General features: G+C 43.5%; 1 long non-coding RNA gene and 2 other non-coding genes across 4 annotated transcripts; all 3 read right to left on the reverse strand.

Annotated features, from left to right (window-relative positions):
- Positions 1 to 33108: 33108 nt before the first annotated feature.
- On the reverse strand, positions 33109 to 33250 carry LOC148810629 (U4 spliceosomal RNA). The gene has a single exon (XR_016086733.1). It is a non-coding gene; the product is annotated as a U4 spliceosomal RNA (small nuclear RNA).
- Positions 33251 to 34802: 1552 nt separating this feature from the next.
- Positions 34803 to 34944, reverse strand: LOC148810630 (U4 spliceosomal RNA). The gene has a single exon (XR_016086743.1). It is a non-coding gene; the product is annotated as a U4 spliceosomal RNA (small nuclear RNA).
- Positions 34945 to 35999: 1055 nt separating this feature from the next.
- Positions 36000 to 39051, reverse strand: LOC148810631 (uncharacterized). 2 transcript variants are annotated; one of them, XR_016086616.1, is made up of 4 exons: positions 38934 to 39051; positions 37555 to 37656; positions 37358 to 37467; positions 36000 to 36638 (listed from the first exon to the last, which is right to left on the reverse strand). It is a non-coding gene; the product is annotated as an uncharacterized LOC148810631 (long non-coding RNA). The 2 variants fall into 2 exon arrangements; XR_016086615.1 differs by having other exon boundaries at positions 36000 to 37249.
- Between the last annotated feature and the right edge of the window lie 28266 nt (positions 39052 to 67317).

Consider the following 67317-nt stretch of genomic DNA (forward strand, 5'->3'; position numbering starts at 1 on the left):
AATCAAAATGGGGAAAATGGGGTTAGACCATTAGACATGCAATACACTTCCTCGTGATCATCTTAGAATCATTAAGTAAGCTGCAAGTTTTTTTTATACATAGCATTCAGAAATACAATCGAAAATAGTTTTGTGGTGTATGCATATGCAAAATGTATAACAAAATTAAAGACAATTAAAATCTGTAATCTGTAATCTTTCCACGTGTAATGTCATTAGAAAGTACAATAAATTCCTGCTTTGTCTAACGATGGTATCAAAAAAGAAACCTGTGCTTAATGATAAGTAAGGGACTTAGAAGTCAAAGAAAATGATTTACGTTTAATTTTAACCACTAAGTTATGAACGCAGACACAATTGGTGCTATACAGTCATTGTGCAATACTGAGCTCCGCGCTTCCTCCTTCCCGGTGCTACCTCCCCCTCTGACGCAGCGCAGTGGGCGGCACGCTGTTTTCAGAGCCTCTGATTGGGGAAAAAAGACCTGCTGATCTGTTCTACATCCTAGGAAGACAACAGAATATGATTTTTTCTATTCGAAACGTGTGTTGTTTTTATGAAATTCGTGTATTTTAAACATTTAATTAAGAAGTAAAAACCTAGACCTTAGAAATCCCTACATTACAAGCTCCAAGTGTTTCATTTATGAATGTACAAAAGCATTTTATTAAAAACGCGTTTGCGTTTGTTTGGGTGCTGTACCAGCTGTATAATAATGCCACAATATGTCTTTTATGTGTCACAAAAAACTGACTTGCTTTAACAAAATATATTTACTAATCCTTTCATCTGGCAATCTACCTGAATGCCCAACTATCTGAGAAGCCATCCGTGAAACCAAAAGAACCACAATTGAACGAGTTTTGACAATAAGAGAGAAGAGAGAAATAATACGTGAGTCCCCATTAGCCCCATTTTAAATTAAAACATAAACGCGTGTTTAATTAAATGCCTTTATTGATTCACAATCTGACAATGCAACGTAAATCATTATCTTTGTCTTCTAAGTATCTTAATCAACTTTCAGCATAGCTTTCTTTCCATTTAGATTTATTTTTCATACCATTGCTAAACAAAGGGGCGTATTGTACTTCCTCTTGGGATCAGATTAGATTGTAATCGTTTTTATTTTTAAAATGCATTTTAGAAAAGTGCAATCTATAATAAAAAGCTGTATTTATGTAAAGGAACAAGTAATAGGTTTATTCCATGCTGAAAAAAAGAAGAAAGAGAACACAACGTTTCGGCCGTGGAGCCTTCTTCAGGTGTCAGACCTGAAGAAGGCTCCACGGCCGAAACGTTGTGTTCTCTTTCTTCTTTTTTTCAGCATGGAATAAACCTATTACTTGTTCCTTTGCAGCCTACGCATGCTGACGCAGCTACCCACCTGTATTTATGTAATACCACTTGATAGTTATATTAATAAATATAAGAATTCAAGTTGATACTGTTTAGACTTTTAATTATTTTAAACTGTATTACAGCATCGTACACATTAAATAAGTCGGTATATTTTATAAAAACAAGATTGCTCAGTTGGACAGTATAAAGGAAGTATGATTTTAATGTTTGTAATCGCTGTTCTTGCAAGTACAAACCCAACATAAACTGGAATGCTACAGAACCCTTAACAGATAATACACACTTTTAGTTTAGCAGGATTTGCGCGATAAGCACATTGTTTAATGGGGATGACATTACCAACGTCTGTTATCGCTGTACAACACTACTTCAGCCTGCGTAGTCTGTAAAGGAACAAGTAATAGGTTTATTCCATGCTGAAAAGAGAAGAGAGAAAACGCAATGTTTTGACTGTGAAGTCTTCTTCAGGTGTGAGGGTCTTCAGCTCAAAATGAAACCCTAAAATATAATGTAGGCTCTGAACGGGTTAAACTTTGATTTGGACTTGCTTGACGTCACTGCCTTTCATCTGAAATCCTGCTTGAATCCTGCTAAACTAAAAATTAGACACAAGAAGAGTATTATTGGACAATGTTGTGAGGCTCTGGTGAAATTTCTCTGTGAACTGAAGAGTTAAAGTGTAAAATGTCTCCTCCTTTTAAACTTGTTAATGCAACACGGAAGATATTACTGTATTAATAATGTAGCGTTTTCGGCTCACGTGGATTTGCGCTCTACACCCTGCGGTATCGCTGTGAAAAGTAACATACAATACGAACATGTAGTATTATGTAGAAAAATAAAAAAAATGTCAATATAATGCCAATAATATTTGCTATTTTAGTTTTTCAAAGAAATGTTTATTTGTTAAAAGAAAGCCCATAGCAATTGCTAGATTTGAACACCCAACCTCACACTTATAAGTTGAGCACTTAAACTGTCACACCACTGACCCAGTCATATAACATGCACTGAAACAGCCGTACACATACAATGGAAAGTTTTATACCACTGTTTGTGCTTCAGAACCTGAATATAATTATATCGTTATTAATTTCTTTAGATATGCGATTCCATATTATATTCCCTATTAATCAAATTCTGAAAGCTTTTTAAAATTAATCAAGCAAAATGAAGCATCTCTTTTTACTTTTAAGTCCCTTAATTATCATTAAGCACAGCTTTCTCACCACTTAGACTACTTTTTGATACCATCCTTAGACAAAGCAGAAACTTGTTGTACTTTCTAATGACATTACAAGTGGAAAGATTACAGATTTTAATCGTCTTTAATTTTGTTACGTTATACATTTTAGAAACGTTTCATCTATACAAACACCACAAAACTTTTCTCGATTGTATTTCTGAATGTTATGTCACACTTAGTTCACTGTTTTAAATACATCTAATTAAGAAAGTTAGGTGTTAGCATAAACTATTAGTAATCAATAATATTAAATTTAGCACTGTAATAAGTTGTTGCACTTTCCCCCGCATCTTGTAAAAATATATTTTTCATTGTTCAAATATACATTAAATCTGACTAAATGATTAAATTATATAATAAGTTAAATACAAAACTAAAGAAAAAATAGAGTAAAATATAATTCAAAATATTTTGCTAACAATGTTAACTGTTTATAAATAATAAAATATATTAACTAAGGAGTAGGATGGCACAGTTGTTAGTGTGCTTTTTGTTTTGTTTCTTTTTCATAAATACAACAGTAGTACCTGATGTCTCAGTGGCTTTCAAAATTAAATTATGCATGCAAACCTGTGAACTAGAAAGATAACTAAAATATCCATCATTTCTAATGGTGGCGAAGTGGTTAGCATTGCTTACTTGCAGCAGTGGGGTCCTAGGTTCAATTCTTGCTGTCCTGTGTGTGTGGGGTTTGCATGTGCTCTCTGGGTTACGTGGTTTTTCTCCATATGTGTGATATGACTCCCTCTCGCACTCCAAAACATACTGGTAAGTTAATTGGTTTATGGGAAAACTGGCCCTGGTGTGTGTTTGTGTCTGTCTGTCCTGTGATGGACTGGCGCTATGTCCAGGGTGTATTCTGCCTTGTGTCCGTTGCTTACTGGGATAGGCTCCAAATCCTCTGTACTGGATAAAGAGATTAGAAAATGGATGGAAGTAAAGGCACTGTGTGGATGGAACTATACACAGTGTTAGAAACCCACTATGAAATGGCAGCATCTCACTGAGAATAAAATATTTTATAGTGCTGGCTTAAGAAAACAGCCTTTCCACCTCTCTTGCACATCAGTATCCATACCTAGTTATTTAAACAAATTGCCTCTAATTATAAACATCTTAATATGCTGGGTCTGTGGATCAGCATCAGCTATGTTTGCCCATTCCTTCAATTCATGTGCATCCAACACACAGTTCAATGCTAGCAACTACACAAAATCTAAAATGCAATCCTCATTTCAGTATCTATGTAAACGTACTGTCTGTTAACTTCATCATCTTCATCAAAAGTATGCCTAACCCCATTAGGAAGTGTTCTTGTTATCAGTGTATTCCTCAACTTTCCCAAAATTATCTTTTTCTTACCAACATCTCTAGTCTTTTATCCTGCAATAACTCAGCCAACACTTAAATCCCCAAAAGCTGCTTGTGTTAATTTCTTTAAATCACAAATATCATATGTAAATACTGACCATGTAATACTCTGCATTGTGGAATAATAGTTTATTTTAAAGGGAACTAGAGAAACTAGGAACTAGAGAAATCAAGAAAGGCTTTTTTTTCTAGAATTAATAAATGCACATCCTGTTCACTGGGGAAATTAAATCCACACTGAGCAATCTTCAATATGTTCAGAATATGACAGCGAGAATCCTAACAGGGATGCATTACACATGTCTTCAAGTCCTTGCACTGGCTTTCTATCAGGTTTCGAGTCAACTTCAAAATCCTCATCCTCATTCGGTACCTACTGTAGATCACTGGCTTCACACAGGCTGGGGGTGCAATGGAGGGGAGCCTGGAGATGGCCAACGAGTTGAACCAGTTTTTTAACAGGTTTGATTCAGGGTCATCTGTGGCTCGACACCCATCCCCCCACAGCTACATGCTCCCTAACCCTTCACAGCTGCAACTGCCCAACACCTCCTCCATCCCCCCACAATCATGGCCGCCTACAGCTACAACCCCCGACAGCTACTCACCCCCCCCATCCCCCACAGCTGCCACTCTCCAACACCTCCGCCATTAACACCTGCAGCACTGACAGCGCTATGAGCACCATCCCCCAGGCCAGGCTGACCATCACGGCTGACCAGGTGAAGAGGGAGTTGAAGAGGCTCCACCAGGGTAAGGCTACAGGACCAGACGACATCTGTCCCAGAGTTCTGAGGGCTTGTGCTGATCAGCTGAGTGGAGTGCTCCAGAGACTGTTCAACCTGAGCCTGCACTTGGAGAAAGTCCCTGTGCTCTGGAAGACATCATGCCTGGTCCCGGTACCAAAGAAAGGGCGCCCCTCTGTCCTCAATGACTACAGACCAGTTGCACTGACTTCTCACGTCATGAAGACACTGGAGAGGCTGGTCTTATCCCACCTGAGACCCCTGGTTAGCTCATCACTGGACACCCTACAGTTCGCCTACCAGCCCAGTGTTGGTGTGGAGGATGCAATCATCTACATGCTACAAAGGGCCTACTCACACCTGGACAAGGCTGGCAACACCATAAGGATTATGTTTTTTGACTTCTCCAGTGCCTTCAATACCATCCAGCCCTTACTTCTAAGAAGGAAGCTGGAGGACATGCAAGTCGATGCCTCCATGATCTCGTGGATCACTGACTACCTGACAGGCAGACCACAGTGTCTGTGAGACTTCAAAACTGTGTGTCTGAACAGGTAGTAAGTAACACAGGGGCTCCTCAGGGGACGGTTCTTTCTCCATTCCTCTTCACCCTCTATAGCTCAGACTTTAAATACAACTCAAAGTCATGCCACCTGCAGAAGTTCTCAGATGACTCTGCAATTGTGGGATGTATCAAGGGTGGGCAGGAGGAAGAGTACAGAGGACTGGTCAGCAGCTTTGTGGAGTGGTGTGGGGAGAACCACCTGCAATTGAATGTAGCAAAGACTAAGGAGTTGGTGAAAGACTTCAGGAGGAAGAGGGTCCAACCTACTCCTGTCTACATCCATGGGAGTGGCGTGGAGATGGTGGACTCGTACAAGTACCTGGGAGTGCACATCGACGATAGACTGGAATGGTCTAAGAACATCGAGGCCATTTTCAAGAAGGGTCAGAGCCGACTTTACTTCTTGAGGAGGCTCAGGTCCTTCAATGTGTGTAGTAAAATGCTACATATGTTCTATCAGTCGGTGGTGGCGAGCGCCATTTTCTACGCGGTGATATGCTGGGGCTCTGGGATTAGAGCAGTGGATTCCAACAGGCTGAACAAGCTCATCAGGAGAGCAAGCTCTGTCATTGGGTCTGGCCTGGACCCCCTGGAGGTAGTGGGTGAGAGGAGAATGGTGTCCAAACTAGAGGCCATCATGGACATCGTCTCCCATCCCCTCTATGACGTGCTTGTAGAAATGAAGAGCACTTTCAGCAATAGACTGATTCATCCATGGTGCGACAGGGAGCGCTACAGGAGGTCATTCTTGCCTTTTGCCATAAGAGTGTACAATGCATCCACCTTGTGTCTGGGCAGAGGCAACATTGACAGTGACCTGTATCTGGACTGAACAGTAAACTGCATCTGTTCTTTTTCTTTTCCCGTTTTAAACTGTTTTTGTGCAATATATGCCAGGGATCTGTGCAATACATTTATATATATTTATAGTCATATTGTGCGATACGACTTTTGTGTACTGTTCTGTTCTGGTTTTGTTCTGTTCTTTGTGTGTTCTGGACTGCAAGGAACTCTTCTACTGATTGTATTGTATGTATTGTATTATGATTATTGTATCATTCGTTACACTGTGTCTGTGTTGTCTGTGTTAAGCTGCTGTTGCACTGCAATTTCCCTCACGGGATCAATAAAGTATCTATCTATCTATGGCTTATTATCTGTCTACTCCCCACCTTTGTCCGTCTGACTCTGGTGTTCTAGCTGTCCTCAAGAACATCTACATTTTGTGGGTGACAGGACCTTCTCTAGCTGCACCCCAGAGCTCTCGATTTGTATCCCCAGTGATATCAGTCACATACCCTGAGTGCATTTAAATCTAATCTCAAAACCTTTCTTTTCAGAAGACTTAGTCTCTGTATCTGCTTCATTTTCTAATTTTGGTAGCACCTCTAACTGCTTGTCTTTCTTATATGTATTTACTTTGTAATCTGTGGTCCTTTTAACTGTTTTTACATCTACTGTATTGCTTTGAGATGCCACTTTTAAAAGTGATATATAAAATAAAGTTTTTTATTATTGTTATAGAGAAACATGATGAGATTTTACCTGGTTCAGAAAAAAAGATCAAAAGTATACTAGTTTGTCACTCTTCTCATTCCCTCTTTGCTAAATGGCTTTTTATTCTAATCTGATCAATCTAACTTCCTATTTTCTGTGCTTTCTCTATCCTGCTAGATTTGCAATTATTCTGAAAATTTTCTTCTTGAAATAACTGATTTCTAAATACCTTTTTTCACTGTTAACATCTTGCAGCAACTCTGCGACAAAATATACACTTAGCTCAACCTGACAGTTCATCCTGCTACCAACATTGAATAAAAAAAAATCTTAAGATTTCTATATTTATGTCTTTATTTAGTGGTTTCATTAGTGACAAAGGCTAAACTTTCTTGGAAAAATGTCTTTTATGTGTTGCGGAAAAACTGACTTGCTTTAACAAAATATATTTACAAATCCTTTCACCTGGCAATCTACCTGAATGCCCAACTATCTGAGAAGCCCTCCATGAAACCATGTTTGCTATTAATTCATTTAGGGCTCACAGACAGAATTGCTGTTTTTTATGCATGCCAAAAAATTTCGGTGCCGTCATCTCCACTTTAAAGGTACCCTCGTGCTGGAAGAATTTGACCTCGGAACGTTTGGCCAGTGTACTAATATAGGCACATCCCGGAAGTTTGACTTCACTGTGTAATGAAGAAATTTTAAAGACTACTTCTTAGCGTAGATAAAAAAGCTTGGATTCCCATGGACAGTATCTTATACACATATCTTTTTCTGTTGTCTTTGTTGATCTCTTGAGGATCCTTGTGATATTTTGAGCTCTCATTTTCATTGTTAGAAATTATGAAACGCTCTGTTAAAAGGAAGGGAGTTTTTATATCTGTTATAGTAAAAGAAAATTCCCGATGAACTAGGGATTGAACAGTTTTTCAGTGCTTGTACAATCGATGGAAATGTTCAAATAAATGTGCTAAAGAAATAAACAAAAAAGTAAGTTATTCCTTTATCATATTGGCTAGCTAATGTCCCATCCTTGTTAGTTATATCAACGAAATGCTGTGGTGGGTGTTACTTTTTGTTGATGAAAAAATAAAATCTTTTCATTTAAAATGACGGTTTTAAATAGTGTGGACCAGCGTAATACTTTGAGTTTTACTGGTGGAGCTCATACAGCTGTGTCTTGATATCTTGGTCAAATATTCGGCTAGTGTGTATTGTCTGTTTAGGATTCTGTAGCATTCCACACAGCTGGGCAGCTTGTTCCCCCCTCCCGCTGAAGACTCAACCCCTTCTACTTTGAAAATACCTGTGAAACCGGTTTAATTAGTCACAGCCAGCACTCCCGCAGAGAGTGATGAAAACCACATGTAAGACTTTGGTGCTTAAAATGTTTAGGGAGAAATGGAGTATTGGTGTGTATTGGTGTGTGACTTGTGGAGTTAAAAGCTGCCTTTATTTTCTTCTCCATCACCACCTGCCAGCAAGGTGCCTCTGCCTCTGGTTTACAAGTCGGGAACATAGACCACAGTACCACCCGCAAGGCAACATGAGGAGAGGTGAAACAGCCCTACACATACAGAATCAACAGACATTGTACAGCGTGTACTACTGTGTTGCAGTACATGAATATAATTATATCGTTATTAATTTCTTTAGATAAGCGAATCCATATTATATTCCCTATTAATCAAATTCTAAAAGTATGCTTGTTGACTCCGGTATCGAGCGTATTCGCAGAAAAGCTTAAAACTACCACTTTTTATACACATTATTTCACATGTTAGTTAAAGACTTCGATGCTTAAAATGTTTAGGGAGAAATGGAATACTGGTGTGTATTTTTTCTTTAAAGTACCGAGACCAGCCATATACAGTTTACATGCTGTAATACTGTATGTTTATGTTCCAAAATTAATATCGTTTATGGCCTTCACAAGCATTACAGTATGCTCCTATTCTTTTTATGCACAGCTACTAAGATTTCCCTTCAGTGGTAAAATTCCATATAAATATTCAATACTAAAACGGGCATAGTAAAGACATTAAATATACATACACTGTACATACTGTATACAGTACAGTTTGCATAAAGTAATATGTTTATGTTCCTATATTAATATCGTTTATGACCTTTATGACCTTAGTTATGCTCCTCTTCTTTTTATGCTCAGCTGCTAAAATTTCCCTTTAGTGGTAAAATTCCATATATATATTCAATAGTAAGCGGATTAAAATGTGCACAGTAAAGAGATTAAATGATTAAATATTTTCACTACCGACCAATGCACCACGAGTGCCCCTGTTGGTCATTTTGGCCATCCAATCACGTATCACGGTACGGCGCGGTGGCGCACGCTTAGTTGCCAGCGGTACGGGTTTGTACTGTGCATTTTGAATGGCTGCTTCTGTATGTGTGACAACAACTATGCAAACCCGTCCCTTTGGTAGCTCTATTGGTAGAACGGAGGACTGTAGTAGAAACAGCTAGGAGTGTTTAGGTTGCTGGTTTGATTCCAGCTTGAAGGAAGGCCTTTTTTGTGTCCTTTAATCAAAACGTACAAATAGGGAATTGCTTTCACTTAGACGTTGATCGGAAGCTCAATGAACAATGAAGCAGAGACTCCTGTTCCGAATTCTCCACTCCTCTGAGTGTCCTATTTTCACCAAGATCAATCTAAATCAGTACGAGGGATTCTAACATACTTTAATGATTCAAAGACTCTGTAACTGCGTATTTATATCATACATTCAAGCCTGTGATCTAAAAGAAGAAATATAACAAATATAAGAAATATAACCTCTGTGATGTCACTGGTAAACACATCAACACTTTGGGTTGAAGATCCAGGTTTGCTTCTGTTTTTTCATGGCATCATCGTTTCAGCATCTCCAGTGTGTTACTCGGACAGAAATTGCGTTCATATGTTTTTTTCCAAATTCATTACCTACAGCTTTCTTCGAACAAAAGTAGGAAGTTGAAATAGAAAACTAAAGAAAGTGCTATTTTAAGGACTTTCTGAATTGAATGGAATAAGTGACAGAACGTTTTGTTTTACTGTTATTTAGTAGCAGGTGGTTTTTTTGTATTTGGATTTCTCTACAGAAGAACGCAACGTAAAGAATGACGTTCAGTTCCATACTGTTGGGTGTAATACTCTTCCGTATCAGAACACTATCGGAGTGTCCCACCCATTTACACTGAACTGATCCCTGATACCTCACCCTATCACCTTTTGCCTTTCTTTTCCTTTTCACATCCCATGTGAAGAAAGATATTAGATGTGAAGAAGGGGTTAACTGATTCCTTTCTGCACAAGGATTGGACTTCTTGTGACACCAGACATTCCAGGCTTAGAGTTATGGCAGGAAAGGGGGATAACTGATAAGGGTTCCAGATGCCCACCTTCTCAAGGAAGGAAACCTAACCCTGACCATTTGGCCAAAGTCTGTGAACTATCCGAACACCGTGACCTCCCTCCATTACCATAATAATGAGCTACATCAGAAGCGGCAGAAAAGGGCTATATAAACTGAAAGTTTTGTACCGGCACTTTGAACAATACTTCGGTTTTATTGTTCCTTGCATGAACAATACTTTGGTTTTATTGTTCCTTGCATGCAATAAAACTCATCTGTTTAACTTCATCTTGGGATCCATAACTTATTTTTCTGTTACAACAATTTTTGGCGTAGTTGGCAGGAGTCTCCAGAAGGCGCAGAGCTTCCCATCGGCAGGAGAGATGGTCAGCGCGCATAATACAAAGAGGTAAGGACTCCTCTTTTATTAAAAGTCCCACCTCTCTTGTCTGACCGATTGGGAAGTCTCTGTTTCCTGCGAGGATCGTCCAAGATGATGGAGTAAACGTGAGTTTCGGGATACCTCTGGCCCGGGAAAGACACCGGTGTATGTAATGGGTGGTTGGCTGTAAGCCCAGAATTTGGTCTGGCAGGCGGTGATCCACGGTATTGTGTGCAGGCATTCGAAACTGGTGTATGCCTTAATTCCGCTCGGAGTTCTGTGGTCAGAACCGGTGTGGGCCTTAATTGCGCCCAGGGTTCTGAAGCTTGAGTGGTGCTTTAATTGCACCTATAATCTAGGACTGGTGTGGGCCTTAATTGTGCCCGGGGTCCTGAGATTAGCTATGCCTTGATCGTGCACGGATTGGTGTGGCGTGTTTTTTTTTGTTTTAAAGGGAACAGGAGAGACGTAGATGAAATATGTATGTTTTTATGTGTTTTCCTTGTTTGTGTACATACACACACGCACAACACTAACATAAACACACCTCATAATAAAAGAGCAAAGCACTAAGTAGCAGGATTTAAAAGACGTTGAGATCCGAGAATAGCTCTGACTGAAGCCCAGTGCGTAAGTCCACCCCGGGGCAAAAGCAGCAATGCTGGCGTTCTGGGGATGGTGAATTACTGATCCAGGAAGGGAGTCCTCGAGGTCTTGTTTCTTACGTGTGAACAGTGCGGTGTAAGTCCTCTCTAAAGACTCTGAGAGGTATTTAGATGATGCCGGTAAGAAAGCGTATGAGTATTGGTATAAGCACAAGGATGTAGCTGTAGCCCTGGTGTGTGGCCGACACCAGTGGTGGCAGATAAACGCGAAAGAGAAATCGGAATGTGATAAAAAAGAAAGTTTGAACAAACGCGAAAAGAAGCTGTGCAGGAGGATCAAAAGCTGAAAAAGGGGTACAGACTGTCAGACGGTGTTTGGTTGGAGCAGTGGTGAAAAAATAAACAGACGGATAGTGGAATAAGTGATGTCGTGTTTATGAGAAGTTACGCTGTTAAAAAAAAAGATACATGTAGAAGTGAAACCAAATACAGCACATTGTAGTACGAAGAGAAAAAATATATTCTTGATGTGTATGTGTGTTTTATGAATTTGTGTGCCGGAATGTACGTGCGTGTGTGTGTGTAAAAGAGGGCAGTGCGTAACTGTGAGTTTTGGTATAGTAAATGACGGTGCGAGTGTGTTTAGCCAGCCGGACTGGCTAGACTTAACTAAAGAGACCTGACGAAAGCAAATGATGAAAAGCAACTTAAAGAGACTGGAAAATATAAGAGCGTCTGAAATGTATAAGTACAGTACAGGTGGACCTAAATGAGTAAGATAAACAGTTTTTGTAGTTATATACAATTTGTTGAAACAAAAGTTTGATTTATTTGAATGGCTTGAAACCAGGTATCGCTGAAACGCTGTAGGTTTAGAATCATGGCTGGTGGATAACACCACTGTGAAATTTGCAGAACTGAATAATCTCCGCTGACAGATAGGGAGAAATATGAACACAAAGGCGCATGCAGTTTACATGGGTTGTATTCCACAGAAATTGGATAAATCCTAGAAACAAAATAGACAGACTGACCGGGGGAAATCTCGGGTTTACAATTAGTGTAAACAAGAATATACACATCATTTTAAGAGAAACTGCAGAAAGCGCATGCAGGATCAAGTAAGCAGGGACCTGCCCTGTGGTTCAACTGACAGGGAAGAACAGTGAAAAATTGATCACCCAGCTAAGAACTTTGTCTTAGGAGGCCACAAGAGTACTGGGGCAGTGAGTTTTACTTGTTGAGTACCAGATTTTAACATTGGTTTTAACATTTACGTGCACTTATCACCTGAATGTGGGTGGTTCTATCCCAGATCTATTGGGCTGGGATGTTATTCAGCATTTACAAGGAATGACTATACAGAACAGGGTATCACGTGGCTTCAACTGACCTCTGTGATCATTCAGTATGTTGTTGATATTCTGAGTGCTTCCCCTGATGAAGAAACCCACAAGTCTGAGCTGCTTCAGGTTTTAGAGTTTCTAATACTAAGCAGTTACGATAAAGCCCTTGTGTTTCTAGGATTGTGTAATTTTAACAGGGTCCGGGTGGAATGTTTTTACGGGATGAGCACAACTTTTAAGAGATCTGCTTAAGGGGGGAGTGCAGTCCAAGGACAAGATTGCCTTGGTTCCAGAAGCAAAAATCATCTGTAATAATTTGAAACAAGCTCTCTTACAGGTGCTGAGGCTGGGGTTTCCTCAGATGAATCAACTATTCCTTTGTATGTAAGTGTGGAAAATGGGTTCTGGGCAGATGTGCTGACAGAGGAGCATGGAGGTAGGCACCGTCCGGTGGGATACTATTCAGGACCATTAGATGCTGTAGCCAACGGGTGGGGGACCGTGAAAATTTAAGAAGATGTAATACTGTTTACTGATGGGTCCTCTCTGGTGCATGAGGAAGAACAGAGAACAGGCTGAGCTGTTATGACAGAATGTGACATGCTCATGACCGGAAAAATGCCCCTCCACTGCCTCAGCGCAGCAAGCCAGTTTAGAGCACTGACTGAAGATTGTAAAAGGAAAGATGTTAAAAGGTTATATATATATACTGTATGTATTTGGTGTATGTATGCCACAATTCTGGATGGCTGTGGAGGAGAAATAGGATTCCCTCACCACGGCAGGGACTCCAGTAAAGAATATTGTGTTTGTCTCTGAACTGATTAGAAGCTTTACAGCTGCCAACTGAAGTAGCTGTCATAAAGTGTAAATAACACAATAAAGAAATAATTCCAGTAACTCAAGGGAACAACCGTGCAGATGCAGATGCCAGACGAGCGGCCCTGGGAGACAATGAGTCTGAGACCCCTGTGAAACCTCTGTTGGTGAAAAAGGGTCAGCTACAGTACATTCAGGCTGAGGCAGAGAAATAGACATAGTTAGAAAAGAATGTGGGGCTGCATGATGATGGGGTGTGGTGCTGCCAGCACACCAGATGCCCTGCAGGCAATCACAGCCTAATGCCCTTTGTAGCCCGACAAATTCATGCCGTCAGACACCCAGGTGAGAGTCAAATGGTGTGCCAGTTATCCAGAAACTGGGTAGGGACTGGGTTTAAAGCAGCAGCCACAGATGTTGTATTTCGATGTGATGCTTGGCAAAGGAACTCAACTACAGCTCAGGTGCGGGTGCGATGCCTCAGAAGCCCAGCCCCAAAGGGACCTGTCATGCACTGGCGAATTAACTATTGTAGCTTGCCGAGATGTAAAGGAAACACTGGACTCTTAATGATGGTGAATCTGTTCTCCTGGTGGGCTGAGGCCACTACCTCTGTAACTCACAAACATTTGATGACGAAGATAATCCCGTGGTGCGGACTGCCCTGCCACTTGGATACTGATCTAGGGGCATACTACACTGGGAAGGTGTGTCAGGCTGTAATCACCTCACTGGGGGTTTGCATTGTTACATTGCCCCCATCACCCACAGTCTGTGGGGATGGTGGAATGAATGGAACTCTGAAAGACCGACTGATGAATTATCTACTGCAGGAACACCATGGGTAGATGCTCTAACTGCGGTCCTGTGCAGTCTGTGGGCTGGAGCAAACGTAACTGTGAGACTGAGCCCATTTGAGATCATCACGGACAACCAATGAAACTCCCTGGAGGGACAAGTTTGGCTAACAGACTGTTGAATTTGCTAACTAATTCTCTGTTACAGTATTATACAGATGAAGCCATTCAAAGTGCGCGGCACAGACACATACCGTGGGTAATTGGCTACGTCATCGTGCGTCATACCGCGGTACGTAATTGGTTGACCGACAGGGGCACTCGTGGTGCGTTGGTCAGTCGTAGAAAGTTTTAAATGTCTTTACTGTGCCCGTTTTAGTATTGAATATTTATATGGAATTTTACCACTGAAGGGAAATCTTAGTAGCTGAACATAAAAAGAATAGGAGCATAATGCGTGTGAAGGCCATAAATGATATTAATTTTGGAACATAAACATACAGTATTACAGTATATGGCTGGTCTTGGTACTTTAAAGAAAAAATACACACCAGTATTCCATTTCTCCCTAAACATTTTAAGCATCGAAGTCTCTAACTAACATGTGAAATAACGTTTGTATAAAAAGTGGTAGTTTTAAGCTTTTCTGCAAATACACTCGATACTGGACAAACAAGCATACTTTTAGAATTTGATTAATAGGGAATATAATATGGAATCGCGTATCTAAAGAAATTAATAATGATATAATTATATTCATGTACTGCAACACAAGAATAGTATACGCTGTACAATGTCTGTTGATACTGTTTGTGTAGGGCTGTTTCACTACTCCTTGTGTTATCTTGTGGGTGGTCCTGTGGTCTAGGTGCCTGACTTGTAAATCACAGGTTGGGTGTTCAAAGCCAGCAGGTGCTGTGACTTTTATTTTAACAAACATTTCTTTGAAGAATAGAATAGCAATATTATGGACAATTAATTGACAATAAATATAGAAAAGCACATTTGGGAAATTTGGTTTCTGTCAAAGCAATCTGTCAAAGCGCAATGAAACCTATTACTTGATTCTTATGGACGCCCGGTCCCGCCAGGGATTAAAAAAAACATAACATATCGAGTATCTAAAGAAATAACAGTTTAACTATGTTCATGCACAAACAGTAACATGTTACATTATTAGTTTGGGTGTCTTCTCTTGCCAGAAAGCTTTAAATTGCATTTTGAGTGCGGTTTTTTACTTTTTTTAAATTACAACCCATAAATAAAGCTGATACTGTTTAGACTTTTAATTATTTTAAACTGTATTACAGCAGCACAATGCACAATGCAACGTAAATCTCTACCTTTGTCTTCTGCAAAATAATGTTCACCGCTCTGTCCAGCAAATTAACAATAGTAATAATAATGAACTTTATTGTATATAGCGCCTTTAAAGGTAGCTCCTCAAAGCGCTTTACAGAATAAAACAATAACAACAATACTGTTAGGCTGGGCAAACGATTTTTAATTTTTTAAAAAAAGAAATAAAAAATGAGATATAATGATGTGTTCCAGCTTAGATATTGCATGACTTTAAAATCTAAATAACCACTTTTTATGCGCAAAAAACGGTTGATCTTTTGCAGCTGTTTCACTGTTTTAAACGAATAAGAAATTAGATTGCTCATAAATCTAATCACTTATTCTACATAAACACAGCGTAATTCCTCTCTGAAAATGCTCTTTTTCTTGTACGTTTTGGAGACCTTGATCGAAACTGATTTGAGATGTCAGAACGGATTTATTTTCTGTGTATTTCTGTGTGCGCATTTCCTACATTGCTTCGTTAGTCAGGATTTTAACTTTATATTTAGGCTCAGGATTTAAACTATAAATCGTACAGTAATTAATTGCAGTAAATACTGATGTTTTGCTCCCTCTTACCACAAAAATATATATGTATTGTAGCTGGAATGAACTTTTTTTCGTACGTGTCTCTACCTACTGCGACTTGAACACAGAATGGTTAAAGATGGCGACAAGTCACGCACCCAGAGGTGGGGGGTGCGTCTTTCCACCTCCATAACTAAAATGCCAAATAGGAGTGGCGCAGCGTGGTTTTCATCACTCTCTATGGGAGTGCTGGCTGTGATGAATTAACCGGTTTCACAGGTATTTTCAAAGTAGAAGAGGGCGAGTCTTCCAGCAAAAGACACCTCTCCCCCCCACCTCCTTTTTTTTGCTTACAGTAGTACTTAATTACAGTACAGTAAGTACAGTACATACTTACGGTAGTACTTCTCACGTTAAGAAAGTTTTTAACTTCCTGAAAAACATGTAATGATTTAACAATATATGTAAATGTTTTACGATATGTCGCTGTTGTGAATGTCTGTAGAGTGTGTCTTATTTTTAGTTTTGTAGCCAAAGGGTCTTGCAGATCAGATCAGATTTACTTCCCCCCAGAGAAAGACAGACAAATGTTTTCATTGCTTATTAGTCGCTATTCACCACGCGGTGAGCAGCTCCAATATCAGGCGTAAGTGATAAATACTGTATATTTAGCTGAAAAGCTGTACAACGCAAGAATTTCGTTACTCTAGGAGGTTTCGTGAAAAAGCTACAGGCGTGCCAATTGCAATAGTTTTTATTTTTAAATACATTTTAGGGAAGTCATGTACCATAAAAGTATGGTAATTAAAAACCATTAATACTTTCGCTTGGGTTTAAATAAAGTCGATGTTTTCTCTTTTGGCTAGACTTGACTATTTAGCTATGAGATATACAATAGATTGTCATTAAACAACCTTATGTTTATTAATCTTCCTTGTTATGCACAGTGGGAATGATAATGTAATGAGAATTAATTTAATCACAGAGTGCTCATAAGCTGATACTCTGGATTCTTTCCAGACACAGCTGTATGAGCTCCACCAGCCAGGACAGGAGGCTCTACTGTACACAGAGAGGGGCGGGAGGGGGGAACAAGCTTGCCCAGCCATGTGGTTGAAGCTGATACCCTGGATTCTCTCCAGACACAGCTGTATGAGCTCCACCAGCCAGGACAGGAGGCTCTACTGTACACAGAGAGGGGCGGGAGGGGGGAACAAGCTGCCCAGCCATGTGGTTGAAGCTGATACCCTGGATTCTCTCCAGACACAGCTGTATGAGCTCCACCAGCCAGGACAGGAGGCTCTACTGTACACAGAGAAGGGCGGGAGGGGAATACCCAGCCGTGTGGAATTCTACAGAACCCTAAACAGACAATACACACTAGCCGAATATTTGACCAAGATAAGAAACAACAAAAAGAAACAGACCCTGACAAAATACAGGCTCAGTGACCACAGCCTGGCCATAGAAACCGGACGACACAGGCAGACCTGGCTGCCCAGAGAGGACAGGCTGTGCTCCCACTGCCAGCAGGGAGAAATAGAGACAGAGGTGCACTTCCTACTGCACTGTGACAGATACTTTGGGATTAGAGAAACATTCTTCCCTAAATTCAGAAATCTAATCCCAGAGTTCCCACTGTTTGTGCATGAACATAGTTATACTGTAATTTCTTTAGATACGCAATTGCATGTTTTTTTAATCCCTTGCGGGACCGGGCGTCCATAAGAATCAAGTAATAGGTTTCATTGCTCTTTGACAGATCGTCTTTAAACCAATTGTTGATTTAAAGTTTGACAGTAAATGTTTATATTGTAACGCATACTGTACAGCCTCCATTTCTCTATAAAAATTTAAAAGATCGGTTGCGCAGCCTAAGAGGGGGGGTCTGCTCTCAGTGACAGCTGACAATCCTCCATACACTCAAGTGAAAAATTAATAACGCCAATGTAAACGTTGTATTTACAATTTGTTGTAATAGAAATGATAAGTTCTCTAAAGCTTTGTGATAGTTTACCCAGGCAGAAAAAGATCAGCTACACTGGGAAGATGCGACACCGAAGATATATTATTAATAACCTTTTAAATCTGAAGGGAGATCTAAAGGAGCAGGTAGCAGAAGCAGGGACCGTTGTCAGAAGGAAAGAAGGTGACTATTCATTGTTATTAAAAAATGACTTAGATTCGAACATGTTGTGATATTTAGAAATATAAAAAGTCAATTAATTATTCAAAATATTGCTATTTTATTTTTTCAAAGGTATGTTTGTTAAAAGAAAAGTCATGGCATTGGCTAGATTTGAACAACCTGCCTGTCATTTACAAGTGCAGCACCTCGACCACCAGACTACCCACACAATTGTATGAAGAGTGGTGAAACAGCCCTACACATACAGTATCAAAAGACATTGTACAGCGTGTACTATTGTGTTGTAGTACATGGATATAATTATATCATTATTAATTTCTTTAGATACGCAATTCCATATTATATTCCCTATTAATCAAATTCTAAAAGTATGCTTGTTTGCTCCAGTATCGAGCGTATTCGCTTAAAACTACCACTTTTTATACACACGTTATTTCACATGTTAGTTAAAGACTTTGATGCTTAAAATGTTTAGGGAGAAATGGAATACTGGTGTGTATTTTTTCTTTAAAGTACCGAGACCAGCCATATACAGTTTACATGCTGTAATACTGTATGTTTATGTTCCAAAATTAATATCGTTTATGGTCTTCACATGCATTATGCTCCTATTGTTTTTATGCTCAGCTACTAAGATTTCCCTTCAGTGGTAAAATTCCATATAAATATTCAATACTTAAACGGGCACAGTAAAGACATGTGGACATGTGGACCAGGGCAATACTTTGAGTTTACAGCTTGTCCAAGGTCATTCATTATAAATACTATTAGTAATATCTTCGGTAAAGACTTTGATGGCGACAGCTCAAACATGAGAGGTTGAGCTTTATTAGCTCCACCTTGCGGAAATTCCGAAAACTATTATTTTATTTGCAGTACCACGTGGTATCATGCGAGAATTTACGGTATTAATACGGTAACTTGCGGTACACCGCGTCAAGTGCTCTGCAAAATAATGCAGTATCGCCTGCTTGTTTTGAATGGCTGCATCTGTAGGTTGTTAGCTGAAATGGTGCACAGGGCTTGTGAACAGGTGCTGGATGCTTTGGGACCTCCAGTAGAGGGAAGACATGACCTGATACCTGGAGAGTAGGTGTGGGTGAAGAAGAGATACCCTGCCAGATGTTGCAACCCTGCTGGGGAGGGACCATATCAAGTGCTACTGATTACCAACTCTGCCATCTGAGTGAGAGGATGAGATCGCTGGATCCACGCATCGCACTGTCACCGAGCCACCGCACCGGAGACTGAGTAAACAGAAAGAAAGATGTTGTTACTGTTTCTGTGTCTGATGCTTCCTAAGGTGGGCCAACAGTGTGCTTGTTAGGCCTGAGGAGCATTACTGGGGAATGTGGTATCAATACATTCCTGGTGTTGTCATGTCTATCAGCAAAAAATGATAATCAGAGTTGGGTCTATATTGCATTTCCAAGATCCTGATGATAGATCTCCACGTGGCTGAGGTCTGCGTTTGGGTCCTGGGGTGGAACTTTATTACAATATTTATTTGAAGGGTTAGTATTGCTTATATGTATACAGTAATTGTAATCACTTGTACAAAGACATTAATCACATCTTGCTGTAACTGTGGAACTCACAATGTCATGGTAATGCATGCCTGTACACCTAGAAAGGAAAGATCTGCCCTGCCATTGTTTGTGTATAAAAATAGGCAGCACTGACGTATGCCGTATTCTATAAGGGGGGAATGAAGAAAGATATAAGATGTGAAGAAAGGGTTAACTGATTCCTTTCTGCACAAGGACTGGACTTCTTGTGACACCAGACATTCCAGGCTTAGAGTTATGGCAGGAAAGAGGGATAACTAAAAAGGATTCCAGATGCCCTCCTTCTCAAGGAAGGAAACCTAACACTGACCATTTGGCCAAAGTCTGTGAACTGTCCGAACACCGTGACCTCCCCCCATTACCATAATAATGAGCTACGTCAGAACAGGCAGAAAAGGGCAATTACCATAATAATGAGTTACGTCAGAAGCAGCAGAAGAGGGCTATATAAACTGGAAGTTTTGTATCGGCACTTTGAACAATACTTCGGTTATATTGTTCCTTGCATGCAATAAAACTCATTTGTTTAACTTCATCTCGGGATCCAGAAGTTCTTTGTCTGTTACTACATTTCCTACAGCTTTCTTTGAACAAATGAAGGAAGTTGTAAAAGAAAACTAAAGAAAGTGCTATTTTAAGGACTTTCTGAATTTAGTGGAATAAATGACAGAACGTTTTGTTTCACTGTTATTTAGTAGCAGGTGTTTTTTTTTGTATTTTGATGTCTCTACAGAAGAACGCAACGTAAATAATTGCATTCAGTTCCATACTGTTGGGTGTAACACTGTTTGTATTCAGAACACTACCGAAGTGTCCCACCCATTTCCGCTGAACTGATCCCTGCTACCTCACCCTATCACCTTTTGCCTTTCTTTGCCTTTTCACATCCTGTGTAAAAACAATTCTAGTAGTTGGACACATGGCGGTATTGGAATTAACGCACAGAGTATGTTTTCAGTAGAAATGTAGAAATTTGATGTTGAACTACACTACATCGGGCTTTACAGACGCAGCCATTCAAAACAAGCGGGGTATGCTGCGGTACAACGTTGTGGGCGTGTCGCATCATAACGCATCATTTTGCGTCATACCGAGCTGTACCGTATGCAAATGAGATTATGTTAATAGTATCCAGAAACACCTTGCAAAACTGCCAGGTGGAGCTAATAAAGTTTAACCTCTCATATACAGCATTTGATCTGTCACCAGAAAACACTCCATTTCAAATCCCAATCACTGCTGAGGGACGATCTTTATTCAATTAAGAATTTAAAGTGTATACTCTTTAGACTTTTAAATTTAAACTGTGTATTACAGTATTTTAATCATTATACATTAAAAAGTTGGTATATTTTATGAAAGCAAGATTGCTCAGTTGGACAAAAGTACACAACCTACTACCTTTATCATAAATATTTTAATTATGCAGAAATATTTTATGCATCAAAGTCTTTACCGAAGATATTACTAATAGTATTAATAATGAATGACCTTGGACAAGCTGTAAACTCAAAGTATTACCCCGGTCCACATTCTTTGTAACCGTCTTTGTAAACGAAAAGACTTTATTTTTTCATTGGCAAAAAGTAACACCACAGCATTTCGTTGACCCAATTACACATTCATTTCCAATCATACAAAGTAACTCTTGAGAATCTCCTATTCACCATGCCTTTCACTGCTCATAAAAGATATTAATTTAGGAACATAAACATATTACTGTATGTAAACTGTACTGTATATGGCTGGTCTTGGTAGTTTAAAGAAAAAATGCAGACTAGTGTTTCATTTCTCCCTAAACATTTTAAGCATCAAAGTCTTACATGTGGTTATTTCGAAACGTTTTTACGTGCTCCTTCTGACCATATTTCTGTACGTTTATATACTTTGTGAAAAGTGATCGTTTGAACCTTTTCTGTGAATACGCTCGTTATCGAATTAAACAAAAGCATACTTTTAGAATTTGATTAATAGAAAATATAATATGGATTCGCGTATCCAAATAAATTAATAATGGTATAACTATATCCATATCGTGTTGCACAAACAGTAGTATAAGACTTTCCATTGATATGTGTATGGCTGTTTCAGAAGATATCCCATGACTTGCCTTGGTGGCATGATAGTTTAAGTGGCTGATTTGTAACCTTGAGGTTGGGTGTTCAAACCCCGCTGTCACCATGAGTTTTCTTTTAACAAATAAACATTTCTTTGAAAAACTAAAATGGCAAATATTGTTTTAAAATTTCTAAATATCACAACGTGTTTGTACTGTATGTACACAGCAGTACCGCAGAGTGTAGGGCGCAAATCCACGTGAGCCTGAAAGCCCTACATTAATGTTGTGCATTCTCCTGGTGCTGCGCGGTTTTTGCATCTCTCTCTCTCGCTCTTAGAGTGCTGGCTGTGCCAAATTTCACTCCACTGCCTGACTCTCTGTGTCTACATTGTTTAAAAACAAACCAGTTTCATAGGTATTTTCAAAGTAGAACAGGGCAAGTCTTCCAATGACAGACACTCCACCTCCCCCCAACGGACACGTTTTCTTAGAAAAACAGATTCACAATGCGAAGCTGTGTCAGTCCTCTGTGTAAAAAAAATAGTTTCGAACACAATGGGTGCTGTTTTTAAGACGCTGCTGAGTAAAGTACAGATGCAGCCATTCAAAATGCACGGTACAAACCCATAACGGACGCAACTACCCACAAGCCACCGCAGTCTACCGCAGTAAGTGATTGGCTGGCCAAAATGACCAGCAGGGGCACTCGTGGTGCATTGGTCGGTAGTGAAAAGATTTAATCATTTAATCTCTTTACTGTGCACGTTTTAATCCGCTTAGTATTGAATATTTATGTGGAATTTTACCACTAAAGGGAAATTTTAGTAGCTGAGCATAAAAAGAAGAGGAGCATAACGCATCTGAAGGTCTTAAACGATATTAATTTAGGAACATAAACATATTACTGTATGTAAACTGTATTGTATAGGGCTGGTCTTGGTAACTTAAAGAAAAAATACACACCAGTTTTCCATTTCTCCCTAAACATTTTAAGCATCAAAGTTTTATGAAACTGTCCCCAAATATGCGATTGCTGTATAGATTGAATTTTAATTTAAAAAAAATTATTTAACACGAAAATTAAGATGTTTACGTTCCTCCGCCTGAGAATATAGTCACTTGTTGCTACGCAACGCAGAAACACAGCCACAGGTAACTAGCAAAGAGAGGACATTAGCTAGCCAATATGATAAAGGAATAAATGATTTTTTTATTTCTTTTGCATATTTATTTGAACATTTCCATCGATTGTACAAGCACTTGGAAACTGTCCAATCCCTAGTTCGTCTGCATTTTCTTTCTGTGTCTTCTAGGATATAATGCCGGCGATTTGTGTTAAAATTGGGTTTCCAATAACGCCGCAACAAACTCTTGTTTTTATGTCCACTATAATGGACAATCTCCTCTGTTTTTAACCGAGCGTTTCATAATTTCCTAAAATGAAAATGCGACAGCATTGTGGACTACCCCTATACCAGAGATTATGGTAGGCTTCAGAATGGTGATTGGCTGACACCATCTGACACCCCTCTGATTGGAGAAAAAAAACTTGCTGATTTGTTCTACATAGCAGGAAGACTTGAGCATATGCTGCTTCTATTGGAAACGCGTATTTTAAAAGTTAAATTAGGAAGTAAAAACCTTACAGCATACACAGATTTCTAAACTGATCAGGAGGAAGAAAAATCACCCGTGTTTCGCACATAAAAAGTGGTTATTAACTATCGAAACCTGTTTTATTTATTTTATTTTTATTTAGATTAAGAGTTCCCGTCACCCCCATTTCCATTTAAATCGCAAACCCGTGTTTAATTTAATATTTTTATTGATTCACAATCTGGCAATGCAACATAAATCGTTATCTTTGTCTTCTGCATAATGATGTTCACCTCTCTGTCCAGTAAATTAATAATAAACTTTATTTTTAAAGGTACCCCCGTAATATTGTATTTCATTGCACTTTGACAGATTGTCTTTAAATCAATTGTTGTCAGAATATCCCCACCTCCAAACAAGAACAAAATTGCAACGATTTTATTAATTGTCCGTTTCAGTAACTTAAAGTATATATTTAAAGTAATAATTTAACAATATATGTCAATGTTTTAAGATATGTTTATGTTATGAATGTCTGTAGATTGTATCTTATTTGTAGTTTTTGTTTTGTTTCACATTAATTTTATAAGGGAATCTTGATTAAAATACTTTTATTTTTTCAGACAGAATTCACATTCGCTGCAGCCAAATGGCCTTGCAGATCAGATATCAAGGAACAAAACAATTATCGCGCCCGGCTCCTCAATGGAATCACTTTAACATGCTAATGCGTTGGTGTAACACTCTGTGTCTGCAGTACATTGTAAACAAACCAGTTTCACAGGTATTTTCAACCCCCAGCCACTGTTGTTTCATCGGCTGTTATCCTGTAAAGCGCTTTGAGGAGTCACCTTTAAAGGCGCTATATAAAATAAAGTTTATTATTATTATTAACATTGATCATATTTTTCCTCCCATAACTTGTAAATTGTTGTTGTTATTGTTGTTGTTATCCTGTAAAGTGCTTTGAGAAGCATACTGTCCAGCTTGTCAGGTGCATTCTCTTGTAAAATAATAAGTAGAGCTTTGGGCTTATTAGTGCTCCACTTACAGCAACCCAATGTAAATACATTTTGTCTCCAAATCCACCACCACTTGTATGAATCATAGCCCTGCCAAATGATGCAAATTCAGCTGCAATGGTTGTATGCAGGAATTATTCAGTATGGCATTTCCATGTTCAAGTAAACACTGCTCTGTGTGCAAATGCAAATGCATTTAAAAAAAGTTTTTTTTTTTAAAAGCCACCTTTAAAGGCGCTATATAAAATAAAGTTTATTATTATTAATATTGATGATATTCTTCCTCCCAGGACTTGTAAAATTGTTGTTGTTATTGTTGTTATCCCGTAAAGCACTTTAAGAAGCATACTGTTGTAGTGTGCTCTCACGAGGCACCAGTTCTGTAGGGGTTTGGGCATTTACTGGGACAATTATTAATTGTGGCAGTAAATCACAAAATTGATTCTTTTAATGGCCTTAGAATTCAACCATGCGATATAACTCAAACAACGCACACACACAGGTACTAATACTCGAGGATACATTTATTAATACATAGAATATGCATGTAAACCCAACAGATCTTATTGTGAGGGTTATCAGAATACAAAAGATATATATTCATTCAGTTACAAAGAGTTACACATATCAAGAGGACATACGTTCGGTATATCATTCATTTAGACCGTTTCGTGATTGAACTTGGTTACAACTTCTACATTAGATACTCAAAACAAGTACATAACCCTTAGGAATTAAATTGATATCAACTGGTTGGGATAACAATTGAATTCTCGAGCTGTAATGCAGTGAAGTTGAATACTCATCCAATCTCTGGGGATTCAGATCTCCTGTGGGCACAAAGAAACAGTTGCAGGCTTGTTGCTGTCCAATCCGCGCTCTCTGGCTCGGTGCCAGGCTGTGCTGTGCGGCTTGCGAGAAGTTCCTGCGATGTGCTCTGAACACCAGCTGGTTAGTGTTGGCTTTAACTAGCGAAGTTTGTGCACAGGAGAAAAGATGACTGTGGATCCCAGCAAGTCAGGAAGAGGACCGGTTCGTTCCTGATGAAGCGCTAGTTCTGAATACTGATTCAGCTGTCCACAGTTCTGACCTGTTCACAAGGCTTGCTGCTGATGCTAACCTCGGGTGGATCCTCTGGTTACTTGTGGCAACCTCCGCTCTCGACTCTTAGAACAAAGGAAAGTTCTGGCACTCGGACACACTGGCCATTCCGTGGTTGTCCGGGCTGAGTTTTAGGATGGTCAGGAGGCGCGCTGCGAGAATGTCCTCCCCTTGGGAGCCTTTCTGCTCCTGGGCCGTCCTGCCCTGGAATTCTTTCGCACCTCTGGAATTCTCCTTAGAATTCTCTTTAGAATAGTCTCTTGAATTTCTCTGTGTTGCCTGTTTTTACCTGGAGGAACTTCAGCTCGTTCATTGGCTGAAAGTTTCATGGGCATCAGAGACCCACGTGGGTTACTCAGCCCTACCAGTCCCTGATTGGTTGATCAAGGTGAGATATGAGTCACTTACTCCTGACACTTAGGAATGCAGTCCAGATGTCCATCTGGCACTCCCTAGACAGATAGACGCCAATGGATGACCATTAATCATGATAGCCAGGCTTAGCTAAGTGCACCCCCATTTGGGAGCTGTCCCTTATCAAAAGAAAACATCTTTAAATCAGCCTGCATGAATAGTTTCTCTGTGGCTGCACCACAAAGATGAAGAGACAGATGGGGCCTCATTTGGGAAAGGGAGCAGAAAACTTAATTCCTGTATTTTAATAAGCCTTGCCGCTACACTGTCCAGCATATTGTATTTCATCGCACTTTGACAGATCGTCTTATAATCACTTGTTGTTAGAATATGCCCCAAGAGGATATTCCCCCCAAGAGGATATAGAGGATATCCCCCAAGAGGTATCCAGGTAACAGTGAAACGGGTGTACAGTCTGGGGATATTGCCCCTTTTCCATGTAAATAGTTCCCTGGTTCTGCACCCCTTGGTGTCTCTCTCTCTGTCTCTCTCTCGGGCCTGTGCTCTTGGCGGGCTTGTCTTGTGTCTCTCTCTCGTCTGGGCGCGGGAGTGCTGCTGGCGGGTGGTGACGGAGAAGAAATAAAGCGCAAACTCCACAAGTTTGAGTCTCTGTGTTTGTCCTCAACGAACCCAAATTCATTACATTGGTGTCAGAAGCGGGAGGATGGACAGTGAACGGCCGATGATGTCGGACTCAGAGAAGCGCCGGTTCACCCAGCAGCCGAGTGACCCCCAATGCGCCTATTGGGGGCAAGCAGCAGCCGCCAGGGGCCAGGACGACCCCTCAGCACCGCCAGTGGCCACAGCCCTTATCAGGGCTACCACACGGTGACCTACTCAGCGGAAAGGGGGCCCTTTCCCAGGTCGCCTCAGGCCGTGTGGCAGGAAGGAGACGCCAGACCAGCGGGGTCCAGCCCGCCACCCCTGCTCCAGCCTCCGCTGGTGAGACCGAGCCGTTATAATGGGTAGAACCCATAGCAGATGTTTGAGGCCCAGATCCAGATGGCGGACTGGGCAAACGGCTGGTCTCAGGTGGAGATGGTGGGCCACCTCGCCGCCGTCCTGGAGGGGAAGGCCTGCCAGGCGTTGCTGGATGTACCCAGGGACCAGCGGTACAACTACGCAGCGTTGGCAACGGCCATCCGGAGGCATTTTGGCAGGAGAGGGGAGGCGCTGGGACTGCTGTGGGCAAGGTTGACCCAACGCTGCTGCCTAGCGGGAGAGCCACTGGGTCCAGTCGCTGCAGACATGGCCTACTTAGCCTGCCAGGGTTACCCTACTCTCCCGGAGGAGGCCCACCGGGAGATAACGCTCAAGGTGTTTCTCTGGGCCCTGACGCCGACTGAGGTGCAGCGCCACGTGATGCTGGCCGCGCCGGTCCTCTTGGAGCAGGCCCTGGCTCTGGCTGAGCAGGTTGATGCTGTATTCGAGGAGAGGAGAGGAGGGGCTCACGGGGAATCAGATGGGGCGGAGGAGACGGCCAGCGCGGCGACACCGGGGGAGCGACAACGGCGGGTCATCTGCCACCGCTGTGGGGAGAGGGGACACATCGCCCAAGAGTGCCAGGCGCAGGAGCCCTGGGGACTCTGGAGGCCGTCGGGAAATGGGAGCGGGGCGGCCTAAAGGGGGGAAGGCCGCCCTTGAGTGACGCTATCCCCGCTCCGGAAAGCCAGAAGGAGTGCTTCACCCTGCCTGTTGTGGGAAGGGTTGGCCACAGCCAGGGCTTATTTCTTCCCTGCCTCATCGAGGGCAGACCCTGCCAGGCCCTCGTCGACACCGGTTCGACCATCACCCTGCTCCGGCCTGGTGTCCTGCAAGGCACCGAGGCAGCCGGACCCCCAGGGCGCTCACCATGCACTTTGGGGCTGCGAGGGTGAAACACCCCTTCTACCTTGCCCCAGTCCACGAGGACTGTATCCTGGGGTTGGACTGGTTGCAGCAGGTGGGTGGTTGCCTTGACTTGGGCCGGTGAGAGTTGGTGAGGCAGGGGAAATGAATCAGTCTCGCGGTGGGTGGAGCGGGAGGTGTCTGGGGTGTGTGGGTTGACCGGAGCGGGAAGCGGAGGTGGCAGTGGCGGGTGTCACCTGGGCCTGTAAGGCACTCTGTGCACTGTGGGAGGCCTTGGAGGTGAGGGACGGGGTGCTGTGCCGAGGGTGGCAGGTGCCCTCCAGCGGCTAGGTCACTGCTTGGCGGCCTCCGGCTGGCCATGCACTGCTTGGAGAACTGCCCCACGGAGCGACCGCGACACCACAAACTGCCACCTGACCTCGCCGCTGTACTGTACTGTACTTAAGAACTACTAGTGTAAGCAAAAAAGGGGTTTTGAAGGAGGGGGAGGTGTCTTTCGCTGGAAGACTCGCTGCCTTCTACTTTGAAAATACCTGTGAAACCGGTTTAGTCACAGCCAGCACTCCCGCAAAGAGTGATGCCAGGCGAATGCACATTAATATGTTGGGCTTTTGGGTTCGGGTGGATTTGTGCCCTACAGTTCAACCTGCGGTACCGCTGTGTACTGTACATACAGTACAGTACGAACGTGTTATTTTGAAATATAAAGAATGTCAATATACTGTAGGAGAAATTGAGTATTGGTGTGTATTTTTTCTTTAAAATACCAATAACAGCAACATACAGTTTACATAATATGTTAATATTCCTAAATTAATATCGTTTATGAACTTTATGACCTTCATTATGCTCCTCTGCGTTTTATGCTTAACAACTAAAATTTCCCTTTAGTGGTAAAATTCCATATAAATATTCAATACTAAGTGGATTAAAATGTGCCCAGTAAAGAGATTAAATGATAAAATCTCTTCACTAACGACCAATACACCACATTATCTTCCGTGTCGCATTAACACAACACAAAATGTTTTTTTTACAAGTATCAAAAGAAGCGATACACAACCTGTCTCCTCTATAACTCTTCAGTTTACAGAGAAATTCCGCCAGAGCCTCACAACATTGTCCAATAATACTCTTCTTGTGTCTAATTTTTAGTTAAGCAGGATTTGAGCTACAGACCATAACAGGCCAAAAAACAGAATCCACCTGTGATTCGGGTGTTAACAAAACGTGTTTACAAAGAAAGTGAAATACAGTAATACTACCAGCTATATAGATACATTTAGATATATTCTTTACATATTCTCGATTATAAAACAGATAATTCCAGTCCTGGAATCTGACTAGCTGACATCTCTGAAGCGGTACCCTAATCTCTGGTATACGGACGCCCCAGAAATTTGACTTTTTACTGTGTGATAAATTTTAAAGACTAATTCTTAGCATAGATAAGAAAGCGTAAATAAAAAAGCTTGGATTCTAATGTATCTGATACAAGTATCTTTTAATACAGTCTTTGTTGTGCTCTTGAGGATCCTTGTGATGTTTTGAGCTCTGGTTGAATGATAGGTGTCGCAGTTTAAATAATTTTCGTTGTTAGAAATTATGAAACGCTCTGTTAAAAGCAAGGGAGTTTTTATGTCTGTTATACTAAAATAAAATGCCAGACGAACTAGGGATTGGACAGTTTTTCAATGCTTGTACAATCGATGGAAATGTTCAAATAAATGTGCTAAAGAAATAAACAAAAAAAGTAATTTGTTCCTTTATCCTTTTGGCTAGCTAATGTCCCGTCCTTGTTAGTTAGATCAACAAAATGCTGTGGTGTTACTTTTTGTCGATGAAAAAATAAAGTCTTTTCATTTAAAATGATGGTTACAATTAATGTGGAAAAGCATAATGCTTGTCCAAGGTCATTCATTATTAATACTATTAGTAATATCTTCGGTAAAGGCTTTGATGCATAAAATATTTCTGCATAATTAAAATATTTATGATAAAGGTAGGTTGTGCACTTTTGCCCAACTGAGCAATAATGCTTTCATAAAATATACCAACTTCTTAATGACTGATGATTAACATGCTGTAATACACAGTTTAAATTTAAAAGCTCAAATGCTGTACATGAGAGGTTGAGCTTTATTGGCTCCTCCTGGCGGTTTTACAACGTGATTCCGGATACTTTCCGATATGACGTCATATGACGCGTGATACTGCGTCATGCCGCGTTAGGATGCGACACGCCCACTGCATGGTACCGTGGTGTACCTCACGCGTTTTAAATGGCTGCATCTGTATAGGAATTTTCCTGCTGTCAGCAGTATCGTGTATATAGTTGACCCTTACCTGAATGAAAACAGGGTAAAGTTAGCTTGAAGTTCAAAAATAATTTTGGTACACCTGTAGCATTTTCAAGAAACCTCCTAGAGGTAAGAGAACACTTCCTTTGTGTATAAAGTACATTGTGAATGTTTTCACAGCCTTCACTTTGTCGTTTTTATGCCATTTTTTGGACCACGCACAAATATTCTTATGTCCATATCTTCGCAAGGGGATCAGTGCAAATTTTAATACTAATTAAATGACCGCGGACACTTTCCATCCCATCTTCTCTTCTCAGAAAAGAATAGGCTAACTTTCGGTGGATGTTTTGGGTTCTGCTTGTTCACATATCTCCCCTTTTTATAAAACAACATGGTTGAAAACTGTTCCAGAGCCACTGTTGTTTCATCAGTGAAAAGTACATTATGAAATGCCTCTCCCTGTTCAATCCATCGGAAAAAAGAAAAGAAGCATAAAGCTTCTGATGGTCATAAACAATATTAATTTAGGAACAGCATCAGAAATATTTTTTTAACTGCACTGCATCGGAGAGAATACCAGAGCAAATTTTTTTTTACTCCCTGGCGGAAACAGGCTTCCATAAGAATAAGTATAGATTCTGGGAAATACATTTTCCCTGCATTAAAGTTTAACTTGTTCAGCACGCCCTACGTTACAAACTCCAAGCATTTCATTTTGAGCTGAAGACCCTCACATCTGAAGAAGGATTCACAGCCAAAATGTTGCAAGCTGACAAGGCTACCCACCAAAGTAAATGTATTGCAGTAAATGTTTATATCATTATATCTAATTTTTATTTCTTTTTTAAAAATTAAAAAAAATCGTTTGCCCAGCCTAAGAGGGGGGGGTCTGCTCTCATTGACAGCTGACACTCCTCCATACACTCAAGTGAAAAATTAATAACGCCAATGTAAACGTCGTATTTACATATTGTTGATAATAAAAATGTTAAGTTCTCTAAAGCTTTCTCAGTCAAGTATGATCATTTACCTAGGGAGCTGTGTAAGCATGTGTAGGCAGCAAAAGATCAGCTAAACTGGGAAGAAAATGCTTTCAGAGAAAATGTTTCAGGTGTGAAGAACACAGATCCCCAATGCAATTTCAACCAAACCTGTCCCCACACACCCTGCCCCCACTGCGATTAGAATATACACAATGCACTGAAGTCTTTAGAGTAGATGATCAGGTGTTTCGCAGACATAGGCATAGTACGTAATTCAGGCTTTATGAACTCACACCTGGGATTCAATTAATTAGGGTTATTAATTATTAGAGTTCATAAAGCCTGAATTACGTACTAAGCGCAGTCTCAAAATGTTTCCATATGAAAGGATTCATATGAAAGACAGTGATGTCACTGTCCCGAGGCGTGTGTGGCAGATCTGTGATGTGGTTGAGTGTGAATTGTGGTGATCATCTGATTGGGGAACAAAAGACCTGCTGATTTGTTCTACATACCAGGAAGCCAACAGAATATGATTTTTTCTATTCGAAACGTGTATTTTAAACGTTTAATTAAGTAGTAAAAGCCTTACAGGGTACACAGATTTCTAAGCTGATCAGGAAGAAGAAAAATCACCCGTGTTTCGCGCATAAAAAGTGGTTTTTAACTGTCGAAACCTGTTTTAATAGCTTTTAAAGTTGTGCAATGTCTAAGCAGGAACACATCATTATATCTTATATATGAAAAATACATAATATAGCACCCAAACAAATGCATCCAAACAAACGCAAACACGTTTTTAATGTAGCCTGGGAAAGAACACACCGTGCTACAATAAACTTAAATGGGGATTCTTTTTATTCTGGATCTGCATGAAATCATAAAAATGAGTGGTTGTATTATTTTCTGTAACAGAACTTAGATTGGATGCAGTATAACCTTTAACCCGAAAGATTCACATAGATATACATGGAGATATACACACACCAGGTTGCACAAAGTGCTACTAATATAACAAAGACAAAGAAAAAAATACGGTAGTGGCAATTTCCTTTAATCTCGTCTAATCCGAGACGCAAAGAATATCACATCACCCATAGCCACACACCACACTCAACTTTACGATGTCCACTTCCACAATTACTGGCACACTGATGTCACTCATACATGTGTGTCTTAAAGCGACAGCTACCAATTTCAGTGTCAGATTTCAAATATCCACTCCGTAACCACCCGGTTACATGTATAATAGTCCTCTGAATTTATCCGTATAATAGAACTCCAACCATTTATGTATAATGAACATCTAATCATAGACGTATAATTGACATATAACAAAAGACGTATATTAGAATTTCATTCTAGACGAATTGCGGACCACATTTAGACGTATAAGGTATGCGTTTAATAGACTTATATTATACGTCTTTTGTCCACTGGGGCCTTTCCCCGGAGTAAATCTGTTACATTGAAAGACTGCTTCTCGCAGGTTCAAAAAGGGCCCCCTGTTAAATGGAGAAATCAATGATTTCGAATGAATTCTGTATGCGTTAAAAGACAGCTATACACACAGAAAACATGCAGGATGTTTCCCGAGCCGAAACACAGTGCGTTTTTCCAAGCCATTTGACAAAGCCCCCCACTAAAAACTGCAGCAGATCGTGTAAAGACGTTCAACTTTGTTTGTTACTACTGCAAGCACAGGAAGCAGAATAAATTCCTCTTTTCAAACTGTCAAAGGTTTGCTTTGCGAACGCTGCAGGACATCGCACAATCTCTTTTGAACGGGGACAAATGATTTCTTATGGGGCGCAGTAAGTACAGACGTTTAAAAAGCTCCACTCATGCCGACGATGCAGCATGAAGAAGCCCATCCTAACGTTTGACAGACAAAAGCCGGGCGTTGCTACGAGCAATATGAAATCAAACTGACGACACACTGCGTTTCGCGCTGTCTCAAAAGTAATCTCGACAGACGCTGCTCCCTGCATAACGCTGAAACAGCTAAAGAGCGTTTCTGTTGAGAAGAAACAAGCTCGTTTCTTTCTACCATGATGTCACCATGACAAAATCTGTCTTTAAACACCTTGCTCAGTCTCTGACGAGACTGTCAAAAATTGCTTTCGCCGATTGTATTGCAAACCGGCGGAAGCGGGGTATTGGGAAAAGTTTTCAACTAGCAATAATCGCGCCTCGGCTAAACCTCACATGCTACGGTACTGCCACTGCGCAAAGCTGACGGTTGCCAGGCAACCGCAGGGATCCTATGGAAATCGTTATCAATCGTCTCATGGCATGTCGTTGCTGTAACGCTTCATATTTGTCGTCTTCTTCTTATAGCTTGAGATTTTTGAAGAATTTCATGACAGACAAGGTCTCCATCGGGAACAAAGGGCATTGTGAGAAAACCGTTGCTTATTTTCAGCAGCAGAAATACAACCCTTTAAATACAAGATGACAGAATAATGACAATGGGCATGCCGGGAGGAACTCATTCACTACAGAGGAAAGGGGGCGGGCACGTACAGTTCACATTCAAGCCACAAGTACTCTCCTCAGATGTTGCACAAACAAATCCTAACGTCCTGAAAGCATTGCAGCATGTTTGTGTCCCACTTCCCGTAGCTGCAATACGACTGACACGAACGGACAAACACAGTCTGTGGCGTTTAGCGTGACATAGTCTTGCAGGCATCGTGCTGTCTCACTGCAATACTATACCGCTGGAGGAAACAGTCCATCTGGCCATGAAACTCATTTGAACGTCTAGCTACAATAACTAACAATATCATGATTTATTCACGATGTGTGGAATCAGCACGTCCCGGAGACAGCGTCCAATATCGTGAGCATGCTCTGGTGGTGTCCTGCAAAGATCCAGCAGGCGTGCGTTGGTGGTATAGTGGTGAGCATAGGTACCTTCCAAGCAGTTGATTTGGGTTCAATTCCTAGCCAACTCAGTGGTGAATGTTTTCAAATGCTGTCATGAGCCTAGGAATGTGACTAGCAAAGCGAAGCCTTTTGAAAGAGGCTGCAAAACGGAATTTGGGGAGAAACTCACAGGGGAATCTGAGAGATGTCTGCATACACGCAGTCCGATATGGGTGCTGAAAGCTTGAGCAACTCTTAATGTCATGATGCCTTTCCCCGGAGTAAATCTGTTACATTGAAAGACTGCTTCTCGCAGGTTCAAAAAGGGCCCCCTGTTAATTGGAGAAATCAATGATTTTGAATGAATTCTGTATACGTTAAAAGACAGCTATACACACAGAAAACATGCAGGATATTTCCCAAGCCGAAACACAGTGCATTTTTCCAAGCCATTTGACAAAGCCAGCCCACTGAAAACTGCAGCTGATCGTGTAAAGACGTTCAACTTTTAACTACTGCAAGCACAGGAAGCAGAATAAATTCCTCTTTTCAAACTGTCAAAGGTTTGCTTTGCGAACGCTGCAGGACATCGCACAATCTCTTTTGAACGGGGACAAATGATTTCTTATGGGGCGCAGTAAGTACAGACGTTTAAAAAGCTCCACTCGTGCCGACGATGCAGCATGAAAAAGCGCAACCTATCGTTTGACAGACCAAAGCCAGGCGCCGCTACGAGCAATGTGAAATCAAACTGACAACACACGGCGTTTCGCGCTGTCTCAAAAGTGATCTCGACAGACGCTGTTCCCTGCATAATGCTGAAACAGCTAAAGAGCGTTTTTGTTGAGAAGAAACAAGCTCGTTTCTTTCTACCATGATGTCACCATGACAAAATCTGTCTTTAAACACCTTGCTCAGTCTCTGACGAGACTGTCAAAAATTGCTTTCGCCGATTGTATTGCAAACCGGCGGAAGCGGGGTATTGGGAAAAGTTTTCAACTAGCAATAATCGCGCCTCGGCTAAACCTCACATGCTACGGTACTGCCGCTGTGCAAAGCTGCCGGTTTCCAGGCAACAGCAGGGATCCTATGGAAATCGTTATCAATCATCTCATGGCATGTCGTTGCTGTAACGCTTCATATTTGTCTTATTCTTCTTATAGCTCGAGGTTTTGAAGAATTTCATGACAGACAAGGTCTCCGTCGGGAACAAAGGGCGTTGTGAGAAAACCGTTGCTTATTTTCAGCAGCAGAAATACAACCCTTTAAATACAAGATGACAGAACAATGACGAAGAGCATGCCGGGAGGAACTCATGCACTACAGAGGAAAGGGGGCGGGCACGTACAGTTCACATTCAAGCCACAAATACTCTTCTCGGATGTTGCACAAACAAATCCTAACGTCCTGAAAGCATTGCAGCATGTTTGTGTCCCACTCCTCGTAGCTGCAGGACGACTGACACGAACGGACAAACACAATCTGTGGCGTTTAGCGTGACATAGTCTTGCAGGCATCGTGCTGTCTCACTGCAATACTATACCGCTGGAGGAAACAGTAGTAGTAGTATAAAGCGACATTTTTTGTCAAACTTTTGACAGGTACCACGCACCCTTTTTCCAGCCAATGGGAGTCCGCTGTGGGTGGATGTCCCGCCCCCTTGCCAGCCAATGGCGTGTTGTTATGTGTGCATGTCACGCCCCCTTAGGAGCCAATGGTGTGTCGTTAAGGGTCAGAACTCCCGCCTTCCCCTCCCTGGCCGGTCGGTCCGGAGCCTCAGGGTCCAAAAGCCCCAAGGCTGCGCATCCCTCGCTTTAGGTGTGTGAAAGTGTGTATTGGTTTGGAAGGGGACCATGTCTGCAGCGGGGTTGAGTGCGCTCTATTATAACCCTAGGGAATCGGGTAGTTACGGCGGCGCGGGGAGTCTGGTGATGGCCGCGAGATCCCGGGGTGTGAGCGGCACCAGCCGCGGTCGGGTGGCCGGGGTGCTTATACGCTGCACAAGCCGTGTCTCAGAGGCATCAGGGTTGTAAGCAAACACACACACACTGACTGCGTAAAGTCTCACGGAAAGAACTCGCAGGACAAACACCATGTGAAATGTGAACCGCTTTATTTCAACAGTGGGTTTTCAAACACAGAAACAGCGCAGTACACTTTTTACACAAGTTACAGACTCCTGTTTGCAAGTATGTGAAATGTGAACCGCTTTATTTCAACAGTAGGTTTCAAACACAGAAACATCGCAGTACAAATGCGTTACCGGCTCCTGTTTGCATTCAACAATTAAATGTTGGTGCGGAAAATTAGTTCAGAACGCGTAACCACCACCCCAACATTGCTGAGAAACTTTGAGGCATCTGAAAAAGCATTCATAACCCCCTTCCGCTCCCCATGTCTAAAGCCATGCGAACCACACTGGGCGATCCGATCTAACAGAGCAAAAAAATTTGCCTGCGTAATCAGCGGGATGGTGTTACCACAGGTTCTGTGCAAAACACACTGTATTTTGGAATACACACTGTAGAACCCCCCAGGCTTCTGTTTCTGATCTGAAAACATCAGATCCGCAATAATTTCATTCAAGTTCTTGACATACACATCTATCTCTTTAACAAATTTAAGGACATTAGCATTCGACTCTTTGTTTTGCATATCAGGCTTTGTAGAGAGAAGTGTATAAAGCACTCTTAGTAAGAATTCAGACGTATACATTCGAAATTCTTCATTCTTCGGACGATGGCACACCCGGGTCTGTAAAACAGAGTGAAAGCTGTATTCACATTTTACATAGATCTTTTTTTTTGCGCCTGTAAAAATAAGAATAGTGTTTCTTTTGCAACGCATCAAAAGTCACGGCTACTAATTTTTCATCCAGCTGTTCAAGTATGGTGTGTACATGCGCGTATGGGGAGCGGTCGTCAATTATGTTTTTCAGCAACTGTTTTATGTCCCGCTCAGTGTCATTTGTAATGGTGTACGAACCCAGACACCTGGTGGTGTACAGAACAGCCGATAAAATTTGGGCTAAACTGAGAGACTTATAAATTTCTAAAGCGGCAACCGTCACATCTTCAAACCCATCTGTGTACCCGACAGACAGGTGTATGACCACGCTGACCGGGATGATCAATCAAACAGGCCGGGCAGTCATCAACCAGAACCCCCTTTAAACAGTGTTTGAAGATGCAATAAACTACTGCTTTCACAATCTGGGCCATAACATCGGGCTCATTAGGGACATCGTTAGCTAAACCTGGTTGGGCATCAGCTTTATTAACATTTGGTCGAACACACAAGCATAGACACGAAACATTCAGTTGTGCTGGTAGTCTGAAGATTGACCCGTCGACCTCCTCTTTATTCTATTAAAGGAAAAAGAAAAGGAAGGCTTAACAAAATAGAAATGCTTTGTACCTAAAATATCGAGCATTTAACGCACTTTTGAGCTAAAGTTTTTCGTTAATATTTACCATTTGTAGCGAGGTATCATCGCTAACACCCGGCAGATCTTCAATATCTGGTACCCCATCTGAACTCACACGCCCGCCGCTGTCACCCCATCACAGGGGTCGGGTTTTTGCTAAAAAGAAGACCAAGTATTAAAATGACATACACTAAGCGCCGATACAACAATTCCACGATCAGAAAAAATATTTTAGCCACCTACCTCTTCACTTTGTAGAGCAGCGGACCCCGGTGTTTCTCCACACAAAGAAGCCATCTTCGCAGCTCCCAACAACGGGTGGTGTCTGACAGCTCCAGGGGCGCGCTGCGAAAAGTATTCACTTATCAGTTTATAAGTTTTAAACTTTAAAAGTATTAACACACAACACAAACACAAATGATGTGTTTGACCAGACAAGAAATTTTGAACACGCGGGGTTGGTCTTAAAGTTATAAAATAATGTAATAAGACACAGCTTATTTTTAATAACACATTCGCGACAGCTTTTTTAGAAAGTTTGAAATAAATTTCCACACACCGCAAGCATAAAAGTCTTTAAGGTATTAACAGGCAACAAATGATGGGTGTTGTTCTTTATACTTTAACGGATTGATCTTAAAGTTTTAAAATCACGTATTAGAGATATTTTTGGTGGGGGGTCGGCGTCACGGTAGTTAAAGGCTCTGGAATGCAGAGTTGGGGTGGGGGGTTAAAATTGACCTCAGCGTGAAAGTTTATAAAATTTTTAAATTTTAAGCGGGTACAATTAACAGTGACAATAAACGGACGGATATAGGAGTTATAGTTTTTCATTTGTTTTAAATGCTGTTTTGTATATACATTTTATATTCATGTAAAGTTTTCTAATTTACAATCACCACATGTATTTCACGCAAAAATGTTCTTAACATCGCATCCCAAAAAAATAAAACCTCAAAACGTCAAGCTTGGTTTGTGAACACGTCGCTATAAAGAATAGATACATTTTCTTATAGCGTTACCGTTAATAAAAAACATTTTGCTTAATAATATTCTTAGTGGTCTGTTGGTGAATCAAACACAGACACCGAGGCACATTTTCACCACGTTTTAACCGCTATGAAATTTAGACACTGTTGTATGTCTTAAAATAATATAGATTTTAACATTATAACGGTGTAAAACGTTTTCTAAAATGTTTCTTAAAATAATTTCTACAGACCAGTACGTGCACGCCCAATGATACCTAAGATTAATGGTTTTATGGGGGGGCCATGTGTGTTTCTTAGAAGAGAATGTTTATCGGTTTGGGGTATAAGTACCAGCGGTGTAACAGGCGAAGTTTTGGATGGATTCCAATTCTTACAGTCTCGCGTTATCGACTAACTCGTCAGAATGGATCACACCGATCAATTACAACAGTCTGAAGATAGTCTATTTACAGACTTAACACTTTTCGATTTGATAGACGAAGACGAGGACTCTCGTATATCTGTTATGTATATCTGGCTTATTGTGAGAAAATTACAACGTCACGTTGCATGTCTCATGTTAGCTATAGTTGCAAAACATTGTATAATATTTGTATACTAGGCAATATTGAATTATTATAATGGAATTACCAGGGAGTTGTTCCGTAATGTGTTCGTGACTGTGTGTATCCATTCATTTCCATTAGCCCCGAAAACAACAACTCTAAAAAGACCAGTTACGGCACAACCCAACACTGGTGAGTAATTACGACAATGCTTTGAATAACGCTTTACGACCATGTGAGTCTTAAAGACACAGGGGTTCTTTCTCCACACCAATACACGTATGTGTCTATTCCACAGACGTGGGCGAAGGGACAAGTCGCTACACATTTAAAAAACCTCGTTTCGGTTTACAATACCACCGCAAAACCTTGTGGAGACACATGCAGATGTTCACGTTATACCAGAGGGTGCAGAGTATATTATCAGATCGCCTGGAAGAAGAGGTCGGTATTATATAAAACATTTTTTTAGCATGCCCATTTAAACGTGTCTATAATAAAAATTCCCACCATTTTTCTATTTTTTGGTAATTTGCGGCGTTGAGTTCTTTCACTAATGGTATTTTCCCTCTCCGTGCAGAACCCAAACCTTCAAAAAATAAACTGCGATGCCGCGCTAACACGTTAACGGGGTCAACGAGCTCAAAACATCTCAAATCAACAACCAAAGGTTAATATAATTTAAGCATGGTCAAGATGTGTTATGATCCACTTACGGCAACCGTTACTTCTTTTGTTAGAATGTTAATTCGTTGAAAGATCCTAGTTCGCGTAGTTTTTTGTTTGGGGGTGTTAAAAAGCCTTATTTTAAAACTGCTTAGCCTTTAAAGTGCCATGGGTCTATATGCCGTTAACCATGCCGCTTGACCCAGTAGCGCCACCACAGTCTTAAAGGAAACTGGTGTAACAACATGTCTGGGTAACTTGTTCCATTCACCCGCAGCCCTTTGTGTAAGGATGCGCCACATGTGTGGCGTTTTTATCATAGTTATCGTAGTTTTCTGAATTTAACCGTTTAGAACGCATTGATTGTTGTGTTGAAAAGTCTTTTATTTTTATCACAGTGAAGTTTTCTGATTTTGAGATATGGAGCATTGGCGTGGTATTAAAAAGTCTTTTATTTATTCACTCAGCAGCTGTATCGACGAGCGGCGAAACAAATGTGGCAGAAACGTCGGACCCTAAGGTGGTGACCGCATCGAAGGCGGCTGTTAATACTCTGCCCAAAACCAAACGTGTCAAGCCTTTGGAGCGAAATAATAATGCAATTAGAGACTTGGTGTTTGGTGATGTGCGAGATTCAGTGCGGTATATTACACAGTTAGTATCAACGGTGGGCACTAATGAGGTGGATAAAAAGCGTGATTTAGAGAATCTAAGAGCCGCTTTAGCACGTGTACATTCCGTGTTTCCAAAGCCGATCCAGGTTTACGCTGCTAGCCTCTTAGACGTATTTTCTAAAGAGGATGCCACTCTAAACTCTGGATTTCATTACCTGATAATGCTATTTCATGGTTCATTGGCGAAGACCCATAGGGATAAATGGCTAAACATGCGGTCTAAAAATTGTTTAAAAGACCGACCGCTTGCCAACATCAAGCGTTTGTACATTAATAAAAGAATTAAACTGTCAAAAGCATGTTTGTTGCATCGCAAAAGATTCAGAGAGAGGCATCAGATTTCCTAAGGGCCGCCAGAACCACGCAATGAGAATGCAGTGGTAGAAAATAACTTAATGCCCGGGGGTGCTGTAGCAGAACAGGATGTCGGTAACTTTGAAAACCGAGAACCGGTTGTGCTGAACGATCTGAATCAGGTTGGTGGCGGTGCAGGGGCGAAAAGAGACCCCTTAGTTTTCCTGGAGCGTATACGTAGTTATAACAGGTCTTATAATAATTTTAGAGCAACAGAGCACCATGAAGAATTTCGTTTTGTTAATCTTGACAGAATAGCCTCGTATGTACAGGCTATAGACGCTGTGCATGGTGCAGTCCAGAGAATATTGGATGAACTTTCTCCAAACATCGGGGCGAATGATTTTGTACAGCTGCGTTTGACTGCGGGTGGTTTTAACAAACCTTTGTTCTCACGCAGGAGACACCCCGGAGAATTAAATGCTGCCGATTTTTTAAGCCACATCTCAGACCTCTTAAAGAGCCACACAGAAGTTATCACTGATGACAGCCTCCGATTAGTGGTGACGATAGTTAGGAATATGCAGGGGGGTGCCCGCCGAAGATTTAAATCTGTTCTGTACAGCCGGGTACTTGCTCGGAAAAAAGCGCACCTTATAGACTTACATTACACGGGGGGTAATCTGTGTTTCGCCAGGAGTGTGTACGGTTTGTTGAATGAAGGTTGTACCGATGGGGAAATGTTACAGGGCGCTAAACGAATGCACAAAGAGTTGGGTTTTCCAGAGAATCGGAAAATTAGTTTGTCATACATTACCGCTTTTGAAAAACATTTAAAGGTGGTCATTAAAATTTTGTACCACGACCAGGGTGATTGGAAATATTTTACAACGGGGCCCACACCACCAAATTCTAAAATACTTTTTGTTCTACTGCATGAAGAGCATTTTTACGGGGTTTTAAATATTAAAGCTTTTGTGGGGGCGGCGTATTTTTGCACTAACTGCCATGCGGCGTATAGCCACAAGAACGCACACGCCTGTGTTAAAGCTTGTAAAACCTGTTTAGATCCCCAGTGTTGCGAAACTGATGCAGAAATTCAGAATTGCCCGGCCTGTAAGGTCTTTTGTTGTAGCTCTCAGTGTTTGGCGAGACACTTTCAGAATGCGGCGACGGGTGTTGGTAAGTGTGAGCGCAGGGTCTTTTGTGAGAAATGTGGGGTTTATAACCTCGCAAGTCACAAATGTAAAGAGAAACTGTGCTCGCGTTGTAACAACGTGATCGACACCCCTGACTTTCAAACAAGTACATTTTTTTCGACTTTGAATGCATGCAAGAAACGGGGACACACATACCAAATTACGTCCACGCCCTTCATATTGACAATAAACGAAGCTGTGAATTCTATGGTGAAACTTGTCTAAAGGATTTTGTGTGTAAATTTATCGATAGACGTTTCAAAAACAATACGTTCATATCGCACAATGGCAAGGGATATGACAATTACCTAGTAATCAGACAGTTGTTAGATGAAAAGATGGACGTTGAACTAATTAATCAGGGTGGTAAGATAATGTGTATGACCGTAAAAGCTCTGAACATCAGATTTATTGATTCTCTAAGCTTTCTACCTATGAAATTAAGCAAACTGCCGGCAGCCATGGGGTTCCCCGGGGGTAAGGGTCATTTTCCACACTTGATGATCACTTCCGAAAACCAAAATTATGTTGGCCCGATGCCGCCGCCAGAACGTTATGGTGTTAACTACATGCTGCCGAGCGAGAAAGCAGAGTTTTTGGTTTGGTATGAAGATTGCAAGGGAAGTGTCTTTAACTTACAGAGAGAGTTGAAACGCTACTACAAGTTGGATGTGGCAATTCTAAGAGAAGGCTGTGTCAGGTATTGGGACAAGGTCATGAATATGACCAGACAGACACGCGTGACTGAGTCAGGGGCCTGCGTTGTGTGCATCGACCCCTTTCAGTTTGTGACCATCGCTAGTATCTGCATGGCCATGTTCAGACTTATGTTCTTACAGGAAGAGACGATAGCGTTGCTACCCCATGACAATTACCACCGCCAGCAAAAATGATTTTCTACACCCAGCATTCAGTGGCTTATGTACATCGTACACACAGAGCCCGTTAAAATCCAACATGCGTTAACCACGGCCAGTGAGTTCAAGGTTGGACCATATTTTCTGGATGGTTATGCTGTAATTGACGGAGTACAGACAGCCTTTGAGTTCAACGGTTGCTTTTTTCACGGTTGTAGCGTTTGTTATTGTGAAAACGATTTTAATCCGCTGACAAACACTACTTTTGGTTGGTTGTACAGAAAGACGATGGTGAAAATTAATTTTCTCAAAATGAGAGGTTTTAACGTGCGTGTTTTGTGGGAGCACGAGTTCAGAGACATGCTTGTTGAAAATGGAGACTTGGGTAAATTTCTAACACCTGCTCAGTTACCAGAGCCTCTGCAACTGCGCGATTCGCTTTTTGGGGGGAGAACAAATGCTATTTGTTTGCATTACACAGCGCAGCCCGGTGAAAAAATTCATTACTATGATTTCACCAGTCTGTATCCGTTTGTGAACAAAAATAAAAAATACCCACTGGGGCACCCCCGAATAATATATAACAACTTTGGAGATTTAAAACAATATTTCGGTTTAGCGAAGGTGAAAGTTTACCCACCCAGACGTTTGTACTTTCCAGTTCTTCCAACCAGAATTGACAAAAAACAGTTTTTCACACTGTGTCGTACGTGTGCTGAAACAAAACAGACCACTCCCTGAGAGCGCAGTGATGAAGATCGCACCTTGAGTGGTGTCTGGTGCACCCCTGAATTACAGATGGCCTTAGATCTGGGGTATAGAGTGTGTAAAATTTACGAAATTTGGCATTTCGAAAAGGCCTCACATGATCTTTTTTCCGATTACATCAAACTGCATCTGAAAGGGAAACAGGAAGCTTCGGGGTTTCCAGAGTGGTGTACAGATGTCACGAAACAACAAAGATATATCAGCAAATATTATGAAAAAGAGGGTGTCCGGCTGGACCCCGGCAACATTAAAAGGAATCCAGCCAAAAGACAGCTTTGAAAACTTGCCTCGAACCGTTTGTGGGGCAAGTATGGGCAAAGAGACAATTTACCACAGACCACCATCGTGAGAAACCCCGATGAATTGTTCAGGTACTTATTTACGCCATATCATGAGGTGTCAGCCTGCGAGTTTATCAATGAAAACACAGCCTGTGTTACGTGGAAACACACTGAACACCACTATACAGGCCATTCAAACACTAACATTTTCATCGCTAGCTTTACAACCGCCTATGCCCACTTGGAGTTATACAACCTGCTAAATGCTTTGCAAGGCCGCTGTCTGTACCACGACACAGATTCCGTTATCTTTGTGAGCCGGGAGGGTGAGTGGAATCCGGGGCTGGGTGACTATTTGGGTGAGCTGACCAGTGAAATCGATGCTGGACAACACATCACCGAGTTTGTGTCAACAGGACCCAAGTCGTACGGGTACAAGCTGTCTGGCGGGAAAGCCTGTTTAAAGGTGAAAGGCATTACGCTCAATGTGAACAATTGTGAAAAAGTTAACTTTGAGAGTCTGGACTTGGTTTTTGACTATGGCGTCAACCCTTATGCAGAGTGCCGGGAATTTAAACACATTTCTATTCAACAGCCGATGATCGTGCGTGTTAAAAAGGATTGGCGCATTGAGACCCAGAAAACCCAGAAGGTGGTGTACGACAAGCAGGTGCTGCAAGAAAATTTGACACCGTTGCCCTACGGATATTAACACGATGGATGTCAGGTTAAAACACCCTTTTTCATGCATTTTGTCCGGACCCTCGAATTGCGGTAAAAGTTATTTGATAAAACAACTCTTGGAGAATGGTGATACCGTTATGACTCGTAAACCCGAAAACATAGTCTGGTGTTACAGCTGCTGGCAACCTCTATACGCTGAGTTGCTTGTGAAATTTCCATACATTCAATTTATAGAAGGACTACCGACGTTGTTTTCCGACCACCAGCTACTGCTGCCGGGTAGAGTAAATTTGATTATAGTTGATGATTTGATGGAGTCTGCGTGTGAAAATAATGAGATAGAAAAAGCTTTTACCAAATACGTACACCACCAAAACCTCAGCATCATGTATATCGTCCAAAATGTGTTTTGTCAAGGCCGGAAAAGTAGAACCATAGCGTTAAATACAAAGTACATGGTGCTGTTTAAAAACCCTAGAGATAAACTACAGATTACAACCCTGTCCCGGCAGATGTACCCTGGTAAAGCCAAATTTTTTTTGGAAGCGTTCGATGACGCTACTAAAAAACCTTTCAGTTACTGGTTGGTGGATTTAAATGCTGACACCCCAGATGACTATCGCTTGCGAACAGGTCTTTTCCCCCCAGATGTACCCACGGCTTATGTTTTTAAATAATCTAAAAGTCGGTGATCTCGCAACCACAGACTCAGTCGAAAAAACACGTTCGGGGCGTCATCATGTCTTCACGCGTTCGGAGAAACCTGACTCTCTTACATTTTCTGGTAAAAGCCGCACCCAATCAAATGATCTTGTACAGGCCATAGCTGAAATCGCCTTGAATACCTTGAAAGGGAACATACCGTTATCTGCTAAGCAGTTTGGGACCCTGAAGAGAAAGCGTAAGCTTATAAAGACTTTGAGTCGAAAGGGTCTTTCTCTTAAAAGAAAGAGACTCTTGGTGAACCAGTCCGGCGGTTTTATCTGGACCCTATTGAGTATTGCAGTACAATTGATTACGGGGCTTCTACAACGTCAATAATGGAGCACGCTGAAAAAATGTACCTGGTACCTCAGAAACAGCTCGATCGACTCCGAGAGCAGTCTGGGCTCGAAAGCGATGTGAGAAAAATAACAACCTGCCGGTTGGATGATGAAATGAGAGACATTCTTCAGAACTCACATCTGGCCGAATATGAAAAAGTGAAATTGTACAGTCAGGTGTTACAATGGTATTTGACATTAGTACGCCAGGAGACTTCCGAAAAGGGGACTTTAACTGTTGTACTACCGGAAAATGCACCCGCCGAGCTATCACGCACGTTAGCACAACCGCCGTCATCGAGCGACGCTGACTTTGGGTATATTTTGGACAGCGTGTCTCAGCGGTTCCGGAGAAATGCAGAGATATTGTTGAAGACCATGGTCCGCAATGAACCATTAATAGCCTGGAATGAAAAAGGGAAATTTGTGTACAAGGGGGCACCTGTTGAGGGCTCTCACATGATTGATCTTGTCAGGGCTCTCACACAGCAGCAACCAGTTGCGGTCGGTAAGAAGCCAAAAGGTTGGGATGTGTTCATGGAGGCTATGGCAGAAATCAACGTGCCGGGCACCCTGCTAGCCAACGCTGGTAACCGAGAGCTACTTGAAAAGCTCAAGGCTACCCCGCTGGGGTGTGCAGCGTCGGTCAAAACTTTAAAACAACCGGTAGAGTTGTCGACAGTCGACCCGGTCTCTAAGATAACCGCTGAAAGGAGACAATCATTAATACCTCGACCCACATGGTTGTCTTTGTAACATTTTTTCTCTGGGTATGTGTGTTTGTGATAAATGACTTGAAATGTATATTAAAAAGCGTGAGCAATATAGTTAAAAATGTTTGTAATAAAATGGCTTGGATGTAACATGTATTAAAAAAAGCTTGAGTGCTATAACCGCGAATGTATAATAAAAATATTGTATTGATTTTAATTCATGTTTTGTGTTCTTTTTTAAATAATAACCACACAGACAATGAAATGGTTCGATTTCATTTTTATTTTAGACGGTCGATTAACATTTATGACATGTTTTAAATTGTCGTAAACACCCGCATAATTGAACATTCGTATTTTCAAATGGCTTAAAAGGGTACAGGGGTCTCCTTCTCACACGGCGTCTGTTTTTCAGAAACATTTCCACCATGCGGTCATTCTGGATTGCATTCGTAGAATAAAGTTCTAAAATGTTTCTAAAAGATAAGCCTTTACATCTATGGTATAGAAAAAAGACGCAATGTAGACCGCAGGTCACCGCAAAAGAATCTTGCAATTGTCTGTTGTTGTAAAATATGGAATTAGCATTTCTGTTTAAGAAATCAATAATGTTCTTGGGAAAGAAAAAAGGCTTCGGGTGAAAATCCGTAGGAGTCGAAAATTCTGCTCCCCCGTCATCGGGTAAGTAAATAGCAAGCCAGTGTTCACCGGGGCGGTCGTGTGGGTGAGTATTAACTATTAAACTCAGAGGGCGCCGCGCCAGTCTCTCGCGCGGTAGGGCATCACTGGGGAACACGCCTAGAAAACTGTCTCAGGTGTAGTGGTCTCGGGTTAGAATGTCTTCCAGCTGTTTGGTGTTCATCTTTATGTGCAGGTTGTGTGGCCTCCCGTGCTTTTTAGCTGAAGTCGTAAATGACTTGACGTCTCATATCAAGCTCTATCACGTTGTCGAACAGTGCATACACAACCATGTTAACTGTAGTGGGTAGCGGTTGCGTGAAGCGTATTTCAGCTCTCAGATTACCTGTTTTGATAAGTGAATAATGACCTGTGCACTGGTCGTCGGGGCTGAGATTGAAAGCGAACAATGTGTAACCGTGCGCGTACTCCTCGCGGTCCACCAGAAGTGGTTTGTCTTTCAGACGCTTCCCGGATGTTTCCACCAGATTAAAATATTCACGGACGCAATGTCTGGAAGTCTGGTTGAAGCGGTTTAGTGGGGATTTGTTCACCATCAGCGTAGAGAGCCAGAAAGTTAACGTTGTAGTGTTTAAAATTGAAGGGGTTTTGTGTAAAACTGCCGCTGAATGCCGCGTTGTCCACAAACCCCAAAATTACCACTTTGGGTAACTGCCCGAGAAAGAGGTTTTCTTGGTCACACACACAGCTCCCTACAGGCAGACTGAAGACTTTCATCTGCACGCGGTCTATGGGATATTTAGTGTTGGCCGTCAGGAGTGCTTCGGTGTGTCCCAGTCTGACCCCGGGTGACACTCTGACTCTTTTCACAAACAAAGATACAGAGAGTACGCTCAGTTTGTGTTCTCCGACATTGTTCATTAAGCAGGAAGCATCTCTGTTTTATTTTCAGGTCTACGCCATTCAGTAGTAGTTTGTCCTGAAAAAACAGGTCTGCGTGAATGTGACCCAGGAGCTCCAGTTTTCGGCTTTGCGTCGTGTATGATGCTCTTTTTCGGAACCCCTGATTGGGGCCGTCCAAAATTGTGGACTCGTGTTGCCCGGCTGTGTCTTTGTAAAAGAGCCCTGTTGAATACTGCGTCTTCAGCGTCTCTTCACTGTAGTTCAGGACAGACTCTATAAAGGCTCTGTAAGGATAGCAGTTGTTGCTGTGGCTGATCAATCGGTCTCCTACGGTGATGTCAACCTGGCTGAAGATGGCAGCGATGGGGTAATTCACCAGACTCACACAGGCTGCCGCATCAATGTCCCGACCGTCTGCTTCCGTTATTTTACAGGTCAAATAGAGCAGCGTGTTGTTTAAATCTAAATAATCTTCTCCGTTGCCTGCGACATAGAACTCCAGAGGTGCGTTTTCCGTTAGGGCCGTGAGGGGTGGAACTATATAAAATGTAATGTAAAAGCTTTTCTCGATGCTTGTTTGGGTAGGAGCTAATTGAAATATGTCCAGCTCTGACTTGGCGCATTCTGCAGACCCGTGTGAACAAAAGCCATATTTAAAATATGTCTCGTTTCGTATCTCGTTGATTGCGGTGTGTCACGCCCTTCTTGGTCGACTTGAAGCTTTTATGAGTTGACTGTCTGCGCTTAGCCGTTCTTTTATCAGGTTTCGGAGGCCCCCGACGGTGAGATGATGACGTCTGTCTTTTTCTCTTGACACCCCTGCGGATGTATGCTAGACCCGAACCTTCCTGCTGATGTGCAGCCACCTTAGACATGACCGTGCTTGTAACATTGCTGACCATGTTTTTGGCGATGTTTTTAGCCGCCGATGCCACGTGCGGCTTAGCTATTTCAAACCCTCGTTTCAGAAAAGGCACGGCTTTTCTAAATAGCGCTCTGAAAATACCCCCGATACCCGCGCCGTACTGAACCAGTAGCCCTGAAAATCCTGGTAATCCATAACCAGCCTGTTGTTTGTAGTAGTGCGTATACAAAGAAGGATCCCCGTAGCTCTTGATGACCGTCATCCTTTTAGATGTTTGTCGCTTTCACAGGTCTGAAATGCAGCTTGACAATGACCTTTCCAAATGCAAATGACATGTGCTCGTTTTGATCCGTCTTTATTTCAATAGTGATGTTGTGAAAATGATCGATGCTCACCGGCACGTAATTGGGTTTGTTGTACAATACTGTGACGAATTCACCATCCACACCTCTGAAGGGCACACAACGCAAAAGCGGTGCGTAGACGTCGCCTATTAACTGGTGTTCTATGATATCGGTGTATATATACATGGTGTTAAATCCGCCAGTCATATTGACGGGGTGCGGTGATTTTACACTTCCGACACCCAATTTGAAACCCAACATCCTCTCCAGGCGGTTATGCACCTGTATAACAAACCGTTTATCACTAACAATCCTTACCGACCGGCTAATGGGGTTGTATTTAAGACTTACGGCCGTTAACTTGGATTTTTCCACAGCCCGTTTCATTTCATGCAAGAGCTGCTCGATGTTGCTGTAGTACCCTCTCGGTAAGGTACATGTCCATATAGTTTTGAGCTCATCGCTGACGAACAGAAAAACTTCATCTTCATCAAAAGTGTTTAGTGTATGCGAATAGTGCAGCTCGACCAGGCCCACTTCCCAGCTCCCGTCCAGGTCAATCGCCTTTGCCAGATGCTCTGTGAAGTACGCTTTGGTGTTCTTTGGAAACATCTTTGAGGATGAATTACTGGCCAGCGTCACATAGAAACCATTGGGGTTCATTTTTCACCACCTCTATATGTCTCGGACCTCGGAAGCCTTTACCCAACCTTTGAATTTATCGCTCCAGCCGCGCCATTTTACCAAAAGCTGTTTGTTTTTGCCACGACCCCTGGCTGCTAAAATCTTTTGGATGCAGTAGACGTTCTCAACAGCGGGGTTTATCCTCTGTAGCTCTTCTGCATAGAAGGAGCCCTTAATGTCTTTGCCTGCGTAGTCCTGCAGTTTGTAATAGGGTCTCAGAGCCGAGGTCTGCTCTTTGACAATGAAAATTTCATCAGTGAAGGTCTGTTCATATCCCTTCTCAAACACTCCCTTTATTTTGGACACCCACACGCGATCACCCACATTAAATGAAAACTTTGACGTGGTGTTCGTCATAGACCGTTCTCCACACCTCAAGGGAGTTGTCGGACATAACAGAAGCCAGGGTTCGTTTAATAGTCGTGTGGTAACTATAGTTATAAGCGTAAATAAGATCTGATAGGACGTCGACATATCGTTTTTGTGTGTCAGGTACCTCCACATTTTTGTTTTAATAGTTCTGTTAAACCTCTCGACCACGCTAGCCATCATGAATCATGATCCAGAATCATGCTGGAGCGTAGGAGGGGTCCACTCTTCCGGAGTGGGAATCCTCCTCGGAAACACAGAGATGGCGCTGGTTTCCTCCTTCTCGGTGGTGCAGGGCCGGATCCTGGTTGCAAACATCGACTGGAGGGGGCAGAAGTTGAGAGCGATTAACGTCTATGCTCCGACGGAACCCTCTATCCGGAAGGAAGTGTTTGCTGACCTGGCCAGCTGCTGCACCACCAACAGACAGGTGGTGCTCGGCGGGGACTTCAACGTCGACCGGGAGAAGGGGAGCGACGCTAGCTCGGCAGAGCTGGAGTCGCTACTCAAGCAGTTCTCCCTGGTAGACGGCTTCAGACGGTGCCGCCCTAACGACGCCGGAACGACTTGGAAAAACTCCCGGGGAGTGTGCAGCCGCCTGGACTACATCTTCCTGCACACGACCTGCTCCCTGGAGTCGGCGACGGTGTCCCCGGCGTGGTATTCCAACCACGAGCGCTTGACGGTGGTGGCTAACACCAGCCTGCCGGCATTCGGTCGTAGGTACTGGAAGCTGAACCGGGAGATACTGGAGGAAGACGACTTCAGGGCACTGTTCCGGAAAGACTACGCGAGCTGGGTCGATCTGAGGGACGGCTACAGCTCCGTGGTGGAATGGTGGGAGTCGGTGACGGACAGGACACGAACCCTGGCGCAGACGTACTGCAGACGGAAGGCGGCCAGGGAGAGGAAGGAAGCTGCACGACTCCAGAGACAACTCGAGGAGGAGTACAGCTCGGCTAACGGGGGAGGAGCCTTCAATTCAGCCCGGGCACGGGACCTGAAGGAGAGGCTCCGCAAACTGCACACCGAGAAAGCCAAGGCTTTCCTGGTCAAGGCACAAAGGGAGAATTATGAAAATAATGAAACCTGTTCCTCCTATTTCTTCAACCAGGTCCGAGGAGCCCAGAAAAAGAGGGTGATCCACAGCCTGAGACGGGGAGATGGAGAGGAAGTGCTGGATGAGAGCGACAAAGTAGAAGCGGCCACCACTTTCTACAAGGAGCTCTTTTCAGAAAAGCAGACGGAGGTGGAGGCAGGCGATGCTTTTCTTGAGGGGCTGAAGGCACGAGTACCAGAGGAGGTGAGGGAGGACTTGGAGGGTCCGATCACGGCCGTGGAGCTGAAGGCGGCGCTCTTGCCCATGGAGAATGGCAAGGTGCCGGGGCCGGACGGACTCCCCAAGGAATTCTACACCTGCTTCTGGGACACCCTGGCGGCAGATCTGGTGGAAGTGGTGCAGGAGATCTTCCGCCGGGGGAAACTCGGAGACACCATGAGGGAGGGCGTCATCTCCCTGCTCTTCAAGGGAGGAGATGCCGCCGACCTCAAAAACTGGAGGCCGATCACGATGCTCTGCGTGGACGTAAAGATCCTGTCCAAGCTCCTGACCGGCAGACTGAGAACCGCCCTCCCCCACATCATCCACAGCGACCAGACGTGCGGGGTGGAGGGGCGATCCGTCAGCTGGAACCTCCAGCTGACCAGAGACGCCATCGCCTGGGCCGAGGACCGGAACGTGCCCATGATGGTGGTCAGCCTGGACCAGGAGAAAGCCTTCGACAGAGTGAACCACAGCTATCTGTTTAGGGTGCTGGAACTCTTCGGTTTCGGAGAGAGTTTCAGCCGCTGGATTCAGATTCTGTACTCTGACGTGGGCAGCAGAGTGAACGTGAACGGAAACCTGGGGGATTTCATTCCCCAGGAATCCAGAGTATGACAGGGCTGCCCCCTTTCACCCCTTCTCTATGTTCTCTTCACAGAGCCCTTAGCAGAGGCGGTGAGACGGGACCCTGTCATCGACGGCCTGGAGATACCGGGAGGCGCGGGGGAAACCCTGAAGATCTCCCAGTACGCCGACGACACGACGCTGTTCCTGAGGTCGGACAGGGGGTTGAGGAGGGCCCTGCAGGTCATGGAGCAATACTCCAGAGCCTCGGGGTCGAAGCTCAACCGCCGAAAGAGCAAACTGAAGTTCATCGGGCCCTGGAAGCACAGGACGACGGCGCCGGAGCGTCTCGAGCTCTGCACGGAGCCCCTCAGAATACTGGGGGTTTCCTTCCAGAGCCAGGACAACGAGACAAACAACTGGACCGAGAGGATCGCCAGGGTGAACGCGAAGCTGGGTCTGTGGAAAACGCGGTCTCTGTCCTACACAGGGAAAGCGATGGTGTTGAAAGCAGACGTCCTGCCGGCTTTGGTTTACCTGGCGGTGGTGTACCCGCTGCCGGCCAGACTCAGACGAGCGCTGCAAGGGATGATCTTCGGCTTCGTCTGGGGCGGCAAGTACGAGTACATCACGAGAAACCGGATGTGTCAACCGGTCGAGGAAGGGGGTCGAGATGTCCCACATTTCCCCCTGAAACTCGACTGCATCTTTTTCTGCAACCTCTGTCGGGCGCTGCGGGAGCCCATCGGCCACAACTACCAGTACTTTGTCAGGCTGTGGCTCTCTGTCCCGATGAGGCACTTGGTCCAGTGGTCAAACACTTGGCCCAAGGCAGAGAGGCGACCGAAGTTCTACACCCACGCTGTCAAGTGGAGCAGGAGGTACGAGGCCACGAGACAGCCAGAGCTCTGCACCAACCACAGAGCTCTGTACAAAGAGGTGAGGGGGCATCTGGTCGCCGACGAAAGGCTGCAAGTTCCCAGACAAGTCTGGGAAAGGACGCAGCCTAAAGAACTGGACAATCAACTGAAGGACCTCAACTGGATGGCCGTACACAAGAGACTGGCCACCAGAGAGGTCCTCTACAGACACTCGCTCACCAGGAACCCGCATTGCCCCCGGGACACGTGTTTCATCGAGGAGACTCAGGAGCACGTGTTCTGGAGCTGCCCCTTCGCCAAGGCGGTGTGGGGCAGAATGGACAACACCATGCAACTCCTGGAGACGGGTGCGGTGCTCAGTTACCAGTACATTCTGCTGGGGCTGGCACCTACCGGATTCGACAAGGGGACGCAGTTCCTGATGTGGCTGCTGCTGTCCCTCACAAAGAAAGGCCTGTGGGACACGAGGAACAATCTCATCCGGCACAACATCGAGTGGGGAGCGAGGGAGCTGGAGGAGAGGATCCTGGCGGACCTCAGGAGGAGGATGAAGCGCGACGTTGCCAAATGGGGTTTCCCCACGGCAAAGGAGCGCTGGAAAGGACTATGGACCCTGTACAGGGATTAATAGTTAACAGCAAGTGGCAGGGTTTGGAGGGACTCTCATAATAGCGCAAATCCGCCCACCCTTGCAACGATTGATAATGGACAATCACCGCCGTTCTGCCGTTGTTTTTACTACATGGAGTGTTAATGTGTGAGATGTTTACATTTGAGATGTTTTTTTTTCTGATTAAAGTATATTTTATAAGAAAAAAAAAATACCGCTGGAGGAAACAGTCCATCTGGCCATGAAACTCATTTGAACGTCTAGCTACAGTAACTAACAATATCATGATTTATTCACAATGTGTGGAATCAGCACGTCCCGGAGACAGCGTCCGATATCGTGAGCATGCTCTGGTGGTGTCCTGCAGGGCTCTAGCGGGCGTTCGTTGGTGGTATAGTGGTGAGCAGAGCTGCCTTCCAAGCAGTTGACCTGGGTTCGATTCCCGGCCAACGCAGTGGCGAATGTTTTTAAATGCTGTCATGAGCCTAGGAATGTGACTAGCAAAGCCTTTTGAAAGAGGCTGCAAAACAGAATTGGGGGAGAATCTTACAGGGGATTCTGAGCGTTGTCTGCATACACGCAGTCCGATACGGGTGCTGAAAGCTTGAGCAACTCTGAATGTCATGCTGCCTTTCCCCGGAGTAAATCTGTTACATTGAAAGACTGCTTCTCTCAGGTTCAAAAAGGGCCCCCTGTTAATTGGAGAAATCAATGATTTCGCATGAATTCTGTATGCGTTAAAAGACAGCTATACACACAGAAAAAATGCAGGATGTTTCCCGAGCCGAAACACAATGTGTTTTTCCAAGCCATTTGACAAAGCCCGCCCACTGAAAACTTCAGCAGATCGTGTAAAGACATTGAACTTTGTACAGTGGTGTGAAAAAGTGTTTGCCCCCTTCCTGATTTCTTATTTTTATGCATGTTTGTCACACTGAAATGTTTCAGATCATCAAACAAATTGAAATATTAGACAAAGATAACACAAGTAAACACAAAATGCAGTTTTTAAATGAAGGTTTTTATCATTAAGGGAAAAGAAATCCAAACCTACATGGCCCTGTGTGAAAAAGTGATTGCCTCCCCTGTTAAAACATTAATCAACTGTGGTTTATCACATCTTTGGAAAGCTGAGTTCAATTTCTCTAGCCACACCCAGGCCTGATTACTGCCACACCTGTTCTCAATCAAGAAATCACTTAAATAGGACCTGCCTGACAAAGTGAAGTAGACCAAAAGATCCTCAAAAGCTAGACATCATGCTGCGATCCAAACAAATTCAGGAACAAATGAGAAACAGAGTAATTGAGATTTATCAGTATGGAAAAGGTTATAAAGCCATTTCTAAAGCTTTGGGACTCCAGCGATCCACAGTGAGAGCCATTATCCACAAATGGCGAAAACATGGAACAGTGGTGAACCTTCCCAGGAGTAGCTGGCCGACCAAAATTACCCCAAGAGCGCAGCGACGACTCATCCAAGAGGTCACAAAAAACCCCACAACAACATCCAAAGAACTGCAGGCTTCATTTGCCTCAGTTAAGGTCAGTGTTCGTGACTCCACCATAAGAAAGAGACTGGGCAAAAATGGCCTGCATGGCAGAGTTCCAAGACGAAAACCACTGCTGGGCAAAAAGAACATAAAGGCTCGTCTCAGTTTTGCCAGAAAACATCTTGATGATCCCCAAGACTTTTGGGAAAATACTCTGTGGACTGACGAGACAAAAGTTGAACTTTTTGGAAGGCGTGTGTCCCATTACATCTGGCGTAAAAGTAACACAGCATTTCAGAAAAGGGACATCATACCAACAGTAAAACATGGTGGTGGTAGTGTGATGGTCTGGGGCTGTTTTGCTGCTTCAGGACCTGGAAGACTTGCTGTGGTAAATGGAACCATGAATTCTGCTGTCTACCAAAAAATCCTGAAGGAGAATGTCCGGCCATCTGTTCGTGACCTCAAGCTGAAGCGCACTTGGGTTCTGCAGCAGGACAATGATCCAAAACACACCAGCAAGTTCACCTCTGAATGGCTTAAGAAAAACAAAATGAAGACTTTGGAGTGGCCTAGTCAAAGTCCTGACCTGAATCCGATTGAGATGTTGTGGCATGACCTTAAAAAAGCGGTTAAGGCTCGAAAACCCTCTAATGTGGGTGAATTACAACACTTCTGCAAAGATGAGTGGGCCAAAATTCCTCCACAGCGCTGTAAAAGACTCATTGGCAGTTATCGCAAACGCTTGATTGTAGTTGTTGCTGCTAAGGGTGGCCCAACCAGTTATTAGGTTTAGGGGGCAATCACTTTTTCACACAGGGCCATGTAGGTTCGGATTTTTTTTTCCCTTAATAATAAAAACCTTCATTTAAAAACTGCATTTTGTGTTTACTTGCGTTATCTTTGTCTAATATCTCAATTTGTTTGATGATCTGAAACATTTCAGTGTGACAAACATGCAAAAAAATAAGAAATCAGGAAGGGGGCAAACACTTTTTCACACCACTGTATATTATCATTATGGAAAGATACACTTCAAATGTTTTTTTTATTTAAGTTGCAAGCAGTTACTCATGAACATCTAAACATGTTTACCTTTTTGCCTATAAATATTATCAACCAGTGGTTCAGTTTTTAAAACTGAGTACTTTCAAAGCAAAAATGTGGGTTTAACCCCTGTTTACTCTAAAATAATTTGAAACTCAGTTGTATATGTATTAACAGTGTGTTTTTTACTGTAGAATTACTGTTATTTTCCTCTTGTTGTATAGTGTTATGTGTGACAGGAGGAGTAGAATCTCTTGAATTTCTTGAGTGTCTGAGCTCCACAGCTGGCTCGTCTGATCTGTTCAGCTCTGCTGTGGCTCTGATTGAGGTTTTCTTTTCAAGATTCTTAATGTCTGCTTGAGGTTTGCAGGATGTGCTTTGTCTTTCATTGTATTTTCTTCAGCCACAAAATGCAGACACCGAAGTCAAAGTGAGAACAATGACATGATCACAGCCCTTGTATGATCCTCCTTTCTCAATAAAAAACAAGTGCTACATTTTTATATGAAATTATCCAAATTTATAATGAAAATCCCTCTAACTAGACTTCACAAACTGCCGTTTTTGGGGTACACTGTATGTATTTAATGGACTCTCATATTTACTCAAGATGAGTTTCCTTTTCCATTTATCTGCCAAAGTTCAGTTTGATTGCATTACAGGAGTACAAAACCCATCAGCTGCATACCTATCATGTAGCTTTATAATGCAATTAAACACACTTGCTCCTGAATGATTTACAGGCAGAGTATTTGTCTGATACTGCACTTCCAATAACATTTTAATGAAAAAATAAATGGATTGGGTCATGCTCCTATTTTGCCAAGTCTCAAATAAAGGAAGACTATTAAATAGAAAATAAGGTTAAATAGAAAATAAGGTTATTATCAGCAGTAAATTGTTCACACAACAATGCTTTATAACAGAGGTTCATAACTTCTATACTACAGTTTTACTGCAGCTCCACCCTTTGGTTCTCAAAATCTGTTCTCACATCCCTTCTCAAACCCCTGGCAAAACCAACAGGCCTATGTGCAGTACAGGAAAGGGAGTCTCCTCAGGGTGCAGCTGTGCTTTGCCCCAGGGGCTTTACTGAGATGAGGGCTCTCTCTCACTGAGCTTGTTATTCAAGCTGCACATCCCTGGAGGTCTCCTCTGGACCCACTGTTGGAGACATCTGCGAAGGACAGGAGGCAAGGACCTGTCCTGAGATCCCTCTCAGCTCTCAGAGCCCTGAGTCAGCACAGCTGCAGGGAGCAGTCCCAGTCAGAGCCCAGGCGAACAAGGAAATGCTCTCCAGACAGAATGGACAAGGATGCCTGTCTCCCCAGGATGCAACAGGAGGATCGGCTGGGACACTGGAAGGAGACTGAGGGCAAAAAAGAAAGAACAGAACCCAGACAGCCCAAGAGGCAGGCAAGGTTGGAAAAGAAAAGAGCCCTGAACCAGAGAGGAATGCTCCGCAGAGAGGAGCTGGAAGGGTGGCCAGAAAGAGGCCAGAGAAAAGAACAAGTGGAAGAAGACTGGGCCGTGGGGAAAGGCCCACCCCCTCGGTGGCACAGACATCATGGGGACCTGGATGTGGAAAGGAACCGCCGGAGAAGAAGACCAGCTGGGAAAAGTCCGGTATTCCCAGGAGCAGAGGCCAGGAGACACCGAGCAGTCAGAGTTGGAGCAGAGCTGCAGAGCTGGACGGGGAGAGCTCTGCGGTCCTGGATGGCGGAAGCTGCTGCGGTGATGAGTGAATCCTGGAACTGGAGTGATCTGGACCGGAGCCTGAGCAGACTGCCTCAGCGGCAAGAGATTGGTGGTCAGCGTCTTCGGCTATGTAGTGGCATCATGTGCCAACCTCCCAGGAAGAAAAGGAGGATGCCTGGGTATCTCTGGCTTGGAACAGGGTTCTGTTGCCGAGCACCGAGGGAGAAGGGGTATTTGACTTTGGAGTGGAATCCTGCCGTCAAGAACCACAGAGGGGGTGCAGACAGGTTTTGGGATCCAGAGGGAGACGACCACCTGGACAGGCTTCTGAGGCATCTGCACAAGGAACTGGAGAGCAGGCAAGAACAGACAGGATGGTGGAAAAATAAAAACAGAATGGAGGAGAAAAAAGTGCAGACCTAAAACTAAAAGGAGATGAAAAAATCAATGACAAAGCGCCATTGATGCTGGGCTCCAGCTTTAATTGAGTAATTGAGTAAAGATTGGTATAATTGGTCATTTAATACAGATCACCTGAAGGGGATCTGATTTATGAGACAAGCCTTGGAAAACCTTCAGCCCTTGTGAGAATGTGCCGGTTTCACTGGGCAACCGCTAGCCGAGAGAGGTTGTGTACTTTTGTCTAACTGAGCAATCTGGCTTTTATAAAATACACTGACTTTTTAATGTTTAATGTTTAACATGCTATAATACACAGTTTAAAATTATTAAAAGTCTAAACAGTATACAACATAAATTCTTAATTGGAAAAAGATTGTCCCTCAGCAGTAACTGGGATTCGAAACCGACCATTTTCTGGTGACGGCTCAAATGCTGTACATGAAACATTAAGCTTTATTAGCTCCACTTGGTGGTTTTACAAGGGGCTTCAGAATACTATTATCCTATTTAAAAAAACATGCGGTATGTTGTGCTACGTCCACCGCCTTTTAACGCAGCATACCTCACTCATTTTGAATGGCTGGCTTTATACCTACATCCCCAGTGGGCAAAAGATGTAGAATGTACTTCTATTAAACACATACCTTAGACGTATAAATGTGGTCCGTACTACGTCTATATCGAAATTCAAATATACGTATATAGTTATACGTCAGTTAACATCTATGATTATATGTCCATTACACATATATGGTTGGAGTTCTATTATATAGATAACTTTAGAGGACTATTATACATATATGGTTAGAGGTCTATTATACATCAAAGATTGGTTTTATAGGTGCAGAAACTAGTAAATCATGCCAATCATTTGGTTTAGCAATGTATTCTGAAAATATACAATCATTTGCACCTGGAAAATATGTAGTTTAAATGATACCAGAAACATTATTCACATACCACTCAGCACAATACACTTGCAAGGTCTAATACTAGAAGTAACTAATAACAGAAGTACTCATGAAACGTTTCAAATATATGGCCAATCATAAAAAAGTTTCATTACGTAGCCTTCAGCTATTACTCAACTTGACATGTTTGTACTGAACAATTTTATATTTTTTTCCATCTAAAAACTGACATAGCAAAAATATTGTAATTAACATATGGCCAATCATCATCATCAAAAAAAACCCAACTAATCTTAAACTTCAGCTACAAATTCTAGTAACATGGCAAAATATATACATATAGTAATGACAAACACATGGTCAATCATCAAAAGCAACTAGTGTTCAATAATTGCTATACCTGCATCAAAACTACAAACTCTAATGACAGAGCAAGAGCTATTTACCATCTTAAAGATGCAATTGTGGGTTCACGTATATGGTAAACTGCACAATTTAGTCCAAATAGAATGTGATTTGAGTACCCTTTGTTGATAAATCTTAAAAATAAGTTACATTGCTGATGTGAACTCTAATTGCTAATTACATGAACACGCTAACTGTAATTGATATCGACAATGACAAGCCACACGCTAATTGAATGAGAGTTTAATATCAAACTTAAAACCACATTTCGATCCAAATGTAAGTTTTAAAATGTACAACTTCTGTATTTCTGAGAAAATATTATTGCAATGTGAAGTTAAGAAGATTTTTACTGTCCACCATTTGCAAAGCCCTGTCTAATTGTCCTAACAGCAACTTATTTTCAGTGTCCAGACTTCCTGGCCCCCTGCCTTGCATACACATTCTTCAAATAATGCATTATGTGCTCCTTTATTTCTTTATCTGTTGCTGTTGGGTGGGACTTCAGCACTGCAGCTAGGAGAAAATTTTAGTTAATTAATACTAAAAGAAATGATGACTAATCTCTTCTTGAACATAATCTAAAAAAAGAACCATTAAGATTTACTAAGATCAAAGGTTAGTCAATGTATAAAATTTGACTTGCATTATAGTAATTGAGTAATGAAGTCTGTCCTAATTAAACAGTACCTAAAGTTTGAAAGTACAATATAGAATAAGAGTACCTTTAATTACTATACAAAGATTTGTGTCTCCCAGGCCCCTCTTTTCTTGAATTCTATCATCAGTTCATTTGTCATGAAAATCAGTCTGAAAACCAAATTATCACTGAGCTTAAATATTTTTCAAGTGAGTTCCCACTCAACGTTTATTTACTCAGATGTTTAGGATCAAATGTAGGACTGTAGTCATATTTTAAAAGACAATTTTGCAGTTTTACACCTTGCAAATTCAGGGGTTAGTACATAGGTATCTATAAATTATATTTTGTGGATAGATATTTTGTGTACTTGATCAAAGTTAAAATTTCATGTAAAAATGAAATTAAAAAATCAATAATCAATAATTTCACACTCTCTGGCACTCTTCGGTACTCTCCGAAGTTGGTTTATCTGGAAATAATATGGACGCTATTTTTACTACTAGATCTTCATTAATCAACTAATCAGACATACACATTACACACGACCATTCAATGTAACAAACACATGTTCACGTATTAACTGCACTTTTATGCAGTACTTGCTCAGCCTTAGAAAACAAAGTTCCAAAGTTGTAGTAACCTTAATCCAAAGTAAATGTACTGGCCACTAAATTTATCACTGACTTGCTCTTTCTTAGGTGTTTGTAAGAGAGTCCTTTGGAAGCTTGTGCCCCTGATGTCTCAATATCTCCAATAAATCATTGAAACACTCTCTTTTACAACCATGCTTAGCTGACCAAGCTACAAGTTCAGTAAATAGATTTGGCCCTGCTGAGTCAGTCTGTGCCTAATCTACAAGGTCAATAGATTCAGGACTGGGGTCAGTTACCTCGGATTCATCAGAGTCAAAAATCTGCTCCTTGTTCAAGATTTCTTCTTCAGAAGAAAGAACATCTTTAGTGTACCCATAGACATTTGAGCTCTGATGTATAATGTCATCATTGACACTAGCACCCATATCACCAGATGATTGTTCCACATCTTCATTCTTAGTGTCATCTTCATGAAAACTTTCATTTTGATCATCACTGCTGGATTCTGCAAGAGCATTTAGCTCTGCACTGCGCTTCCTCTATTGGGATAGATAGTGCTTTGACACAATGGCTGGTTTAGCGTGCCCCCCTACTACGTGCTGATGTGCACCTACAGACAATTTTAATGCATGCAGTTAGTAAGGAAACTGTGACTGTTGTATGTAAGGTATTATAAGGACTAGGAAATATAAAGTTGGGGGGGGGGATGTCAAGGAAATTGGCTTCCTTAATAAGAAGATAAAAATAGAAAATCTACAGGCATTCAAATGATCAAAATTTTACTATTTATTTTCAGGCAGGTGGGTCAGGAACCCCTCAGAAAAACCCCTGTATGCAAAGATCTGTAAATAAATTACATACTGTGAAAATAATTTACTTTGTACACTATGCAGATTGTGGTCATATACTCCTAGTTGAGGCATACACGATATATAAAAAGCCTCAAATTAAAAACCTAAACCTAAAGATCCCAACCTCTTTCCGCTACAGTCCTCTGCTCTACCAACTGATCTATCCAAGGAACAAATATGCAGATTTTCTCACACATACAAGACAATGTAGTGTTCAGCTGAAGTGTGTACTCGCAGGTCCCACTTGTAATCTGGCCAGGCTGGCTCTCCTCCCAGTGGTGAATCAAATGCCAGATCCACTGGAGTACGTAGCTCCTGGCCCAGTATGAGCGAGGCCGGGGTGCACCCAGTGGACTCCTGCACAGCGGTCCAGTACGCCCAGACTGCGAGGGGTAAGTGGCGGTCTCAGTCCTGCTGGTGCTGCGAGACCAAGGTGGCCAGTTGAGTGGAGAGCATCCAATTGAAAAGCTCCACCAACCCGTGGCTCTGGGGGTGCAGTGGGGTGGTCATCGTTTTCTTAATCCCCAGGTGCTGGCACACCCCCGTGAACACCTGGGACTCGAAGTTTAACCCCTGGTCACTGTGGAGCTCATCTGACACCCCCAGCTTGGCGAACATTCCATCCAACAGGGCCTCGGCCACAGTGATCGTGATCTCATCCAGGAGGGCGTAAGCCTCGTGCCACTTCGTAAAATAATCCACTGTCACCAGGACGTAGCAGTTGCCCACCTTGGTGCGTGGAAATGGGCCCAGTGTGTCCACCCCAACTTGCTCCATGGGCGCCCCCACCTAGTGCTGATGGAGGGGCGCCCGGATGAGCTCGGGAGGGTCCTTCTGGGCCACACATACTGCACACCTGACCTCACCGCTGGAGGGTACCCGCCACCCCCAGCGCAGCACCCCGTCCCTCACCTCCAAGGCTTCCCACAGAGCACAGCGAGCCTTTACGGTCTTGGGGTGAGGGGCGAGCTCCTCCTGCGTGGGCTGGGTCCCCACTGCCTTCCAGTGGAGCACAAGCGGAGCTCCTCCTGCTGCCGCGACACCGAACACCACTCAAGGACGTGGCCTCCTTATGCTGCTCCCGCTGGGCACAGTACCGCCAGTCCGCTTCCTCGGAGGGGTGCTGCAAGAGAGCCTCTGCATTTCAGTGGTGAGACCCCGCATGGTGCACAACCTTGAAGTCGTACTCCTGCAAAAACTCAATCAACCTAGCCATTTGGCCCTCTTGCTCCTTGAAATTCAGCAGGCAGGTGAGGGACACATGAGGGATGAGTCCCAAACAGGTAGGGCTTGAAATGGCAGACCGCAGACCACAGCCAGCAACTCCCTCCAAGTGACACAATAATTTCTCATGGCCTTACTGAGTGTCTGGCTAAAATACGCGACAACTCTTTCCCCGTCCGGACCCTCCTGTGCTAGTACTGCTCCCACTCCCGTGTCACTAGCGTCAGTATCGAGCACATAGGGCAGCGTCGGATCCTGGAAGGCCAGGACAGGATCCCTCACTAGCGCCTCCCGAAAACCCCAGAAGGCCTCCTCACACTCCACGTCCCACATGAAATGGCACCCCTTCTCCATGAGGTAGTGCAGCGGAGCGGTGAGGCTGGCGAAGTCCCAAACAAACCTCCAGTAGTAAAACGCCAACCCCAGGAACCTACGGAGCTCTGCCACAGTACAATAAATGGATGAAAGCGGAAATCATGAGCAGAATTTCACACTTAAGTTGAAAAATTAATCGATTTTAAGAAGAAGAGACAGGTATGTTTTGTGACTCACAATGATCCTCTTCTCGATCCAAAAAAGATTCATATTATGGTGCCCTCGCCTGGCGGTGGAAGGGAAGGCCTGCCAGACTGCTGGATGTCCCCAGTGACCAGCACTACAGCTACTTGGCGTTGGCATCGGCCCTCCTGACGTGTTTCGGCAGAGGAGAGGAGGTGTACGGATTGCTGCGGACAAAGCTGGCCCAACAACGGCACCTATTGGGAGAGCCCCTGGGGCCAGTTGCTGCAGACCTGGCCTACTTAACCGCCAGGTTACCCAAACCCTCTCAGAAGTGGCTCACCAGGAGATAGCACTCCAGGTGTTCCTCCGGGCCTTGGCGCTGACAGAGTTGTAGCACCATGTGATGCTGGTTGCGCTGGTCTCCTTGGAGCAGGGTTTTGTGCTGGATGAGCAGGCTGATGCTGTGTTTGAGAAGGGCGCTCCTTGCCAGGCAGTGGAGGCCACATCAGAGGAATCGGGAGAGGAGGAGGAGATGACCAGTGTGGCAACACCAGTGGAGCAGCGACAGCTGGTCACCTGCTACCTTCCACCTGCTAGGGAGAACTTCACCCAGGAGTGCCAGGCACCGGAGCCCCAGGGCTGCTGGAAGCCATTGGGAAACGGGATTGGGGCAACCTAAAGGGTGGCAGGCCACTCTTGAATCATGCTACCCTGCTCCGGAGAGCCCAGAGGAGTGCTACACCCCACCTGCCACAGTGGGCAGGCACTGTCAGGCCCTGGTCAACACCGGCTCGACCATCACCCTGCTCCAGACCCCCAGGATGGGTGACCACCAGCCTGCACCTGAGGACGGTGATGGGACAGTGTGCAGACTGTGCAGTTTTGGGCCACAAGGGTGAAACACCCCTTTTATCTCGCCCCAATCCGTGAGGACTACATCCTGGGGTTGGACTGGGTGCAGCAGGTGAGTGGCTGCCTAGACTTGAGCCGGCGGGAGTCGGTGGGTCGGGAGGAATGGATCCGTCTCGCAGGGGGGCGGGGTGGAGGGTGTCCGGGGCATGCAGGCTGACTGGAGCGGGAAGGGTGGGTGGCTTCCGGGCCACCCAGGCGGGTGGTTGGCAGGGTGGCTGCTGGGGGGAGCGCGGGGGCCAAGCACAGGGAGGAGATAAGGCATGCTGTATGGGAGTTGCTGTGGCGTAGCAGTGAGGGCCTCACCCAAGACCAGCAGCGGTCTCTCCTCACCGAAAACAAAATTTTATTCGCGGCAAGGGATGAGGACTGCATCCGCACTGCTCTCGCACAGCACAAAATTGACACCGGGGATGCACGGCCTATTCGCATTCCACCCCAGCGGATGGTCCACGTTAAGCGGGAGTGATCGAGCCCTCCGTGTGCCCGTGGTCCGCTCCAGTTGTCCTGATCTGGAAGACGGACGGCTTGTGGAGGTTTTGTTTACTACAAAAAGCTGAACGAGGTAACCCGGAAGGAGTCCTATCCGCTTCTGCAGAAAGATGATGCCCTGGACTATGTTTCAGGGTCAACCTGGTTCAGCTTGCTCGACCTCTGCTGTGGCAACTGGCAGGTTCCACTCGCTCCCGAGACTAGCCAAAAGACGGCCTTCTTCATCGGCCAGGGGCTCTGGCAATTCACGGTCATGTTGTTTGGACTGTGTATTGCCCCGGCGACGTTTGAGTGGTTGATAGAGCGAGTGCTGGCATCAGTCCCCCGGAGCAAGTGTGTTGTGTATTTAAATGACCTACTCGTGCATGCCCGGGGTTTCGAGCAGGCTCTGGCGAACCTTCGATTAGTGTTGGGCTGCATTCGGCGGGCCGGGTTGAAGCTCAACCCCAGGAAATGTGAACTCGTGAGATGGGTGGTTACTTTCCTGGGGCATGTGGTCAGCCTGCAAAGGGTGGCAACAGACCCGGTGAAGGTCCCTGCGGTGCACGACTGACTGATGCCCTGCACTGTGGCAGAGCTCCGTAGGTTCCTGGGGTTGGCGTCTTACTACTGGAGGTTTGTTTGGGACTTCGCCAGCCTCACCGCTCCGCTGCACTACCTCATGGAGAAGGGGTGCCATTTCATGTGGGACGTGGAGTGTGAGGAGGCCTTCTGGGGTTATCGGGAGGCGCTAGTGGGGGATCCTGTCCTTGCCTTCCAGGATCCGACGCTGCCCTATGTGCTCGATACTGACGCTAGTGACACGGGAGTGGGAGCAGTACTAGCACAGGAGGGTCCGGACGGGGAAAGAGTTGTCGCGTATTTTAGCCAGACACTCAGTAAGGCCATGAGAAATTATTGTGTCACTTGGAGGGAGTTGCTGGCTGTGGTCTGCGGTCTGCCATTTCAAGCCCTACCTGTTCGGGACTCATCCCTCATGTGTCCCTCACCTGCCTGCTGAATTTCAAGGAGCAAGAGGGCCAAATGGCTAGGTTGATTGAGTTTTTGCAGGAGTACGACTTCAAGGTTGTGCACCATGCGGGGTCTCACCACTGAAATGCAGAGGCTCTCTTGCAGCACCCCTCCGAGGAAGCGGACTGGCGGTACTGTGCCCAGCGGGAGCAGCATAAGGAGGCCACGTCCTTGAGTGGTGTTCGGTGTCGCGGCAGCAGGAGGAGCTCCGCTTGTGCTCCACTGGAAGGCAGTGGGGACCCAGCCCACGCAGGAGGAGCTCGCCCCTCACCCCAAGACCGTGAAGGCTCGCTGTGCTCTGTGGGAAGCCTTGGAGGTGAGGGACGGGGTGCTGCGCTGGGGGTGGCGGGTACCCTCCAGCGGTGAGGTCAGGTGTGCAGTATGTGTGGCCCGAGCTCATCCGGGCGCCCCCACCTAGTGCTGATGGAGGGGCGCCCATGGAGCGAGTTGGGGTGGACACACTGGGCCCATTTCCACGCACCAAGGTGGGCAACTGCTACGTCCTGGTGACAGTGGATTATTTTACGAAGTGGCACGAGGCTTACGCCCTCCTGGATGAGATCACGATCACTGTGGCCGAGGCCCTGTTGGATGGAATGTTCGCCAAGCTGGGGGTGTCAGATGAGCTCCACAGTGACCAGGGGTTAAACTTCGAGTCCCAGGTGTTCACGGGGGTGTGCCAGCACCTGGGGATTAAGAAAACGATGACCACCCCACTGCACCCCCAGAGCCACGGGTTGGTGGAGCTTTTCAATTGGATGCTCTCCACTCAACTGGCCACCTTGGTCTCGCAGCACCAGCAGGACTGAGACCGCCACTTACCCCTCGCAGTCTGGGCGTACTGGACCGCTGTGCAGGAGTCCACTGGGTGCACCCCGGCCTCGCTCATACTGGGCCAGGAGCTACGTACTCCAGTGGATCTGGCATTTGATTCACCACTGGGAGGAGAGCCAGCCTGGCCAGATTACAAGTGGGACCTGCGAGTACACACTTCAGCTGAACACTACATTGTCTTGTATGTGTGAGAAAATCTGCATATTTGTTCCTTGGATAGATCAGTTGGTAGAGCAGAGGACTGTAGCGGAAAGAGGTTGGGATCTTTAGGTTTAGGTTTTTAATTTGAGGCTTTTTATATATCGTGTATGCCTCAACTAGGAGTATATGACCACAATCTGCATAGTGTACAAAGTAAATTATTTTCACAGTATGTAATTTATTTACAGATCTTTGCATACAGGGGTTTTTCTGAGGGGTTCCTGACCCACCTGCCTGAAAATAAATAGTAAAATTTTGATCATTTGAATGCCTGTAGATTTTCTATTTTTATCTTCTTATTAAGGAAGCCAATTTCCTTGACATCCCCCCCCCCAACTTTATATTTCCTAGTCCTTATAATACCTTACATACAACAGTCACAGTTTCCTTACTAACTGCATGCATTAAAATTGTCTGTAGGTGCACATCAGCACGTAGTAGGGGGGCACGCTAAACCAGCCATTGTGTCAAAGCACTATCTATCCCAATAGAGGAAGCGCAGTGCAGAGCTAAATGCTCTTGCAGAATCCAGCAGTGATGATCAAAATGAAAGTTTTCATGAAGATGACACTAAGAATGAAGATGTGGAACAATCATCTGGTGATATGGGTGCTAGTGTCAATGATGACATTATACATCAGAGCTCAAATGTCTATGGGTACACTAAAGATGTTCTTTCTTCTGAAGAAGAAATCTTGAACAAGGAGCAGATTTTTGACTCTGATGAATCCGAGGTAACTGACCCCAGTCCTGAATCTATTGACCTTGTAGATTAGGCACAGACTGACTCAGCAGGGCCAAATCTATTTACTGAACTTGTAGCTTGGTCAGCTAAGCATGGTTGTAAAAGAGAGTGTTTCAATGATTTATTGGAGATATTGAGACATCAGGGG

This window comes from Atractosteus spatula (assembly GCF_055471065.1).
Source record: "Atractosteus spatula isolate fAtrSpa1 chromosome 26 unlocalized genomic scaffold, fAtrSpa1.hap1 SUPER_26_unloc_1, whole genome shotgun sequence".
Classification (NCBI taxonomy): Eukaryota; Metazoa; Chordata; class Actinopteri; order Semionotiformes; family Lepisosteidae; genus Atractosteus; species Atractosteus spatula.